This window comes from Theropithecus gelada, chromosome 8 (assembly GCF_003255815.1).
Source record: "Theropithecus gelada isolate Dixy chromosome 8, Tgel_1.0, whole genome shotgun sequence".
In the NCBI taxonomy this organism is placed as follows: domain Eukaryota; kingdom Metazoa; phylum Chordata; class Mammalia; order Primates; family Cercopithecidae; genus Theropithecus; species Theropithecus gelada.
The window spans coordinates 72,790,668-72,862,756 of record NC_037676.1 but is presented as its reverse complement, the minus strand read 5'-3'; the positions used below and the strand labels follow the sequence as shown (position 1 = coordinate 72,862,756).

At 39.8% G+C, this 72,089-nt stretch overlaps 1 protein-coding gene and 1 non-coding gene across 5 annotated transcripts; one reads left to right on the top strand and one right to left on the bottom strand.

The window, feature by feature from the left end:
* Window positions 1-12,667: 12,667 nt before the first annotated feature.
* Window positions 12,668-45,488, top strand: TRAM1 (translocation associated membrane protein 1). Of its 4 annotated transcripts, XM_025393548.1 has the most exons (12): window positions 12,769-12,939; window positions 13,023-13,082; window positions 21,162-21,225; window positions 22,976-23,097; window positions 23,220-23,336; window positions 24,923-24,981; window positions 26,669-26,753; window positions 34,124-34,194; window positions 34,301-34,405; window positions 35,413-35,556; window positions 35,872-36,032; window positions 43,926-45,488. In XM_025393548.1, the coding sequence occupies exons 2-12, from the start codon at window positions 13,053-13,055 to the stop codon at window positions 43,997-43,999; spliced, it is 1,032 nt and encodes a 343-aa protein (XP_025249333.1). In that variant the 5' UTR covers window positions 12,769-12,939; window positions 13,023-13,052; the 3' UTR covers window positions 44,000-45,488. The 4 variants fall into 4 exon arrangements, with proteins under 4 accessions (XP_025249331.1, XP_025249333.1, XP_025249335.1 ...); XM_025393546.1 differs by having other exon boundaries at window positions 12,668-13,082; XM_025393550.1 differs by lacking the exons at window positions 12,769-12,939; window positions 13,023-13,082 and adding an exon at window positions 13,495-14,305.
* Window positions 16,536-16,642, bottom strand: LOC112630901. The gene has a single exon (XR_003121025.1). It is a non-coding gene; the product is annotated as a small nucleolar RNA U13 (small nucleolar RNA).
* Window positions 45,489-72,089: the final 26,601 nt, after the last annotated feature.

The window sequence follows — 72,089 nt, the reverse complement described above, 5'->3', positions numbered from 1 at the left end:
CTCACCAAAGCCCCAGGCCTGAATCTTTTGCTGTCTGTAAGGATCCTTTATTTGGCTGTCTCCCAAAGACCAGACATGCATGTGTTGAAGAAACCCAATGCATCTAAAACCAAACTTTTCAGCTTACTGCACAATTTCCTGATTACCTCCCTTTCCCTACACACCATGTGGGTAAATGGCATTACCATTCTCCCGTGTCCCAAGCTGAATTAGTCCTTTGTCACCCTTGTTTCTTTTTAGCCCCACTCCACTTAACTGGGAAATATTTATGCTATAGTTTGAGGATGTAGTTTGAAGGCAGATTGAGAACCAAAGAAAATGCTGATTGGTATAAGTGTACTCAGAAGGAGGAATAAATGGCCTAAGACATAAAAGTGGCTTGCTTCACAGGGAGAAAATCTATCATTTGTCTTAAACAGACTCAAGGATTTATTCCTTTCTCTTCTTTCCCTAGCCTAGTGCTCATTTCCTAATTAAAATCAACTACTATTAGTTGATTTCCCTGTATGCAGCCTATTCCTATTTCCACTTATCATGGTGGTGGTATTAACAGTTTAGTAATATTTGTCTAATCAATCTTCATCTGTAGAAAAGGAATGGTAATAGGATCTGACTCAATGAGTTGTCACTATTAAATGAGTAGTTTGTAGTGTTTAGCATAGCACTTGGCATCCAATAAATATTAATTTTATTTTGATGTTATTAACAGTACATTCACATATTCCCTTATGATTATTTCACTTTGACTTATACCAACTAATTGCCACAAAGTACCATATTTAGTCTTTAGTATAATCTTACCATAATTTTATAAGCTAAAATTCACATTCTTCATCCTGGGAGTTAAAACTTAGTTGTGAAACCTTAAGTTATTTTTCTGAGCCTCTATCTCCTCATTTGAAACAGGGATAACATTATGTTCTAGGTTTAGATAAAGTTAAAATTAGTAATGTATATCAGAAGTGCTTGGAGGACTGCAAAGAATTATATACATTGTAGTTGTTTTTATTTGTGCCATAGCTTTGTCTTGGAGCACATGGACTGATGCAAACAAGGAAGGAGCTCCAAAGAATCCTTGGCCATCACCCCAAGACCTGGGTTCTACTAGGCACTGAGCCACACACCACTCTTTGATGGCTACAAGATATCTATTCAGTTCCATCAGTCACGAAGTCCCTGAGGCATAAGTCCTTCTAATTTGGGGAAGGCATTTTACACAAAATGATGCTCTCAATGTTTAATTCTCATCAGGTGAAAATGATCTACTCCTGGCAGATGTCAGTGCATAATAACCTTATGAAGCATCCCCCGAAGCTGCTGCTGTCTCCAGAATGTGCCAGCCTCCAGGAACCAATTACCTGACACCATTTTCCTGTCTGTTCCTAAGAACTAGAACCCTCTTGAAAACACAACAAATTCAAACTGAAGTCCTTCCTCTATCTGTGATTGCTGAAATTATTTTAGCAATCACCCTACTAGATATCCCCACAGTCCTTGGCCAGTGCCTCAAACACAAGTCACTCCATCCATTCTTCTCATTCACTCACATTCACATTACTGCTGGATTTTTCTTCCCTGATCCAACCACCTCCCACTGTTCCTCTACCTCCAGATCCTTTCTACCATGTTCTCTAGGACACCAGTGGTGGTTTGTGTTCTTACTTGTCTAGTACTTGCTCCTCCACACCTTCTGGTACTAAACTCACCCTACCCACAGGGAAAAGCATGTGGCCAAAATGGGCCACAATTGTTGACCCAGAAATGATCATTCAACCTAAACTAGCTTACTTTAGGTCTTTCCTTGGAATTGTTCTGATAGAACCAGCAAGTGACCATGTTCTCTGCCATGTAAATAAGGTCTGGAAAAAGTGAAGCCAAGCTGAAACAGAAGACAGAAGAAAAATAAAGAGAGAGCGAGAAAGGTAGAGAAAGAATCTAACGAAGTCAAGTGCCTGGTTCTAGTTCCTAAGAGCCACAATGCACCCTGGCTCCTGAAGCTTTTCTTTTGACTCTCTTAACTTTTGGTTCACTATATTCCCATTTCAGTCACTTGCAACTAAAAGAGTTATAACTAATATAATTAATTCCATTATATATAAACTATCTACAACTTCTGCCACTGCACCAAACATTCCCTCTGACCGGTTGTTTTAACTATATACCAAGCTCTCCCCTCAAAACACCAATCCCCTTCAACCCTGTTGAATTAACATCTTTCCTCCGTCAAACATTGTATGTCTTCAGGTGGGGCTAATAGCCTTCTCCCTCTACAAACCATTCAGTGCTCCCTATGCCTAAAAAATCCCTGTTCCTGCTGACATATTTCCTTCTGCCCTTATTATTAATTCATTCTGTTAAAATAAGTAATTGGCCGGGCACGCTGGCTCACACCTGTGATCCCAGCACTTTGGGAGACTGAGGCAGGTGGACCACCTGAGGTCAGGCGTTCAAGACCAGCCTGACCAACATGGCAAAACTCCATCTCTACTAAAAATATGAAAATTAGCCAGGCATGGTGGTGGGTGCCTGTAATCCCAACCACTTGGGAGACTGAGGCAGGGGAATCACTTGAACCCGGGAGGCGGAGGTTGCAGTGAGCCAAGATCATACCATTGCACTCCAGCCTGGGTGACAGAGTGAGAATCTGTCTCAAAAATAAATAAAATTTTTTAAAAACATGTAATTGGGCATCAATAAGGCCAATGAGCACCTTAGGCTCCTACACAAATGAACTAAAACCCAATTCTATATAAACAGTAAAAGGACACTTAAGCTTAATCAGTCACAAACCACCAACTTACCTCTAAGGACTTCCATCAGATTGTACCCAAATAATGGAAATGTTTAGCTGGACCCAATCAAGTAATTCCTTTTCTTTTTTTTTTTTTTTTTTTTTAGACGGAGTCTCACACTGTCGCCCAGCTGGAATGCTGTGGCACAATCTTGGCTCACTGCAACCTCTGCCTCCCAGGTTCAGGTGATTCTCCTGCCTCAGCCTCCCGTGTAGCTGGGATTACAGGTGTGCTCCATCACACCCAGCTAGTTTATGTATTTTTAACAGAGATGGGGTTTCACCATGTTGGCCAGACTTGTCTCGAACTCCTGACCTCAGGTGATTCGCCTGCCTCAGCCTCCCAAAGTGCTGAGATTACAGGTGTGAACCATTGTGCCTGGTCAAGTAATTTCTTTACCTGTTCCACCTATAAAAGCCTGCTGCTCACACAGCTGAAACACAATTCTGTGAACCTCTTCTGGTTTTGAGTGCTGCCTACTTCATGAATCCTTTAATGTTCAAGTAAACTCTGTTAAATGTATTTTGCCTGTGGTTTTTAACAATTCAAAACAGAAACTTGGCTCACAGTTCTCCTTGCAGTGCCCTTCCTGAGTTCACCATTCACATGGAAGAACATCCACTGTCATTCTGTGACTGCGCCGTCTCTACTAGCCTTTCCTCCTCCCTCCATCCTTTCGGTGTAAAAAGAAGTGTCCCTTCCTATGTAAAGTTATAGTGGATTCCAAACTTTAGAGACCTCTGTCCATCATTTTGCCCACCTCTTCCCCCGTCTTCAGCCTGTTCATCTCTCCCCTCCTTACCATCTGTTAATAAACATGCTCAACTGTGATATCACTCAAAACACAAAAACAAAACCTACCTTGACTCCCATTCTTCTTTATTTACACACCCTGCTCTCTTCTCCCCTTCAAAGTTAAACTTCTTGAAAATTTTCTACTTCCTGTTTCCATTTTTCACTTTGCATTCACCACTTACTGAAACTGAGCTCTCTTTTATCAGGGAAATATTACTCAGGCCCTGATGTGCTTGGTTAAATAGGGTGAGAAAGTCCACCTTGTGCTTGGGCTCCTTAAGCTTCTATAGGTCACAGGATTACATTCTCCCCCTAGAGAGACACCTAGGTAGTGGTCAGGATGGGTCACAGAATCTTCATAGCCGTTATCAAACAGCTCTCTCCCAGTTGCCAGATCTACCTCTAAATGTGACATGCCATCTCCTGCCAGTCTTACGTACTAGTGGCAACACTGTATTATAAATTTGTTTTCTCGTTTCCATAGCAGCAAATTTATACTCAAGGAAATCATATAATTTCCAAATATTAATGAAGTGGTTTTGCTTCCTCATGAAAATACAATTTCCTCCTCACTAGATGAGTACAATTTTATGTTTTTAAACTCATGATATAACATTAGCATGATATAACAATAGCATGATATAGCAATAACATGTAAACAGAAAAATGATCTGTTGGGGTCTTTTTCATGGGCTTTGCATTTCTACATAGGCAGCAACCAGTCTCTTGAACAGATCAGAAATGAGATAAGATTGAGAATCACTGCTTTCTGAAAAGTCAGAGTCTTTCTGGCAAGTACATACCCTGCAGGACTGTTTACATGAAACAAGAATGGGGTTTTTTGCTGCACAGTGGTGCACATTTGTAGTTCCAGCTATTTAGGAGGTTCTCTGGAACCCAAGGGTTTAAGTCCAGCCTAGACAACATAGCAAGGCCCTGTCTCAAAAAAACATTAAAAAGAATGGGTTTGGCAGGCACACAAACACCTGCACCTATGACCTTGGGCAAATTACTTAACATCTCTAAGCCTCAGCTTCTCTATCTTTAAATAAAGATAACACCTATTTTATAAGATTTATGTGAAAACCAAATGATATATGTAAAAGCAAAATGCCTGGAATTTAATAAGCATGTAACAAACATTTGTTTCTTACTTTTCATCAATTTGTCCCCAAGGAGAGGTTGAAATCAAACAGTCTCATTTTAGTTCTAACTTATTTCTATTAGGTAATTTCTTGTACCTACTTTCACATCATCTCAGAACAGGTTTTTCATTCTTATACATGTCTTGTAAGGACAACTAAACACAACCTTATTGAGGGCAAAGATCATATTTCTGTTCTTTTATATTTCTCATAATTACAGCAACCTTGTACCACAAATTTTCCTGGATAGACCTAATCCCAAATAAACTGCCTTCTGTCCTATAATCATTAAAAGAATCCTGAGAATTTCAGGATTCAGGCTATGTTTGCCAAAGTCTCACTTACTTAGAATGTGGCCTCCAGAGCTGAACACACATAAGCAATCAATCTGCTTGAGGGGTCCCTGGTGGGGTGGTTCACCTGTAATCCCAGCACTTTGGGATGCTGAGGCAAGAGGATTGCCTGAGGCCAGGATTTTCAGACCAGCCTGGCCCTCATCTCTAAAAGAAAACAAAACAAAAAGTCTGCTTCAGGGAGGCCTCCAGAGCCCATGTGTCTTGGTGGGACTACTTTCCCCACCACCATGATCCACCCTTGGAGAAGGTAATGGCAGCTGCCTTTCACTATAAACTTAAAAGGTCTATCCTAAAAAAGAAGCGAAAATTATTATTAAACCTTCACTTTCCCCTAAAAGACCTCAGGATCATTCGCTTCAAAACTCTTTCCAACTTAGTGACCTCCAGAGTCAAACCTCCATTGTTATCCATCATCACCACAATCTCCTCCCCACAAGGCTCTGTTCATCTCTTTATTTTGCTTAAGCCAAAAGCCCCTTCCCAGTCCCCAAACTCTTACACTGTATCCCCCAAAGCTCCAGGTGTGCCATCTACCAAATCCCCAACACCCTCTGCCTCTTTCTGAATGTTTTCTTCACCTTCTCGCTCAGAAACCTGGAGGCAGCTCTAACAGAAAACTGAAACCTGCTTCCCTAGCCTTCTCAAGAGGCAGCTGTTTCTTCCCTCCCACGCACCACATACCACAGAGCCTAGGGGTGGAGTGGGTGTCTTTCATAGTCCTCAATGCTGCTGACAGACAATTCTCCTCCCTTGCTCAAAAACCCCAGCTTTTCTGGAAGTCCATGCCCTGAAACTATACTACCCACTACCCTCCTGTGGCAATCATCTGCCAGTCTCTCAGGCTCTTCCTCATTTGCAGCAGATGTTAGTGCCCAGCTCCCTCACTGGCTCCCTTTCCACTCTTCTCCTTCAGTCATTCTTGGTGATTTAGCATCCATGTGAAATGTGTGCTGAGCACCTTAGCCTCCTACTGCCTTGACTTCTGACTCTCAAAGCTCTCCTTCTCCATCCACCTCAGCTACCACTCCCACCTTTCTACCCTGTGCATCTCATTGCCAGTGACTGCACAACCTCTGAAATCATTTCCAGCATCCCACTCTCTCACCACTTCCTCCTCAGCCAGCTAGCCTCCACAACACTTCTTCAGCCCCATAGGTGCCTCCAATTCAGAGGCCCTAGCACTATTTCTCTGTCCTCTGTCTCTGTCAGAGAACTGGCAAGGAATAGATAGCCCATTCAAAAGAATTTAGCTGGAGAGAGTTTAATGAAGGGCTCATTCACAGAGGAGTAGCAGGTTGAATGAACCAACAAGGGATGGTGAAGTATTTGTAGAGTAAGAGCATGGGAAGCTATTACAACCAACAGCCTGAAGTGGCAGGGGAGAGAATGAGATCCCTGGAGCCCACCTAGAGCTGAAACAGTAACAGAAAAGCTACCTGACAGAGGCAGTGACCACAGGAGAACAAACATAGTCACTGTTGGAAACACAGTAAGGCAAGGAGGGATGATGGGAGTATAAAGAAATCCTCAAACCCACTGATTTTTGCTAGTGTCTTCCACCGACTTCCAGTCCCATTCCAATGGGAAGTCAAGGGCAAGGGAGCCCCAGTATTGCAGTCTGCAGACATTTGCCTTTCATAGCAGAAAAGGGTGGACCCTCAGGGCAGAGGGTGACAGTATAACAAGCATGACCACCACCTTATGGCCCTCACTTCATCACCCCTGCCCTCACCCTTGCACATCCTCCACATCCTTTGTCATACTGGCCTGGCAAAGCCCAACTCTGCCTTCTCCATACCTGTATCCAAACAGGGAGATATGCCTAGAGGAAATTATGTGGCTCTGCTTACCAGTCTCACTTTAAATGTATGGCCCCAAATCTCAAGTGGGCCCTGCTGTCTGATTATATCCCTTTAATCCACTCACCCTCCACAGTTTTACTCCATTCTCTTTTCAAATACCATCACACTATCTCCACTCCTGATGATTTTGTTTCCTACTTTACTGAGAAAGTAGAAACAATCAGAAGCAGACAACTTCATCTTGCCCATTATCAGCCTACCCCTAAATTCTGCCCTCTCTCTGGTTGCTCTGGGCACCCTATCTTGTCACTGTGGTCAGCTGTGCACTAGATGCCATCAACTCTGAGCTGCTCAAGGACTTTGCTTCTGCAAGGAACTCCTGTAGAATAAATCTTTCTTATAGTTCATTCTCACCTGTGTGCAAATACATCATAATGTAGCTCATCCAAAAAGAAAAGCAAAACCCTTCCCTAGACCTCTCTTCACCATGTGCCAATTACTCTGCCTTCCCTTGCAGGGAAATCCCCTCAGATGAGTTGCTTATACTCATGCCTCTATCTTGTCATTTCCCATTCTCTCTTCAACCCACTCCAGTCAGCCATTTGTTTCACCATTTCTACAAAAAACACTCTCTTCAAGGTCCCTAGTGACTCCATAAGAGTTAGGGTCCTAGCAGAAGCAAATGGCACATTTAAATTGGGTGATCTGGGGAAATTTGTATAAAGGCACTCCCTTCAAGGGTGTGGGTATGTGGGCACGGGTAAGAAAACGATGAATGATAGTGCAGTACCCCAACGTTATAAACAATAGGGTCCCTGAAGGAGCAAGAAGGATAATTACCAAAGCTCAAGAGAGATTTGTGAAGACAGGGTCTCCTGACAGAAGCAAGGACCTTCTGCGGAAGATGGCAAGAGTGCAGGGTAGGAGCCCACAGTGCATGACAGCACTGTCTCAGTCCAAGGACTCATCATCTCCATCCAATGTGGAAATCCTCAATGGGTAGTCTCTGTGCTGGAGCTCCACACAGAAGGCTGGCCAAAACTTTCTCAGCGGCACTTCAGTCTGAGGCTCTTCCTGCCTGATCCTTCTTCCTTCCTTTCACAGGGATCAGATCTACATTACAGTCTGAAGGCTTTCCCTGTTGACTCTCCTCCCCTTTAATTTTCACAAATGTTATTGCCAATAAGTCTCTTATGCTTCTAACTCTGTCTTGGCATCTATTTCCTGGACAACCCAAACTAACATAACCAAACAACCTCCATCTTACCAAACCCAGTGCTTGCTGGGCACAGTGGCTCACGCCTGTAATGCTAGATGTCCCAGCACTTTGGGAGGCTGAGGCAGGTGGATCACGAGGTCAGAAGTTCGAGACCAGTCTGACCAACATGGTGACACCCCGTCTCTACTAAAAATACAAAAATTAGCCAGGCCTGGTGGCGCCTGCCTGTAATCCCAGCCACTCAGGAGGCTGAGGCAGGAGAATCACTTGAACCTGGGAGGTGGAGGTTGCAGTGAGCTGAGATCATGCCACTGCACTCCAGCCTGGGCGACAGAGCAAGATTCCATCTCAAAAACAAATAAACAAACGAACAAAAAAACCCAATGGTCATCTCAAGTCCTATGGCTGGCCAGAGTATGATATGTTTAAGCAGTTGGAAGACCAATGTGATCTTCTCACAAAGGAGTGAAAAATCACTAGATTTTAAGGTTTGAAAGGACCAATTTCAGTTTAAAAACTGACATTAGTAGAGCAATTCATTTCCAAATGACCTAGAACACTTCTATTGCACCTTGCACTGTCTCTTTGTAAATATCCACCACATTGGTCATTGTTTATTGTCTGTCTTCTATTCAGGCATGAGTTTCAAGAACAAAGACTAAGTCTGTCTTGTTAATAATTATATCCTACAACTCAGGACTTGCTTGGTGCATTGCAAGTCTTCTTAAAATATATTTAAAATGAGTAACTTTGTAGAGTCATGTATCATTTTTATATTTGTTTCTTGGTTAAACTATCTTAAGGTTTTATTCTCATTTATGTGTGATATTTTTTCTTTTCATTCCCTCAATAAATATTGACCACTAAATATTTGACAGTATAGCACTAGGTAGTAGGAGCTGGAAAAATGAAATGACTCCCAGTTCCTGAGGAGCACCAGTCTAGTGGGAAGACAGACTTGCAAACAATAGAAGATAGTATGATTACTGCTAAAATGAAATTATGTACAAAATACAAGTGAGTCCTCATAGACCCAAGTGTAAGAGCTAAAACTATAAAACTCTTAGAAGAAAACACAGGAGTAAATCTTTGGAATCTTGGGTTAGGCACTGATTTCTTATATAGGACAACAATAGCAAGTGATTAAAGAGAAAACAAATAAGTTGGACTTGACTGAATTAACAACTTTTGTGCTTCAAAGAAAACCATCAAGAAAGTAAAAAGACAGACTGAAAAAAATATTTTCAAATCATATATCTGCTAAGATCTAGAATCTATTTTTATTTTTTAAAATACAGAAGAACAGGGACATATAGAATAGATATTTTTAAACCCTTACAACTCAATAAACTTTAAAAAATTAATCCAACTTAGAAATGGTAAAGGATTTGAACAGACATTTCTTCAAAAAAAGATATACAATGGCTCCCGAGCACCTGACAAGGCTCGTAGTCAACATCATTAGTGCTCAGGGAAATGCAAAGCAAAATCACAATGAGATACTACTTCACACCCACTAGGATAGATAAGATTAAAAGACAGAAAATAATGACAAGGCTCGTAGTCAACAACATTAGTGCTCAGGGAAATGCAAAGCAAAATCACAATGAGATACTACTTCACACCCACTAGGACAGATAAGATTAAAAGACAGAAAATAACAAGTATTGGCAAGGATGGGAAGAAGTTGGAATCCCTACACGTTGCTAATAGGGTGGGAAATGGTGCATTCACTATGGAAATCAGTGTGAGAGTTCCTCAAAAGGTCAAACACAAAGTTGCCTTATGATCAGCAATTCCACTGCTAGGTATATACCCAAAGGAATTGAGTTCAGACAAAAACTTGTACACAAATGTTCAACTGATGAGTAAGATATGCTATATTCATACGATGGAATATTATTTGGCCATAAAAAGGAATGAAGCACTGATACATGTTACAACATGGATGAACCTTGGAAACATTATCTTCAGTGAAAGAAGTCAGTCACAAAAGACCATGATTCCATTTACATGTAATGTCCAAGCTGGCCGTGGTGGCTCACACCTGTAATCCCAGTACTTCGGGAGGTGGGAGAATTTCTTGAGGCCAGGAGTCCAAGGTTGCAGTGAGCTATGATCACAGCACTGTACACCAGCCTAGGCAACACAGCAAGACCCCATCTCGAAAAAAGAAAGAAAAGAAACAAAGAAAGAACAAAAAGAAATGCCCACAATAAGCAAATATAGAGAGGTAGAAAATAGATCAGTTGTTGCCAAGGGCTGCCAAGACTATGAGGGGAAATGGAGAGTTACTGGTAATGTGCACAAGGTTTCTTTTAGAGGTTATAAGAATGTTCTAAAGTTATATTATGGTGATTGTTGCACAACTTTGTAAATATACTAAAAACCACAGAATTGAATATCTCAAATAGCTGAACTATATGACATAAATTGTACTGCAATAAAACTATTTCAAAAATGCAATTGAATCATAAAAGATAAATTGCTTAGGTCACAGAATTCAGTGAAGGTTTTGAAGAGGTTATATGTAAATGAGACATGAAGGAACAGCAGGAGCCTGCTGTGTCTATGAGAGGAGAGGAGAAAACATTCCAGAGACAGCAGCACACGCAAAGGCAGGGGAGGGCATGGGAAGAGAGCATGCCATGGCATGTACAGTCGTCCCTCAGTCTTCACAGGGGATTGGTTCCAGGACCTACGCAGATACCAAAATCCACCCATGCTCAGATGCCTCATGTAAGATGATGTAATATTCTGATGAGAAATATCCTAAATCCTCCCATAGACCTCCAATCATTTCTAGATTACTTATAATATCGAACACAACGTAACTGCTACATAAATAGTTGGCTGTACTATATTGTTTAGGGAATAATCATGGAGTGGAAGTCTGTAGATGTTCAGTACAAATACAGTTTTTTTCTTGAATATTTTTTACTCCAGGTTGGTTGAATCCACAGTGTATGCGGCACCCACAGATACGGAGAGGCAACTGTATAGTGTGTGTAGTCAATAATGCTGGTACAGAGATTATGGCCTGCAGATGCAGGGCTCCAGTCTGTCGGGGTAGGCAAGGACCAAATCAGAAAGGGCTACTTCATCATGCTAGTTTTCCATGAAGGAAAAGGAAAAACTTTCTGAAAACTGAAAAACTTTCTGTCAGTTAGAAGCATCATTCTAGCATAAACGTTGAAAGGTGATCTGAAGGGAAATGAAACTAGTGATTGCCCAGAAGGAGGAAAATAATAATCACTGACTAAATTTATAAAGCCCTAACTCCCAGCTAAGCAGTTTCCTTTAATCATCTCATTTAATTGCTAAAATGAGCACTATAGTTATCCCCACTTTACAGATGATATCCACAGGGCTTGCTCCCTCACCTCCTGCAGGTCTTCAGGCAAATGTAAGTGCCTCACACTTTCCTATTCCCCTTGCTTTATTTTTCTCCTGGATGCTCAACTCAATTTAACATCTGTTTCACTTTTGAAATCTTGTTTAAAGATTCTCTCCCCCATAAGAATAAATTAATTTGTATTTCAGTTCTATATCCCCAGTGCCCAGGGCACAGTCAACCCTCAGTAAGTACATAAATGAATACGTTTTTAAAAATGAGGAAATGGGGTCCCATAGAGATTAAGTAACTTGTCCTTGATCATACAAGTAATAAGTGGCAGAATTCTGATTTAACAAGCCACATTCTTAAACCACTAAGTGGTTACATCAGAGTTGTAATATTGTAGGCAAGAGGCAAGTCCCCTCGGACTGTGGTAGTGGAGAAGCGGGGTGATAGGTCTGCCCCGGGTTGGTGATGACCGGATGCGGAAGGGCCCTGAAAGGGCTCAATCTAGCATGACTTTGGTTTCTACATTTGGCTCATGGGTAAACAGGAGAGCAATTCTTCAGGAAAAAGAATACAAAGGACTCCTGGTTTGGGCAAAACATAAGAGGAGGACGTGCCTTTTCCACGATCCTTTTCAACTTTTTGATTACTAAAACATGTTGTTAATTTAAATATACGTGAAGCCAGTAAACCCAAACTGATCCCTTCGTCTTCAGTCTGAGGCCAGTGGGGGATGGGGGTAGGGATGGGGACGGGGACGGGGACAGGGATGGGGGTGGGGATGGACAGGCAAACCAGAATAGGGTCAGCTTTTTTTTTTAAGTTAGTCCAAACTTACAGAGGGTAGAAATAAGTCCCCGGGAGTGCTTAACTCTAAGGTTAATTTTTTAAGGCAGATGCTAAAACTGGAGAATACACCGTACCCCTGTGGAGTCAGGTAGTTACTTGTAGTTTTATATTATCCTGACGGTGGCAGTCACTTGTAGAAGTGGCAGTGTGCAACAGGCCACTGACACCCAATCCCTGGGTGGCCAGGAGGGCGGGAGAGCACCCGGTCGCGGTCTCAGGCTGCTGAGCAGGCGGAGGAAGCTCGCGCCTCAAACGACTCCCACACCCGGGCCCGGTGCGTAGCAGGGGCGCGCCGCTCACGTTCCAGCAAACTCGCCCCGCCGCGAGCCAGCGGCCTCCGGTCCCCAGGTGGCGCTGTGGCCTCGCGGAGGAGGCCGCGGCACTAGCGAGCGTCGTCTCCCTGGTGCGCATGCTCGCCGCCGCTGCGGGCTGGCTGTTTTTTTTGTTTGTTTTTTTTTTTTTCTTTTTTTTTTTTTTTCTCCCAGGCGGCCCGGCGGCTGCGTACTGGCTGTGGGATGGGAAGTGAAGCCCCAGCGAGCGGCTGCAGCGGGGCCGTGAGGAGCAGCCAGGGGGAGGCGGCGGCGGCGGCGAGTCGGTGAGCAGCTGGGAAGAGCAGAACCGGGGCGGAGCACCTGCAGGCGCGGGCGGCGGCCCCACCATGGCGATTCGCAAGAAGAGCACCAAGAGCCCCCCGGTGCTGAGCCACGAATTCGTCCTGCAGAATCACGCGGACATCGTCTCCTGTGTGGCGATGGTCTTCCTGCTGGGGCTCATGTTTGAGGTGAGCCCGCCCCGAGCCCCAACCGCCTGCCCCGCCACCCCCTGCCCGGGCCCGGGCTCCAGCTGCCAGCCCCGGCTTCTCCGCCCAGGACCGCGGGGTGCTCGGGTCCGGGGTAGGTGCGAACCCCCAAGTCCCCGAGGTGCAGGCCTGCCCTGCCCCGCCCCACGCCGGCGGCAGCTCCCCAGCGGCCGGCCCGGGGATGCAAAGTCCCGGTGGGCCTCATCGCGGCCCGCAGGGGGGTGGGGACCGCCGCGTCGCCCCCTTCCTGACCCGCCGCCGCCCCCTCCCGCCGGCTGCGCGGCGCAGTTCCTGGTTCCCGCGAAGGGTTACGTGGCAGCCGGCGAGGGGCAGGCCGGCGGGCGGGCGGGCGGGCGGGCGGGCGGGGGCGGCCCCTGCGCTGCCGAGCTGGCTCGGGGCGGGTGGGCGGACTTGGGGGTACTGCCAGCATCGGCCGCTGAAGCGTCAGCCCCGCGAGGGCCGAGGAAGGCGGAGGCCCGGCCCCAGGGTCTGAGGAGTGCCGGCCTGGAGGCCACAGGCCCGAGTGACAGGGGGGCCCCCCGGTAGCTCCGAGATTGGGGTGAGCGAGAAACCGGAGTCGGGCATCTGCTTTCGACTTGAAGGGCGGTGGCCGCCGGGCACCGGTACAGTGGAGGCACGCCGGATTGTTTTAATTTCTGTCTTTTCATCTGGTATTATTACCAGTTAACGAACTTTTTGCCCTGATGCTTTAAAGAAACAAGGTCTGATGGATAAATCGAGGTTCTGAACAGCGGTGCCAAGGAGTCGAGTAATTTTGTTTCTTGAAGTAGGAGAGGATAGGAATGTCAGGAGTGTGTAAATTCTCTTCCCACGTATCTAGTATTTTGATGGCTTATTTAACAGCTGTTGAATGTGGATGATAAACTTTGCAAGGTTAACGAGTAACATCCTACGTTTTTCCCCTCGCTCCTCAATACACGCGCTCATTCCTTTGCTTTTTCCCCTTAATTTTTCTCTGGAGCCCTTATGTCTCAGTAAATATACAAATTATTTTGCTCCCGCCTTGTTTTGTCTCCTCTCTCCTGCATGTAACAAGTGAGAGTAGAGGTTTTGGAGTATTTTTAAGAGTCTGTATATCCAGAGTCTAGGATAGTGCCTGGGACATAGGAGTGCTTAAAAAAATATGAGCGACGTTAAGAATCCTTGAGAAAACCTAATGCAGTGACATCACCAGTGACCAAAAGGTGAATACATTTTTTTTCATGGAGTCTTTTTTTTTTAATTTTAAAATTAAATAATATTTTAACCTTATTTTCGCCTCTTATCAAATGGGCTTTTCTGGATCTAGATACAGATATCATTTACTCCTGATGGTGTCGTGCATGTTTGAAACCACTGCTAAGGATGTAGCAGGTATAGTTAAAGGGTAGGTAGAAGGGAACTAACATTCTCAAGCTTTAAGTCTGGGCTGTGCCACCTACTTCCTGGGTGCCCCAAGTCTGAGTCTCAATTTTTCTGCTCTTTATAAGGAAATAACATCACCTGTACTGTTCTCCTCACAGCCGTTTTTTGCAAGGTTCAGATAATATGGTGTGAAGGTAAATACAGTGCTAGGCCTGGTGCGCTGGCTCACGCCTGTAAGTCCCAACACTTTGGGAGGCCAAGGTGGGAGAATCACTGGAGTACAGGAGTTCGAGACCAGCCTAGGCAACATAGGGAGAGCTTGTCTCTAAAAATGATTTTTAAAAAATTAGCCAGGAGTGATAGCACGCACCTGTGGTCGCAACTGGGAGGCTGAGGTGGGATAGTTACTTGAGCCCAGGAGGTGGAGGCTGTAGTGAGCCAAGGTTTCACCACTGCATTCCAGCCTGAAGGACAGAGCAAGACACTGTCTCCACAAAAAAAAAAAAAAAAAAAAAACCCAACGCTAAACATTTGTATTCACTTTCTGAATTTGATACTTATATATACTTTCTACTTTGATCTTAAAGTGATATTTTAATATATGTAGTATATTCAATTTTATGTAACTTGTCATAAACCATCTCCACATGTTAAGATTTCCTGACTTTAAAAACATATTTTAGGGGTACCGTGACCTGCAAGGTACATTTGCAGTGCTTTGAATGAAATGAAATATAAATCAGAAATTCTGACACATAGTATAACTTTGATTTTATATAAACTATTTTACATTCTCTTACTATATTTCTAGGGAAGTCCACCACCTATACCTTGCCTCACATGTTAGTGATTTTTTTTAACAGTGGATTTTCACCTTTATATAAATTTGTAAAATTTGAAAATCTAAATAGACAAAAATACTAGAGGTTTTTTAAGTCAATTCAAAAGTGAGCGTTAAAGTGATACACAAAAGTGAAGTTTCTGCGAGTTGTTCCTTTTTCTTACCATATGTTAAGGTGTTAGGATTTCAAAGCATGTTATCTATATATAGGAATGTGTAGACTAGGTTAGTTTTGCTATTCGACTTTTAAAACAATTGCTGCTGAATCTCAAAATTAACGTAATTATAGAATTACAGTACTTGTGCTAGAATAATAGAGAAATTGATTTTTTTTTTTGCAGAACTGTTAAGCCTGTTGTGCAGATACATTAAGGAAATGTCAGAGGATTTATGGTGAAATCGACAAAGAAATTAACAAAGAAAGAAATACTGTATTACTAGCCAAAATGAAGAAGCAATGCAGATACACTGTAAAAGCATGGATTCTGGAGCTGAAGGGATTCATGTTCAAGTTAGGGCTCTGCAGCTTGCTAACTGGGTGACCTAAGGCAGCTCAGAACTGAAGTTTCCTCATCTGCAAAATGGGGCTTATTGGTTTAGTCTAATAATTAAATTAACCAATATGTATTAAGCCTAGTTCAATGCTTGGCTTGCAAGAGGCATGCAATAAGTGGTAGCTATTATTATTCTTTAAAAACTCACTAAAATTGGGAAGTAGAAAACATTTTTATGTGAGAGAAGGGCCTGGAATCTCTTTAGTTAGCATCTAAAGAGATTATACATACTGAAAAGGCTAACAAAGTAGTCTGTTTGGTGGTAATGTAAGAGTTTAATTTCCAGGGAACTTCACATTAATCAAAAATTGCTTGTAAATTTTAGAATCATAGTTTTATTACAGTCAGTATCTGTCCACATAATTCAAATCATAGTATACAATGAATGGCTTCATATTTGAGTTAGGAAAAATTGAATGGTCAAAAAATGTTAGGGATGCTTGGGAAGCTTTCTGAAAGTGAGGATGTGGAGGAGGGGTGAAAAATTAGGGGTTCACAAGAGACGTATTTCTTTTAAGGAGTGTATAAAGGAAATATATTCAAAAGGAAAGATATTCAAAATCTGCAAGTTCTTTATGCCATACAGATTTTGGGGATGTTTACAGTTTCAGCCATCTTGAAACAGTTTTCGAGGTTTGGGGGATTTTTTTCTTTTTCTTTCCTTTTTTTCTTTCTTTTCATGACAGGTAAGGTTTTCAGGTCATAACAAAGTTTGAGGGAGAGACACATCTCACATATAAGTGTGAAACCCCAATTGTCACATTTGTGAACTACAAAAGGGTCTCTCTCTTTTTTTTTTTTTTTTTTTTTTTGAGACAGGGTCTCGCTGTGTTGCCTTGGCTGGAACTTGACCTCCTGGGCTCAAGTGATCCTCCCCTCTCAGCCACCTGAATGGCTGAGAGTACAGGCACGTGCCACTGAGCCCCACTGAAAGTGGAATTTGATATTCAGAATTGTCTTTACTTTTCAGGGATCCACTCCATGTAGTAGTCACATCTTCCTCTAAAACAAGAGCAAAATAGTTAACATCTCTATATAACAAGAAAAGATATCAAACCCCAACTAGTGACACTTAATTAAAGAAATGTTATTGTATTCATGACATTGTGTACAGCATAGAATTAGGTAATTCATTTCAGTTTCTGGTAACCTATTTAAAATGCATCTGAATAAGTCATTTCTTTTTTCATTTTTCCATTTTTGTAACTGGAGAGCAGTACTGTAAATGTTCAAAACTGTCATAAACTCAGATATTTTTACTTTTGAGTGCATTATATATCTCTGTAGCCTATTTATATTCTAAACTAACTTATCTTACTACTAATTAATTGTGGTGTGAGTTTAACTGAAGCAATGCTAGCAGGGTGTGAGGCTTAGGAGGCCTGGAAATGGCTGGGAGCATGACTGCTGGCTTAAACTTGAAACTTTTTGGAGTGTGTAGTTTACATTTTTCCTCTTCTTCTACTTAAAGTCACATACTAAACCAGCTGGAGGCCAAATTTTAATTTTATTTGGAAGCCTGGCTAAAAGGATAATCTAATTTTTGCTGCTTTTAGAATTTGATGCTAAATTTATCTTTGAAGAATCTCATTTGTTGTTTGTAAAGGACTCTTTTTGAGACGGAGCCTCGCTCTGTCACCCAGGCTGGAGTGCAATGGCGTGATCTCGGCTTGCTGCACCCTCCGCCTCCTGGGTTCAAGCAATTCTCCTGCCTCAGCCTCCCGAGTGGCAGGGATTACAGGCACCCGCCACGACACCCAGCTAATTTTTGTATTTTAGCTAATTTTTGTATTTGTATTTTTAGTAGAGACGAGGTTTCACCATGTTGGTCAGGCTGGTCTTGAACTCCTGACCTCAGGTGATCCATGCACCTCAGCCTCCCAAAGTGTCAGGATTACAGGCGTGAGCCACCGCACCCGGCCTGTAAGGGACTCTTTAACAAAGTGTTCTTAGGTGTGACAGTGGTAACTTCATATTACAAACTGGAAATAGGTATGTGGAGTATTTGTGTGTAAAAGAGATAGAGTGTGTGTGTGTATATATAGTTATATATATATATAATGTGTGTATATATATATTGTTTAGACTATGTGTGTGTATATATAGTCTAAACAAAGATAGCAAAACTAAATGAAATGTAGTGACCACTCAACTTTACTAAAAATAATCACAAGAAAGTAGTGTTGCCCTGGAGACTCATGTCATCATTCTGCTCTAATGAGTCCTTGTTAATGACCCAAATTTTAATAGAGTAGCCTCAGTAGCCTTTTCAACTCAAGAGACCTTCATATCTAACCCAGTTGAGCAACTCACTTTACTGGCCGTATCCTGCACTTTGTCATGCAAGCCTGACTTCTTCCACTTCCTGAATTCCAGGATAGCAGAGTTTAGCTACAACCTACGTTTTGTTCACCTCCCTGGTTCTAGTCATAAGTGGGTTCTCTACCTAGTCCAAGCTGTTGTGGTACCGTAGCCCCCTTTCCCTTTCTCCAGTAGGTTAGCCCCGTCATTGTTTTGCCTTTCTTCCTGCAGTCTTTACTCTACTATTGGCCTTTTCTATGCCTCTCAGTTCCCAGAGAAAGTCATACTTATGCTGGTAGATAATATTGCAAATGAAAGGTTTCTAACCTCAGACGTTCGCATCCGGGATCTTTTTACTTTCCCTGGCCATCTCCTTTCCCTATGGGAACTATTTAAATAGTCATCATTCACATCCCCATTATGCTTAATATGTGGCATTGCTTTTTTCCCATACAGGGAAAATAAAAGTTTATCAAGTGCGGTTTTCCTTATTTTCTTGTCTTTTGAACTTATCTGTCCCGTCCATTACTGCCTTCTTCCCATCTAAGAGGAAAAGTTGTTCAAGAGTGCAATACTCAGTCCTTACAATTCTGTTCCCTACCATATGCCTCCATCCGTTGTTCTCTTTCTATCCTGTGTGTTTAACTTCTCCCTTTTCCCTGGTGCCTTCACTGTTGCCCCCCACAAGCTCAATCTCTCCTAACCTAAAAACAACATAAATTTTGACCTGGCATCTACTGGATACCACTTTGTGCCTCTGTGTTCTTCAATCTACTGTGATGCAGCTCCTGCTCTCACTACTTAGTTGGAATCACTCAAGCCGTGACCACTGATGACTTCTTTAATTGTCTGGTCTGTTGTTCTCTTTCCTCCCACGTCTGTTTTGAAACTTTGACTTTATTAACCCCACCTTTTAGAAATGTTTCCCCTTTGGCTTTTGGGACTCCAAGCTCTCTTTATTTCTTTTTCTGTCTCTCTGACCATTTTTTCTTAGTTTCAGGGACTTGAAGATTTTGCTTTTTTCCCTGTTCTCTCCATAGATCTGATGTTGTCCTACTTCTCTACAAATACTGTGCACTCCCCATATATGATTTATGTATTTTCACAGCTTCAGCTATTATCTGTAAAAAGAGACTCCCAAATCTTTATTTAAGCTAGATTCTCCCTACTGAATTCTAGACTTAGGTTTTAGCTGCCTTACTGCACATCTCGCAGAAATCTCAGCTGTAGGTATCAATAAATAACCTTGTACTCTTTCTTCTAGCTTACCAAACCTTATTTTGTCTTCTGAGTGCCTCTCTATCCCACAGTCACTGTCTTAGTTCAGGCCTCATTATCTTTCATGTGGTCTCTTGCAGAAGTTTCATTCTTGGGTGCATGCTCACTCCGGTTTGTACTTTAACTGATATTTATTCAGCGATATTGATTAATTACCTAATATGTACCAGGCCCCTTGCTGGGCTCTGAAAATCTAGTGATGAGTGGAAACAGGCATGGTCCCAGTTCTATTGGAGCTTACATTCTAATGGGCGAGACAGAAATTATTAATATAATCAAGCCAGAGTATGGTTTTGAAGGAAAGGAACACAGTTCTCTGAGATAATCTAACAAAGGAAATGACCTACTCTAGGAAGGCAGGGAGACTTCCTTGAAAAGGTGTGATGCAGCTGAGATCTGATGGGAAAGATTTTCCAACCGTATTTTAGATAGAACAGCATGTGCAGAGACCCTGTGGTAGAAGGTGCTGCAGGAGGCAAGGGAGCAGGAGGAAGTGGTCTGAGATTGAGGCTGCAGAGGCAGAGGGAGGAGTCAGACCGTGGAGTCCTGTGGTCGCATTCTCCTAGAAAGATGGGAATCTAGTGAAGGATTTTTAACAGGTAGGAAGGGGGATGTGATAACGTGATCAGAAAATCATTCTAGTTGCAGTGTGGAGAATGGATCTGAAGGGGCCTGGGAGACCACTTAGCAGGTCACAGACAGCAATCCTTCTAAAAGGCATAAATGAACTTTCCCATCCTCAAAATTCTCCAGTTGTGCAAAAATGAAATCTAAACTACTTAACTCAAAAAATAGGGTCCTTTCTAGCACTCAATAACATTTCTAGTCTTTTCTAACACTTCCTGATGTGCATCCTATGCCTGGCCTTGTGTTCACTGCTACTTGACCTTGCCATGCTCTGTGTCTTCTATCTGTACTGTCCTCTTCATCCCCCTTTGTGAACCTAGGGAACGCCCATTTTCCAGCAAAGCGTAACTCCTTCATTTCATTCTACCCCAGAAAAAAAAACCAACAAAGCTCATTGTTTATCCCAAGTACCCACAGTGCAAGCTGTTAGCGCTTATTCTACAGTATTATAACAGTTTGTTTACCTATACTCTTCACACAATGGAGCTCCTTGTCATTAGGGATTATTTTATCCATCTTCATCTCCTCCTTTTTTGTCTAGCACTTTGCCTGGTGCCTGTAAAGATTGGGTAAGCATTCCATTTTTCTGTTCTGACCAATTTACTTTTACCAGTAGTCAGGTCAGTTAAACAGTTACTGACCACTTAACTATGCTAGGTGTGTGGGATACTAACACACCCACACCACAGACACTATATTTGATCTGCTTTTCTCATGCTAACTGTGCATCCTTTTATTTTATTAATTTATACTTAAAATTTGTCTTAATAGGAACTTTTTATTCATTGTATAGGGCTAGAGTAGAGAATCATTATTTGTCAAATAACTGTTTTCTGGAACTGCAGAAAATGTCTTTTGAAATCTTAAAGTTAAGGATGAGTTACACAATCTTACCTAAACCACAGAAGAGTATTCTGGTGAATTACATTAACTCCTTGGTAATCAGTAATTTCCATTGTGTCTGTCAGGGTTCCACAGGAACTAGAGGGCCGTTGGTGCTTCGATTTAGGGACAGATTTTGTAAAGTTTTTGCCCCTGATCTGTTATTTGGGAGAGGGTCACAAATTGACTTGATCTTTTGTTCCTTCTTTCTAGATAACGGCAAAAGCTTCTATCATTTTTGTTACTCTTCAGTACAATGTCACCCTCCCCGCAACAGGTAGGTAATTTACACTAAGAATTTTCTACGTAAATAGAAATTCAGTTGAACAAACTTGGAAATTTTCATGAATACTAGGTCCTGCATTAAGTAATCGTCAGAGATCTCATCCATGATGTGACTGAATGTTATTTTGATCATTTTGTAATACAAGATCTGATGTTTTTGATTAACTTTACCCTATATATGTTTTCTGTTTACTATGTATTTTTGTGAATGGACTTGAAATTCCATAAAAGAATTTTGTTTTGCTTTCTCTGCCTTCTGATTTTTTCCTAAGAAAATTATAAGAAAAGATATTTTTAAAATTTGTTTAAATGTCATTGTTCATTCAAGGCTTCTAAAAGCACAATGGCAGATTTAGTTTTTCTGCAAGTTACATTTTGGACCTGTAATAGCAATCCTTCTAAGATTATTTTCACTTTTTCTTGTGCTCTACTTTTAACAATTATTTTGATTCCAGAAAATGTGTTCGTAAACTCTAGGAATTATCTGGTAACAGCATCCAAACTATTAGGTTTTATTTCTAAAATGTTATTTCTTAATCTATGTAAAAATTAGGTGTTTCTTAGAAGTTGATTGTAATTTAATACAGTGATATAATTAACTAGCATGGGCGAGGGATGGGGTATTCTTTGGTTTAGGCAGTAAACCTGCACAGTTTTTTGTTTAAAATGTAAGATAATGTAGTATACCCCATTTAGTTGGGGGTTTTTTGTTGTGGTGGTGGTTTATGTGTGTATTTTTAAGAGACGATAGGGGCTTGCCAAATTTGCCTAAGCAGGAGTGCTGTGGCGTGATCATAGCTCACTGCAGCCTCCGGCTTCTGGGCTGAAATGATCCTCCTGAGTCAGCCTCCCCAGGAGCTGGGAATACAAGGGCACACCACCATACCCAGCTAATTTTTCAATTTACTGTAGAGATGGAGTCTCACTGTACTACCTAGGTCAGTCTTGAATTTGGGCCTCCAGCAATCCTTGCCTCCCTAGGTGTTGGGATTACACGGTTGAGCCACTGCACCTAGCCCCTGAGTTGGGTTTTTGTTCAGTTATGTATAGTTTTGAAAATATTTAATTTAGTGATTTAGTTATCAGGTTACTCAAAACTACAATACTGTTTTGAAATTTGAATTTGCGAGAGAAGAATAAAGCTCTTTTACATATATGTTCCCCATAAACGTAAAGTTTGAGAATAAGTGTCATCAATTCACAAGTATTTGATAAAGATTTGTTTTTGAAAAATTATAGCAATTGTAAGGATTAAAAACAACTTTAGTAGTTGCCTTTATCTCTGCTGCTTATAGATCAAAACTAAATCAAATACAGGTCAAATCAGCTTTTCCATCAGAATCATAATTTAGTGTGTAGTTTGAAAGTAGAAGTAGAAAGTTTCAAAAGCCCTTTGCAAAAAATAGGTCAATAGGCTAAGTATAACTTTATCAACCTAATTTATACCCCTGTGATAGTATCAGTTTATTGAGTGTGGCGTCCTCTTCCCTCTTTTTTGGTCTTTGGTGGCTGTGACTAACGTGTCAAATCTTTGTAAGTAATTTCTAAAGCTTTAGATTTCTAGATAGTCTTGATTTTCATTGCCCCCCTAAGACTCAAGATGTCCAAGACCATGTTATTTATGATGTTTCTATAGAACTTTTTTATTAGGTTATTCTTCTTTGTTTCTATAACTTGTACTTAATGCTGTTTTTATAACCTTATATATATTTTTGTGTATTTGTGTCCTTTTTGGTCTTCAGAAGAACAAGCTACTGAATCAGCGTCCCTTTATTACTATGGTATCAAAGATTTGGCTACAGTTTTCTTCTACATGCTAGTGGCAATAATTATTCATGCTGTTATTCAAGAGTATATGTTGGATGTAAGTATGCAGTCTTGGAAATCTATACCTTATAAAGTACTAGCTCTCCATAATCTGATAGTCATATATTAAATATAATTTATAATTTATTCTTAATTACTAATGGCTGTTTTTATTTTTAGAAAATTAACAGGCGAATGCACTTCTCCAAAACGAAACACAGCAAGTTTAATGAATCTGGTCAGCTTAGTGCATTCTACCTTTTTGCCTGTGTTTGGGGCACATTCATTCTAATCTCTGTAAGTATGTCATTCATTCTCATCTCTTTTAAGTATGTCGTCTTAGGCTGTTGTTCTCCTTCCTTATCTAAGATTAGGAACTCTGCTAATGAACTAGCATAAGTTAAGAGTTTCAGTGATAAATCTCTTTTAGGTATTTTTTATACAGAAAAAAATCTATGTTTACTGTTTCAGAAAGGCTTATTCATTTTTAGTCACTCTGAATGTTACTTTTATATCTTTTTTTTTTTTTTTTTTTTGAGACAGAGTCTTGCTCTGTCGCCAGGCTGGAGTGCAGTGACACAATCTCGGCTCCCTGCAACCTCTGCCTCCCGGGTTCAAGCGATTCTCTTGCCTCAGCTTCCCAAGTAGCTGGGACTACAGATACACACCACCACGCCCAGCTAATTTTTGTATTTTTAGTAGAGACAGGGTTTCACCATGTTAGCCAGGATGGTCTCGAACTGACCTAGTGATCCACCCGCCTCCGCCTCCCAAAGTGCTGGGATTACAGACTTGAGCCACCATGCCCAGCCTTACTTTTATAACTTGTTGTGATTTACAGATACCTCTGTATCAGCAAAAAGCATTAAGATGTGAGTGATACTCCTACTAGGTTACATGAGTTGTAATGTTCACAGTCATTTCCTCCTTTAGAAACAGCCCCAGTGTTTTCCAAGCTTCTTAAATGTTCTATAACTTTTCAGTTATGGCAATCAAAACCTTTAGTTATGTCACTATTACTAATGAGAAAAAGGCAGTATTTGCTTTAATGTTAGTGATAATAATCCCTTAAATTTATATGGTGTTCCATACTTTACATACTTTTGAGTTTGTCAGACACATAATTCTTTTTAATCACTGTATTAGAGATGAATAACAGGAGTTTTCCAGGGTAAAGCACTTCATGTTGGAGGTAGATTAAAATTCAGCTTTTTATTCCATTGCTCATTCGATTTTACTCTACTGCTTTAATAATACTTTATAGGTAATATGTAAATTTTAGTTTGAAAACTATTATAAATTTTTTTAAAAAAAATATAAAAGTTATACTTCTGTGGGAAAATACTCTTACAAAAATCACTTTAGATTTTTTTAATCTTTTTTTTTTTACGTATACAGTAATTCTCACTGAATAGATCTGATTATCTAAGAAAAAAATTGGGGCAGTATTTTATTGATGTAATTCCATAAAACTCGGTAGTGCCCTGATCCTTTGTCTCCTGTCAGATGCTACAAACTTTTCCTGAAATCTTCGGATTACCCAAGACAAAATTCTTCTCTCCTGGTCGCTATTGTGCCTCTTATTGGTGGTTTTATGTTTGTCTACGTGTATTTTTATTCTACGGGATTGAAAGATTTTTTAGGGCCAGGAATTGTTTCTTACTTGATTCCATATCTCATTTATATCATTGATTTTCACTTTGCTCAAGTAACCAACTCAAATTGGATTGAAAATAACTAAAACAACTAAGGAGTTTGACGTCAGTGGACTCTTTGCAACCTACTGTGGGGAACTGTAAATGTTTGAGAAATGAAAGTAATGTCTTATTTTCCAAGAAGTTTGCATTATGCTCACAGGTTAATGTTTGTATCTTCTTTCTTAGGAAAACTACATCTCAGACCCAACTATCTTATGGAGGGCTTATCCCCATAACCTGATGACGTAAGTCATTTTTAGCAGCCCTTTCTTTGTTAAGAACCATGGTCATGTCGCTATTAATCAGAATTCATTGTTATTCTCGTTAGGACCTTAGGCAAATGCATAAAATAGATGAAAATATGTCTTTGACAGTCCCACTGCCATAAGAAAAAAAAACGCTGTGTACCTTTTTTTAATGTTTCTATTCTAATCTTTTCAACTTCTTTGTAAGCTTGAGACAACTGATTTTAACATAATCTTAATTTGGTACTCGCTTCTTTTCCTTTCTTTTCACTTATCCTTTCTCCTTTTTATGACTCCATCTTCTCTATACTTTTGCTCCTTTTGTTTTTCCACACCCTCTGTCTCTTTTGACATCTTCCCTTCTTACTCTCTTCTATTATAAACTTCTTGAGGTTAGGGATTGTTTCTTTGTTTATTTCTCTAGTTTGTACAGTGCTGCTAGGTTAAAGTGCTCAGTGGTTACAAAGACGTCTGAATAATTCATTTTTGGAGCCCAGCTCTAGTACAACTATTCTATATTAATTTTCCTTGCTACTTTAGCCTGTATTGGTCTTTAGTATCCCCAAATTTGTCATTTTGGTAGATGTTTTATGTAGTGTCCATATATTGTTTTGATTGTTCTATAATTGTCTCATTTTTGTAAGTCTTGCATTGTGCCCATAGCCACTGAGACTATATGTGCCTTGGTAGCAGTAAAAATTATTTTATATCCTTCATTGTGCTGGATACGGTGCAGGTGCTTGTCACCTAGACAGTATTTAGTAAATACATTGTGATGTGAGAATTGGAGAAGGGAGAAGATATGAAGGAAAGAAGAGAATAACGTGACTGTGGATATTTTAAGTCCAGAAGTAATACCCACTCTACTGAATCATACTCTGATTTCTAAAGTTTTATTAGTTCAACAAACTTTGTAAATATTGTATTTATGTGGGACCGTATTCCCTCCACCCCCACTGCCGAGAAATTAGATTGGCTTTGTGTTTTCTATTATAGACTTCTGGAGGAGAGGGAGAGGGGAGAATAAAGAGGAAGTAGAAGGGCTAGAGGAATATAATGTCAAGAGAAGAGTACTAGTTCTAGACTGATTATGATATAGCTCCTGGAGAGCCCTGGTATGCCTTATTCTGACTCTCTTTAATCCTAGCTCTGCCTCCATTTATTTGAGGCTTTTTCCATGTTCCAACCAGGTACAGTTACCACATTTGCCTAAGAAAAAAAAAAAAGAGGGTATTTGAAATTGGGATTATTTCAGTTTCAGGTGATTATTAACCTATGAGCCTTTGCTTTTGTGTCAGTCTTTTTCCCCTTCTTGTCTTGATGAAACTGTGTAGACGTGTGGGTTATGTTTTCAGTAGCTAACATGACATACTAGTCAGTATTAATGAACTAATAGGGGCTCTGACTCCTCTCTGCTGGCTTACATGTCAATAGCTTTCTGCAGATAGTATCTTTGCCTGCTGTTTAATCCAGGGATCTTGTCCAATGGTGGGACTGTCACAGGGAAATGGGGAAAGCAGTTGTTGAAGAGTTGTTTAAAGGTGCACAGATACTGTATGGAATGATAACACAAAGATGATAACACAAAGATAGTTACTTAGTATATCCTGATTTCCAGTATTTGTTTACTGTTTCTTAAAAAAAATTATGCTTTAAAAGATTCTCTTCATTTTCTTGTGTTGTACAGGTTTCAAATGAAGTTTTTCTACATATCACAGCTGGCTTACTGGCTTCATGCTTTTCCTGAACTCTACTTCCAGAAAACCAAAAAAGTAAGCTGGGATTTTGTAGTGTTAAAAAATGTCTTGTCTTTTTTTTTTTTTTTTTTGGAAAAATTTTTCTAAAATTAAGTATTTCCTTACATGTTTGCCCTTCCTCCATTCTTCTTACCTAAACTCTTACCCCATCATTCTCCCACCAACCCCCTTTCTACAAAGCCTAAAATCCTTAAGCATTTTTTGGGGAAAAAAAAAACACCTTCAGTCAGTACTTTAGCTTAGATTTTTTTACATTTGATATGTTAATGTCTTGTCTTAAAATTATATTAGTGGTAATGTAAATTAAAATTTAAACAAATTTTTAAATGTAATATTTGTTTTATCTTACTGATATTCTTAGCAAATTATTTCACAAGTGAGCTAAAAAGGATTAGACACATTACAACTAACAGTTCTGTGTGTAAGTCCTAAAGCAAAATTCAGTATTGGAAAAAAAAGTAAAATATATTTAAATATTTACCAGCAAAGCTTCTCCTGAAATGGGTAGAGCATTCCCTTTTTAGCATGTGGGAAGGATATTTGTTTGTTTTATTTGAACAAATACGTAAACTGCTGGAGCACTGCAAAATCCTCCTTCCTAGTTTTACCCTCAGTGCTTCTGAAGTCAGGTTTCCATGCTATCACAAAAGTCATTTTCTTTACCCTGTCTCCTCTGAAGCCAGTATTGGCTCCCTATTATTTTAAACTAGAGTAATGCTTTTCAACTGTGCCCTGAGAGTTTCTCCCATCGCCACTGTCTTCCGGGGACCTCTTCCTCTGCTCGCTCCTTATGCTTCGTGCACACTGATAGTCTCTAGTTTTGTAATCCCAGCACATCACTTCTTTTTCCTGGAATACCTCTTCCCTCGGATAAATTAATCAAGTACTTTCATTTCCCTTTTTTCTGGGAGGTTTTTTTTGGTTTTTTTTTTTTTTAATTCTCATATATGAAATCCTTTGTGGGATTTTACTTCAAAATAATACCAGGTGAAGGAAAGTAAAGAGGGATACAGATGAAACAAGTTTGGTCGTTTATTAATAATGATTGAGTTATGGGTGTGTCAGAATCTTTTCTGTCTGTTGTATATATGTTTACATTTTCCCGCATTTAAAATGTTTTTTTGTTTTTTTAAATCCCCTTTGACAAATCTTCTGGAGTAAAAGTGTGACAGCCAGTCTGGTGACTAGTTTATCTTTGCCTACTCAAAAGCCATAAAACACTATTTTTATGTGTGCTACAAATAGTTAATTCATGGACTAGGCACTTGATTTGCTACTGTTTCTTGTCTGTGTTCTGTGTATCTGTCGTCATTGTCATTTGTGTTGTCTGCTAGGATTAGAAAACAGCACCAAATTAGAGGCCATATGCTATGGCACTTAAGTTCTTTTTATGCTGATTTCTTTTATAAAGTAGATTGTTTCTCCAGCTATATTGATCATAAGGAATAGGATGAAGATCTTCCATTTTTAAACGCTTCACTTAGAACTGTCTTCAGATAAAATTGTTAGACCCAGATTCCAGTAGCCCTTCCATGTTTAGTAAGCTCCTAATGTGAATCGTAGGTATTGTGGAGCTGTACTGTCCAGAATGGTAACTACTAGTCACATCTACGTGAACTTAAAAAAAGAAAAGTGAAACTGACCTTTTTGTCCCCACTAGCCACATTTCAAGTGCTTATTAGCTACTGTGGCTAGTATGTACCATTTTGAACAGAGGAGACACGGAACATTTCCATGATTGCAGAAAGTTCCGTTGGACAGCGCTACTGAGAGTATCATAGTTTCTTGATGTCTTAGTAGCATGGCTCAGATATGTAAAGCCTTCTTCAGGTATTTGTATACTTAGGAACAGATACCTCTGGATTTCATTATTAATCCATGTCTATATCTTGTTCACTGACTATGGTAAGTTAGGAGGGACATTTCAAAGTAATTGTTCATTTTAGTTCCTGAAACTCTTTTCTTATCAGTTCCTGCCAGATGGCACTTCTCCAGAAATGCAATCTAATTTTTATGGAATAATTTGCATAACTTAGAACTTAACTGAAACTATTTTTAACACCTGCATATGACAGTTGAAAGTAACTGTTTCAAGTAATTAACATAATTTGAAAGTAGCAGCTGCATATGTGTTAAACAGTTTCTTAAAATTTACTCTATGAAAATTATTTTTGGAACTCTTTACTGGAAGAAACTAGTACAGTGATTGTTTTGAACCAATCGTACAGACAAATAGGAAAGAAAGGAACGCTGTTAGTAGCAGTTCAAGAGGTGTGTTAGTCACAAAAAACTTAGTTTCTTTCAAGGAGAAACTTAAATTATGTATACTGTGTATATAAACAGTTATCCCTTTTGCCGATGAGAAGATTCAAAATATTTCTTAGACATCTTGAATATATGAGCTTTTAGGGAAGTCATGAAATAGCCAAATGTTTCTAATATTCAATTTTAGTTTAATTATACATACGTATAATTATTTGTACATATAATTGCATATCGTATAAAGTATTAGAAATAGTATTTTCCCCCTTCCTACTTCATGAAAGTTACATTACACTTTTCATATGCAACTTTGATGTTAGTATCTGTCATTCATCATCACTAGAACCACTTTTTTTAATCTGATGACATTTTTTCCACATCATAACATCATCTTCTGTCTCACTGGTTCCTTTATTAGACCTTATAAACCTTTAAAAATGACATTGATTGAAGTTTTCAGCTGTATGTGTCTTACACAAACATTTGTTCAAGATAATTAATACAGAGCTCTATAATGCAAGAGCTTTGTAAAGATTTAATTACAAGGTGTACCATCTGAGGTTTGGGGGGAAATCTTTGCCTTATATTTGGGGCATATATGTGATATTCAGCTTTGTTTATTTTTCAGTATAGTGTAGTCAAGAAATGTGTTTTTTTTAAAAATAGATTTTTTAAAGTATGTTATATTTTTTAATAAAAAGATATTGGAATAACAACTGAAAATGGCACTTGAAGTTATTTACGATTTTAGAATTTGCTATGATTTCTCCCAGCCTTCGCTGTTCTCTCCCTTTCCCCAGAACCCATGTAAATGTGTACATCCAGAGACCATGCTGCTGGTGCTAGGCAAGGCTTTGTTGTTGGCCTCAGACATGTGAACACTGTGCCATCAGGGCTGTAACCCCAGAGGAAATAGAGGACATTGCAGGAGGCTGGCCTACCACAGGGATGCTAAAAAGTAGCCATTTTCTAGATAAAATTTCTCATTTTAAAAATCATGGTAAGCCAGACATGGTGGCACACACCTGTAGTCCTGGCTACTGGGGAGGCTGAGGCAAGGGGATGGCTTGATTCCAGGAGTTTGAGACCAGCCTGGGCAATGTAATGAGACTCGTCTCTAAAAAATAAAATAAAACTAACGGTACACTACCCCTACTTCCATGTATTTTTTGTAATCATTTGGGAACACAATTTGGGAATTGTGTTAAGTTAGCCACAATTCCTACCACCCCTTGAGGTATTCTACTCATCTCTTTTTTTTTTTTTTTTTTTTTTTTGGTATTATTGTTGTTGTTATCCCCATTATACAGAGAGATTAATTAGCTTGCCTAAGGTCCCTCGGCTAGTAAGTGACACAAGTATTTAACTACCCATTCTCTTACTCATTTTTACTTTTTCTGTGGTAGGCTTTGAGTGTACAAACACTGTTTTAGAGACACTGGTCAGTTGGTGCAAAGCTGAATGGACCATTACTTAGAAAAAGGTTTCTTGATAATCCTATCTTTTTGAAAGCAATAGATACTATTTTTAAAACTTTTGCATAGGCATTTGATGGTTGTGAAGATGGAACCTAGTGATGGCATTTTACCCTCTATTATTACTGACTCGGTTGGCTATCAGAAAGGTAAGGCTCCTGGGCACAGTGGTGGGTGCCTGTAGTCCCAGTTACTCAGGAGGTTGAAATAGCTGGATCACTTGAGCCCTGGAGTTGGAGGCTACAGTGCACCATAAATTCACCTGTGAACAGCCACTGCACTCCAGCCTAAGTAACATGGTGAGACCATGTTTCTATTTTTTAAAAAGAAGGTACAGTGCTAAGATACAAAGTTGAACCTGAACTTAGGAAAGAAACTCTATGGATTTGTCCTTAGCTAATGTCAAGCACAACTGTGCTTCATCTAATTGGGTTGAAATTTAAAGATAAAAGGTCAGAAATGGAATGGCTTTTTGAAACTTTGTTTGTTTGTAATTTGTAATAGTGTTTTTAGTCTCATCAGAGAAGAAAGGAGTAGGCAGCTTAGGTTCTCTGCTAATTGACCAGTGTCAATTTTAAAAACTTAGTTGGATTTCTTTTAAATTATTAAAAAAAAAAATCCTCCTAAGTAGTTACATTGCATTATGGTTTTTCCAGCAAATTAGTTTTTTTTTTTTTTTTTAACATTGCCTTACTCAAGTTTTTATGCCATGAAATGAGTTTAATCAACAGTTAAAAACTAAAAAGCTCCCCTCATAAGTTTTAAGGGTTTTCTTGGTCTGTTTTCTCCTCTGAAATTTGGAGCATTGAGTAACACACATGAAAGAATGTGGCAATATTTCTCATACCTAGTCATTTATGTGGCTACCTTCCTGCTTTGCCATATTCACATACTACTAATTCATACTTTTGACATTTTAATTATTAAGGTATATTAAATAACAAAATATTTTGGGTTTTTGTTTTGTTTTGAGACAAGGTCTTGCTCCGTCACCCATGCTGGAGTGCAGTGGCCACAGTCACAGCTCACTGCAGCTGCAGCCTCAACCTGCCAGGCTTAAGCAATCCTACTACTTCAGCCTCCCGAGTGGCTGGAAGTACAGGCACGAACCACCATGCTTGGCTAATTTTTGTATTTTTTTAGAGATGGGGTTTCGCCATGTTGCCAAGGCTGGTTTTTGAACTCCTGGGCTCAAGCAATCCACCTTCATCAGCCTCCCAAAGGGCTGTTATTACCGGCATGATCCACCATGCTCGGCGTAAAATACTTTATTTAAAATTTTAGTTACAGTTAAATAAAAGTATTTCATTGTGTACTGTGTACAATCATTTTGTTCAGTACCAATGTACACACCACACTGGGAAACAGTGGCATATATATAGTGGCACTTCTACATGCATTGTACGTCAAATTGCATTGATAATACTACAAGTGAGCTTTTCTGAAATTATTATAATGGGAGAGAAGAGGTTCCCTTGTGGTTGCGTGTTATCTCAACACCCTTTCTCCTTCCTTTTGTAAGCTGAAATATTTCATTGGAAATTTACAAATTATGTAGAGAGGATCTTAAGACTGTCTACTTTCAGAGATACGTCTCTCTTCAGTTGGAAGAATGACAGTAAACTTGGTATCAATTTTGCTAAGAGTCCCAAAATACAGTACTGTAAATAGTAATATTCAGACTGTCTTATGTTCTACCTAACGCTTGATCTTTGCGCCATTCTTACTAGAGAAGAGTTTTCCAATTCAAAAGTAGACTTTAAAAAATCTCTCCTCCTCAGAAGATTTGGTGAAGTCGCTGTCTATACTGAAACACAGAGAAATGGAGGACCAATGGACCTGAACCTAACTATGCTAAATGCAAGAGATAAGTTTAGTGAGGCTGCAGAAGAACACGGTTCAGCCTGCCAGCAGCAACCCAGCATTTCCGTCGTTCTAATTAGTAACTGTAGAACATGAATAGTACTCACTAGACTAATACAATCCTTGTAAATATATATACGAAGAAAACAAAGGAAATTAGAAATGAGGTATAGGTGTTTCATCAGTCAGTAGGCTGGCCTGTTGAGCTTATCACTGTCAGTGTTTTGTAAACATTTTTACTGCAACCAAAGATGAAAACTTTTTACATCATAATTCATTTTGTGTGTGTGTGTATGTGTGTGTGTGTGTAAAATGTGGAATAGAATTTTCATAATACAATGTGCTATATACTCTAGCATTTGCTTTTTCTTTCTTTTTTTTTTTTTTTGAGACAGGGTCTCGCTCTGCCACCCAGGCTGGAGCGCAGTCATGCAGTCCTAACTCACTGCATCCTTGAACTCCTGGGCTCAAGCAATCTTTCTGCCTCAGCTCCCCAAGTAGCTAGGACTACAGGCACATGCCACCATGCCTGGCTAATTTAAAAAAAAAAAAAATTGTAGAGGTGGGGTCTCTCTATGTTGCCCAGGCTAGACTCAAACTCCCAGCTTCAAACAATCCTCCTGTCTCAGCCTCCCAAAGTGCTGGGATGAGAAGTGTGAGTCACGGTACCTGGTCACATTTTCTATTTTATTTCATGTTTTAAAAGATGCTGGTGTGACCCCAAAATTGATTTCATGATCCACTAGTAGGTCTTTTTTTAAGAGACAGAATCTTGCTCTGTCACCCAAGCTGGAGTATAGTGACATGATCATAGCTTACTGTACCTCGAACTCCTGTGTTCAAGTGATGCTCCTCCCATGTCTGCCTCCTGAGTAGCTGGGACCATCACACCCAGCTAATTGTAGTTTTTGTAGAGACGGGGTCTTGCTGTATTGCCCAGGTTGATCTCAAACTCCTGGTCTCAAGTGATCCTCGCACCTCGGCCTCCCAGAGTGCTGGGATTACGGGCATGAACCATCACACCTGGCCCCACTAGTGGGTCTTGATTTGTGTTTTCTAAAAATACTGTTTCTGAGATAACCAGCTCAGCTAGATAACTGTGGGAGAAAAAAAGAAGTAAAAATAAAATCTAGGTACTTGGGCTTACGAAGTAATTGAGGAAAAATAATATACAATTAAGGAGTAGTATAAATGAGAATAAAAAATGTTAAACTTGTGTTGACTGACAAGGGACTAAAGCATGAGCTGAAAATGTGAATGCTGTTTTAGGTAGACAAAAGTGTCTCTACTACTATAAACATAACAATTTTAATATTAGAGGAACATCAAATTGTCAGCATGTAACTATGGTTAATATTGTGTCATTTAATACATGTTCATTAGAAACAAGAGCCGTAGATCTTAGCTCTAAAGGGGATTTTGAGTTTATCTGATTGAAGCAAATCTAAGTATTCACATTTTATGGATGAAATAACTGAAGCCAGCAGAGGTTAAGTGACTTGCTAATGCTATATACCTAATTGAGGATGAGAGATTGGGGTGGGGTGAGGGCAGAATAGCTTTCAGATCTCCTACTTCTGCATTTTTCACTTACTCTTAAAGAGCAGAAATGAGCCAAGCACAGTGGGTCACACCTGAAATCCTAACCCTTTGGAAGGCCATAGTTGGGAGATCTCTTGAGTCCAAGGGTTTGAGACCAGCCTGGGCAACGTAGCAAGACCCCACCTCTTAAAAAAAGGAAAGGAATGTTTTAGCATGTTTTAATCTATAATGTATTTTTTACAGGAGGATATTCCTCGTCAGCTTGTCTACATTGGTCTTTACCTCTTCCACATTGCTGGAGCTTACCTTTTGAAGTGAGTTGGGATATTTCATGGGTGTGTAAGTAGGCTGGGCAGATAGTATGCTGACCTGTCTTAATTGGTAATTAATCTTCCCATTTTCAATTTGCTCTTTTAACAGCTTGAATCATCTAGGACTTGTTCTTCTGGTGCTACATTATTTTGTTGAATTTCTTTTCCACATTTCCCGCCTGTTTTATTTTAGCAATGAAAAGTATCAGAAAGGGTAAGTTGTTTAGCCATTCTATTTCTCGTGTAGTAAGTATTTAAAGTCATTGCCTGACATTGCCAAGATCCATGGCTTTTGGCCATTATATTACTTTTTAAGCGATTAGTAGCCGCTTTAAATAAAATGAAATTATTTCTCTATTCAGACTTTGTATTTTACTCTCTAAAATGGAGCCTTTCTCAGCTAGAGAGATACTGAATTATATCTTGCAATTTTGAAGACTTTGTGGGTTTACTTTTCTGTTATAACTTCTACTTTGTTTATTGAATCGTTTTTCTTTTGGAGGAGTGATAGAGAAGTGAACTCTCAGAAGAAAATGAAACAATAGATAATTAGCCTTATAGATAACTAAAATATATTGATGGGGAAATTGAACTGAAAACAGAATTGGAGAGGTATAACTTGTAATTAGTGCAAAGTTGTCTTTAAAAAAGTAAAACTGGGACTCTTAATTGAGAATTAGGCATCCTGTTCTTTATAACACAACTTTTTTGGCTTGTTTTGTCCAACATTTTCCAAAATTATTCTGAATACTAGTAGTTCTGAGGAACATTAATAGTTCTTACACAAGAAAAGAGATAAGCTAAACAGAAAATTAAACATTTATTTACTGGATTTTTTTAGAAATTTAAATAGGCTAGTATGTGTTATATCTCTTTGAGTGTGGTATATAGGCTTTCCCAGATATTTGACACAAAATTCTTTTTTGCAGAATAAGAAATGCTATTTTAATATGCCTTTACTTAATAGGAATCTAGTTTCTTTTTTTTTATTTATTTATTTTGAGAGGGAGTTTCGCTGTTGTTGCCCAGGCTGGAGTGCAGTTGCACGATCTCGGCTCACTGCAACTTCCACCTTCTGGTTTCAAGCGATTCTCCTGCCTCAGCCCCCCAAGTAGCTGGGATTACAGGCGTCTGCCACCACGCCTGACTTAGGAATCTAATTTCTAATAGAATCTTGTTTTTGAGATTTCAGGAATTTGACTTACAGTCTTTTTCTTGCAGATTTTCTCTGTGGGCAGTTCTTTTTGTTTTTGGAAGACTTCTGACTTTAATTCTTTCAGTACTGACTGTTGGTTTTGGCCTTGCAAGAGCAGAGAATCAGAAGCTGGATTTCAGTACTGGAAACTTCAATGTGTTGGCTGTTAGGTATAATCAATTTAACTTTTTTTTCACTTTATACAGCTAGATAATATATATTATCAGTTTCTCTATGTTGAATCATCTAAAAAAAGGATGAATATGAGGTTGGGGAAAATACTCATTTGATTTTATTTCATACCTTTTGCTATTTTACATGTCTAAAGTGAAGTACTAAAGCGTTTAACTTTTAGGATAAATTATTAATGCACTGATAATACAATTTTCTCAAAATTATTACTAAATACTATTAAAGAAGATAGAATGTATTCAGTGGCATTGTTTTTTATACACTGTAACTTTTGATTTCTTAATATTTCTTAGAATTGCTGTTCTGGCATCCATTTGCATTACTCAAGCATTCATGATGTGGAAGTTCATTAATTTTCAGCTTCGGAGGTGGAGGGAACATTCTGCTTTTCAGGCACCAGCTGTGAAGAAGAAACCAACAGTAACTAAAGGCAGATCTTCTAAAAAAGGAACAGGTTTGTATTTAGTAAGCAATGAAAAACTCATAGAAGTAGAAAACTTTTAAAAAATTTGTTGTGGGATCTTACTTATTAGTTTGAAGGTCTTATAAAGAAAATATTATTCTGCTTTTTAACAAAATTAGAGGCAAAGTAATCTTACTGCATGCCACAATTGGGTGATCCCTTGGATGAGGAAACTCAGTTACTCCCCTCAAAAGCTGTCCACTAAATTTCTCTTTGACAAGTTTTCCCTTCTTGGTTACCTTTGAGCCACTTTAGACCAAACTTTATGGACAGGTTTAGTGAATAACTAAACTAGAGGATGGTCGTTTGTTTTCAAGCATCTTATTCACATTTTAAAAAGCTGTTCACAACCTCTTCCCATCTGCCCATTTGTCCCAAGTGGAATAGCTTTTTTTTTTTTTTTTTTTTTTTTATAACTTCTGATTGCTTGATTCTTTGTCTTTAAGCCTTCATTTAACCTGTTTTCTCTTTATGGCTTTTGCAAAAATTGAAAATGCATTGATACTACAGTTAATTTTTTCAGTGTGTATATGGTATTATGCTTAGAGCTGTAACACAGGAAGTTCCAGTTTTTAGAATACGTCCACTCTGGTTTACTCTTTTCTAAGTATTAATACCTGATAATTTACATCCTCCAGCCTGTTTTTTGTTTTTTTTTTTTCACGTTTGTCCCAGCAAGTCTTGGCCCTTTGCATTTTCTTAATACATTTTAGTACAATTTGAGCTGGGTGCAGTGGGGGGTGCCTGTAGTCCAGCTATTCAGGAGGCTGAGGCAGGAGGATCACTCGAACCCAGAGTTCAGGGTTGCAGTACACAATGATCGTGCCTGTGAAGAGCTACTGCACTCCAGCCTGGGCAACACAGTGCCTCTTTAGAAAAAAAAAAAAAAATTGTACAACCTGGTCAATTTCCACAAAAATTGCTGGGATAGAGTTGAAATAACATCACATCTATAGATCAATTTAGGGATAACTATTTCAACCTGATATATACCTCTGTTTATTTAGGTTGTCTTTCATTTCTCCAAGTAATATTTTTAATAGCTTTAATGGGATGTAATTCACATACAATAAGGTTTACCCTTTAAAGTATACATTTCAGTCACTTTTAACAGATGTTCACAAAATTGTGCAAACCACTATCTAATTCCGGAATATTTTTATCACTGCAAAAAAAACCCCATGCCCATTAGCATCACTTCACATTTCCCCCTTCGTTCTGCTCCAGTACTCTCTAATCTATTTTCTGTCTCTAAGGATTGGCCTTTTCTGGACATTTCATGTAAACAGAACCATGTGATATGTGGTCTTTTGCAATTAGATAATGTTTTGAGGTTCATCCATGTCATAGCATATATAAAGACTTCATTTGTTTTTACAGCCAAATAATATTCCATTGTGTGGAACCTTATTGTATGGATATATACCATGTTTTGTTTATCCATTCATCATTTGATGGACATTTGAGTGCCTTTTACTTTTTGGCTATTATTAATAATGATGCTGTGAACATTTAGGTGCAAGTTTTTGTTCGAACATGTGTTTTCATTCTCTTGGGTACATGCATAGGAATGGAATTTCCAAGTCATGCTGTAACTATGTTTAACATTTTGAGGGAACTGCCAAACTGTTCTTTGAAGTGGCTATACTATTTTTACACTCAGTTTAACATCCTGATATTCAGTTGTCCTTGTGCCATTTGTTAAAAAGACTCCTTCACTATTGAACTGTCTTGATACCCTTTTCAAAAATCATTATTTAAAAAAGTTTATTTCTGGATCATGAATTCTATTGCATTTATTGGTAGATCGATTCTTATGCCAATACCACACTCTCTTGATTACTGTAGCTTTGTAGTAAGTTTTGAAAGCAGGTAATGTGAGTCCCCAATGTTGTTCTTTTTCATGATGTTTTGGTTATTCTGGGTTTCTTACATTTCCATATGAGTTTTTATTTAAATGACAGGATCTTGCTGTGTTGCCCAGGCTAGACTTGAACACTTAGGCTCAAGGGATTCTCCCATCTCAGCCTCCCAAGTTGCTGGGACTATAGGCACATGCCACCTTACCCAGCCATTTTAATATGAATTTTATAATGAGCTTGTCAGTTTCTGCAAAAAAGCCAGCTGGGGTTTTGGTATGGATTACCTTCAATCTGTAGGTTGATATGCAGAGTATGAACATGAATGTCTGTTTATTTAGATCTTTAATCTCTTTCAATTATAGTTATCAGTGTATACATCTTGCAGTTCGTTAAATTTAACCCTATTCTTTTGGATGCTGTTGTAAAATAGAACCATCTTCTTAATTCCATTTTCAGATTCTTCATTGCCAGTGTATATGAAATACAATTCACTTTTGTATATTGATCTTGTATCCTGCAACCTTGCTGAATTTATTTATTCAAATAGGTTTTTGTTTTTTGTTTTTTGGTGGGAAGTCTGGATGTTTTCTATTGCATTTTCTTGCCAAATTGCCCTGTCTAGAACCTCAAGTGTTGAACAGAAATAGAGCAGACATCCTTGTCTTGTTTTTGATCTTAGGGGTAGGCATCCGTCCAGTCTTATACCATTAAGTATGATGTTAGCTATGGGTTTTTCATAAGTGACCTTTATCAGGTTGAGGAAGTTCCCCTCTGATTCCTGGTTTGTTTATTTTTGTCATGGAAGGTTGTTAGATTTTGTCAACTGCTTTTTTTCCTGCATCTATTAAGATAACCTCGTGGGGTTTTCTTAATTTTTTCTGTTGGTATTATAGATTACATTGATTTTCAGATGTTAAACAAATGTTACATTCCTGGGATAAATTTCACTTGGTTATGGTGTATGATCCTTTTTATCTCTTGATGGATTTGGTATGCAAGTATTTTGTTGAGGTTTTTTTGTGTCTGTATTCATAAAAGATACTGGTGTGTATTTTTCTTGTAACATCCTTGTCTGGTTTTAGTATCAAGATAGTACTGGCTTCATAGAACGAACTGGGCAGTGTTTTTTCCTTTTCTGTTTTTTGGAAGAGTTCTTCACTTGATCTTAGCCAAAATGCCAAGAAACAGTGGAAGAGTTGTTGAAGGAGATATTTTATAGGTTTCTGTATAGGAATATCATACATTTTTCATTAAACTTATTCTCAGATATTTTCTTTTTTAAGCTAATATACATGCTTTTTTTAAAAAACAATTTTAACTATTTGTTATGTAGTAATGCCATTTGTTTTCTTTAAGATACTATCCATGTATTGAAAAAATCTTCCTAATTCACTTAAAGTTTACACTAAAATATACAGTTATATCATCTATAAATATTATACCTTTTCATTTTCTTCCTGTATTACACTAGCTAGGACTATACCATAATATTGAATACAAGAAATGAATACTCTTGTTCCTCATATAAGAGGGAGACCTTTCGGTAGTTCATTATTAAGAATGTTTTGTAGATGCCCTTTACTCAGTTCTCTTGTATTATATTTTTTACTAAGAGTTTGTGTCCATGACTTGTAGAATGTTAAGAAATGCTTTTTCTGCAACATTTAGTCATAGAGTTTTTCTTTATTCTGTTAATGTTGTGAATTGCATTGACTATCAATGTTAAAATAATTTTGCATTTCTGACATGCATCCAAGTTGGTGATAATACAGTAGTCTCCCTGGGGGAATACATTCCAAAACCTCCAATGGATGCCTGAATCCAGGGGTGGTATCAAACTCTATATAGTCATGTGCTAAATAATGACATTTCAGTCAACAGCTATACAATATATGTGCATACATGACTCATTTATGACACTGGTCCTATAAAATTATACTGTATTTCTCCTACACCATTTCTATGTTTAGATATGTTTAGATGCATACATAGTTACCACTGTATTACAGTTGCCTACAATATTCCATACAGTAACATGCTGTGCAGGTTTTTAGCCTAGGAGCAATAGGCTATAACATACAGCCTGGGTGTGTGGTAGGCTCTACCATCTAGATTTGTGGAAGTACATTCTGTGATGTTCACACAATGATGAAATTGCCTGACACATTTCTTAAAACATAGCCTGTTAAGTGGTGTATGACTCTGTATACTATGTTTTCTCCTAATACAGCTATGATAAAGTTTTATTTATAAATTAGTCACATGTAACAGCATATTGTAGCAAAAGTTAATTGAATGTGGTATTTTTCTCTCTCAAAATATTATATAGTACTCACCTATTTTCAGACCATGGTTGACTGTGGGTAACTGAAACATGGAAAGCAACACTGCAAATAAGGGGAGACCATTGTACATCACTTTTGCAGAATTCCCTTTTTCATTATTTCATTAGGATTTTTGCATCTAAGTGTTTGGAAGTGTTCACCAACTAAGCCCTCTGACCTAGAGTCTTCTTTTTTTCCGAAACAGGGCCTTGCTTTGTCACCCAGACTGGAGTGCAGTGGCATGATCTTGGCTCACTGCAGCCTCAACTTTATGGGCTCAAGCAATCCTCCCACCTCAACCTCCTGAGTAGCTGGGGCTACAGGCACATGTCACCACACCACTAGTTTTTGTGTTTTTTGTAGAGATGGGATTTCACCATGTCACCCAAGATAGTCTCAAACTCCTATACCGAAGTGATCTGCCCACCAGACTCAACCAATTGGCTGGGCACCCAGCACTTTGGGAGGCTGAGGTGAGTGGATCACTTGAGCCCAGGAGTTCAAGACCAACCTGGGCAACATGGCGAAACCCCATCTTTACAAAAACATACAAAAATGAACCAGGAATGGTGGTGCACGCCTGTAGTCCCAGTACTTGGGAGGCTGAGGTGGGAGGATCCCTTGATCCTAATGTAACCCTTGAGGTGTCACTTCAGCAGCTGGAAACCTCTATGACTGGTGGTGCCTTCTGCCTGAGTATTGCTTACACCCTCTGGGCTCATTCCACCTACTCAGCCTGACAGGCTGTGCTTGACTTGAGCTGCTGGCCCAGATCCCACACCTGCCAAGCATGAGCCAGAGGCGGAGCAGCAGGGGGTGTGTGGGCAAGCACGCACAAGGTCTAGCCACTGCGCACAGCCAGGCACACAGGCTTCTGCTGCGGGGCAGGCAGCTCTAGGCACCAGCACAGGTGCTGGCTGTGTGTGAGGCTGCAGCTGGACCAGATGTACTGCATGTGGCTTCCACTGCAGGCATCCATGACTGGACAAGAGGAACGTGGTGGTATCCCCAGAGTTTGGAGGTGGCCAGAACCACAGAACCCCAAAGAGGGTGTCACAGCACTGCCTCAGGGAGCCCCTAGATCTGGGCTTCCCAAAGGACCACAGTTCTTCTCTGTTTCTTGTCATGCGCAGTGTGGTGAGCAGGGGGGCATGTTTCAGCCTTGTTTGTGCTACAGCCCTTTTAGTCCCGCCATTCAGCAGGTCCCAAGTTCTTGTCCTACATCCAGGAAGAATGAGGTACACAGGCAACTGGAAGGTGAGCAAGGCAGAGAGGAGGTTCATTGAGAGGCGAAACAGTTCTTAGGAGATCTGGTTAGCTCCTTTCCACAGGCAAGTCATCTCATCATCTGTGTAGCCCTCATGGTTAGCTCCTATCCACAGTCTCATCATCTGCCCAAGTCTGGCTGAGTCCAGGATTTTTATAAGCTTCAGGGAGGAGGAAGTGCATAATGATTGGTCCATGGGCAGGACCAGAAAAAGCACTATAAGTTCTCACTCTAGTCCATGGAACTGGCGGCCGGGCCCCCAGGTTTCAGGCCGTCCCTGGCTTGAAGAGGGGGGCTTCACCAGGGGCCCATGCCTTTCTGCCGAGGAAGCTCTCTGCTTCCTGCTGCCATCAACCTACCATCCATGGTGCCTAGGCTGGTCATGCCAAGAGATGCCTGCAGGCCCACACCAAGCTGCCCTCAGCCCCCCTCGGCCTCCCTCTCATGCTTGTCAGCACCCACAGTCCTGATGGCCAAGGGAGCAGGGAGCTGGCATATCAGCGCTGCTCTAATCCCATGATCAGTCTCACCTTCACTCCAAAATAGTAGTGGATGCCAGGAGTTGCAGAGTGGCCAGGCAGCGGGAGCAGGCACTTCCAAGCCTGCAGAGGCAGTGGGGCTTCCTGGGCCCCCAAGGGCTACAGCTGGGTGGCTGCAGCTGCGCCCAGGAGTGCAGGGCTCCCACCCCTCCACCTCTGAAAGGGATGGGGCTCCTGCTAGCTATGTGAAGTATGCAGCCCTGGCTGCACCTCCCACACTACAGCCAATGTCATGGCAATAGCCACTCCATACGGGCTGCTACTGCCATCACTGAGAGGTGGAGGTTGCAGTGAGTGGAGATCATGTTGCTGGACTCCAGCTGGGATAACAGAATGAGACCCTGTCTCAGAAAAAAAAAAAAAAAGATAATACTATTATTCACATTTTCTGTTTCTTAGTTGTTTCTCTTTTGGTAAATAGTGTTTTTCAAGGAATTTGTCTAGTTCATAATAAATTTGCAAATACATTGGCATAAAATTATTCATATGAACTTCATTATCCTGTTAACGCCTGTAAATGAGGAGTGATTCCTGTTTTTCATTTCTTGTGTTAATAACGTAAGCCTTTTATGTTTTCTTCTGTCAGTCAAAACCAACATTTGTCTTTTTGTGTTGATTTTCCTAGTTGTGTCTTTTCTGGATCATTGATTTCTATTCTTTCCCTTTCATTGGGTTTAATTTGCGGTTTTGTTTGTGATTTACCTTCTTGAGCTGGATCTTTGGAGCACTAATTTGTATCTCTTGTCAGTTACATTCAGTTAAGGGTAAACTTTTCAACACCGCTTTAACAGTATTTCACAAGTTTTTTGTTTTGTTTTGTTTTGTTTTTTTGAGATGGAGTCTAGCTCTATTGCCCAGGCTGGAGTGCAGTGGTGGGATCTCAGCTCACTGCAACCTTCGCCTCCTGGGCTCAAGTGATTCTCCTGCCTCCCAGGTAGCCAGGATTACAGGCACCCACCACCACACCCAGCTAATTTTTGTATTTTTAGTAGAGATGGCGTTTCACCACGTTGGCCAGGCTGATCTTGAACTCCTGACCTCAGGTGCCGCCCACGTCTACCTCCCAAAGTGCTGGGATTACAGGCGTGATCTACCGTGCCCAGTCTGTATTTCACAGGTTTCATTATGTCTTTTTCATTATTATTCAGTTCAATGATATCTGTGCTTGGATTCCACTTGTGCTGTGATTATAGGTGCAAGCCATTATCCCTGCCTCAAACATCCATTTCTGTATGCAACTCTTATATTTTTGGAGAGAGAGTCAGTGAGACATTTGTTACTCCATCATAGTTTGAAGAAGGCCATTACATTAGCCAGATGTGGTGGCACATGTCTGTAGTCCCAGCTATTTGGGAGGCTGAGGTGGGAGCATCACTTGTCCCCAGGAGTTCAAGACTACATTGAGCCGTGATCATGCCACTGCACTCAAGCCTTGGTGACAGAGTGCGACCCTGTCTGAAAAAACAACAGTAACATAAATAAATAAAAAGAAGGCCGTAATACACCCCTTCACATGGGAATTATCCTAAACGCCAACTTTAGCATGTTGTAAACAAATATCCCCAAGGACTTTGCTGTCAAATGTGAAAAGTTTATTTCTACAGAAGGTATTTCTCTTGATTACTATTTTTAAATTCTTGTAACTTTTGAAATAGTTTTCTGTCCTGTCACTTTTTTCTGCTTTTAATAGTAGTTTTCTTTTAATTTGCTACTTTCAGTTCATTGTGTTAAACATGTTACCAGGTTTTGTGATTGGTTAAATACTGGCAAATAAATTTCACCTGAGTATATATTGGATTTTACATTTTCTTTTCTGAAGGTATGTTTACATATAAAGATTATTACTTGCATTTATTTATAAAAGAGTAACACAGATTCTTTTCTTTTTGCAGAAAATGGTGTAAATGGAACATTAACTTCAAATGTAGCAGACTCTCCCCGGAATAGAAAAGAGAAATCTTCATAATGAATTATAAACTAATTGATTAATGTCCCCAAAGAAATCTGCTTTCTACTATATCTTTCAGCATTAGAGATTTTTCTGTTCTTTAAAATACAGTCTGTGCTCTTTGATTTTTGCTATTGTACTGTTTCATGCATTTTTTTAATGGGCATTTGAGGGGAGGATTATTGCTATGAATGAAAAAAATATTTTAGCTTAGACTAAGCTACCTGCCTTCAAATAGTTTAGGGACCACCACCATATTTTATTTTGTTTTTATTTTTGAACATTTTTCTAATGATTTGGAGAGAAAACTATTTACAAAAATTCCACATATCAGTGATACAATTTCTTGCTGTCACCAATTTTTTATAATAGCAGAGTGGCCTATTCTAAGAAGGCCATATTTTTTAAGTTATCTTTCAGGGTAAAATGGAACTACTATAAAGTTGGATGTCAAACTTTAATATGTTTTCAGTGTTCTCTAATTTTTAGGAATTTTTGTAACCTTTACACCTGGAAAAAAAGATTTGTAAAATCACCAAAACAATTGTGTGCTTCATTTTATAGGTAGTGGTTATTAGTATTACATCCCCATTTTAAAAACAAAAACATAATGGTTACAACATGTGGAGTTTTATTGACATACATATTAAATCAAAGTATATTCTTAAAAGTACTTGTGAAGTAAAATCTTTCTTGTGCATTTTCAATACTTGTAACCTGGAAATCAGAAAATATTTACTATGAACAGGAAAATCGGACTTATATAGCCCTTTTTGATATGTTTATTAATAATGATTCTTAATGGGGCTCATAATAAGTTTAATATGCACAGCATCTTAGAAAAGTTTAACTGCAAACCCTTTTAAAACATAATGCCTACTTGATTTATATCTATAAAAAGAATGTCAGGTAATTATATTTGGAAAACATTTAATGCACTAACTTTAAAGAAATTGAAAATTCAGGTGGATAAATAGTCTTACAAAAGACAATGTGCTTTATGTTATACCTATAGCTTTGGTCCCATCTTTAATTGAGAAACATTTATCTGTATAAAACATATTTTTGGATAAATATATATATATATATATTTGTATCTCTACAGAAAGGCTCTAAAAAGCATTTGAGGAAAATATTTGGTTCCCTTTTCTATAATTATCCTTTAAGATCCGTATAGCTACATTTGGTTTATTCATTGTATTTGCAGTATATATATTGTTCCTTTCAGTGTTCACATCTTGTTCCCCATTTCTCACTTGTGTCACCAGCTGTTTGTGCCATTTTTAGTGTAAACGTTGCAGACCTATTAGATCTGCAGTTTAAGTTGCCATGCTGCTAGGAAGTTGTCCTTTTTCTTTCCAGCTGTTTACCTACTTCCTGGAAAAAGTAGTAGCTCTCTGTAGCATTATGGAGTTTCAGTGGAACCAAATCTTTGCCATTAAAAACTGGCATTATACTGAACTATACATTGAGAAATCAATCAAAATAAAAATTTTTACTTTCACAAGTTGCATCCTGGATGTTTCTGTCATTGTTGGTGTTTATGCTATTTTGGTATATAACCTCATTAAAATGTACCATATTTAAAACACTTTATAGATATTCAGAATAACCCTTTTCAAAAGTGTGTTCTGCAAATAAACAGATTCATTCCACAGAATATTGGTGAGGACTACTGGGGGAATAGATGGTCATAACCAAATAAATCTGGGAATCACTGGATTGAACTAACCTAAAGGTGTCTCTTTATTATGGGACCATTCAGTCGTTAATATGCAAATGTGTTCCCTGGTGCACCAAGAATGTTGGCAGTGTGGGTATAATATGCAGTATTTCCCACCTTATTTGCCTGTAGAATTTTCTGTTCATCAAATTACTACAGCACTTTGTTTTCTACAGCATACACTGTGTTTACGCAAAGAAAAAAAGCCCTTGATATGTAGTTACCAAGGGCTTACGTATACACACAAGCACATATACACACAAGTATGATTATAAATTATGAGCCCTACACCCTGCTCTCAAACGTGCTGAGGAAAGTCTGTACTGGCTTCCAGATCCTGCAGAGCCTGTCATTACCATCCAGACTCAAGTCGAGCTTGGAAGCATGATGGGAATCCTGTAGGGACCTACACCTGGACAAGGCTCATGACTCTGTCTTAAACCCTGGGGAACCATGAATTAGTTGCTTTGCTGCTCCGGGGTTTAGTCTTTCCTTCCACAAAATGCCTCTTTGCTGCATTTTTTTTAACTCTAAATTGACAATTTATAATTGTATGTGGGGGTCCAAAGTGGTGTTATGATTTATGAGTATAATATGGAGTAATTAAGCTAGTTAACATCCATCACCTCAAATACTTAACATTTTTTGTGATTAGAACATTTAAATTTAGTTTTGAAATGTATAATACTATTATTAACTATATTTGCCATGCTGTGCAATAGAACTAAAAAGAAATTCCTTCTGCCATATTTCATACCCTTTGACCATCGTCTCCCCATACCCCTCAGCCCCCAGCCTTTGTAACCATCATTCTACACTCTGATTCTGTGAGTTTGTTTTAGATTCCACATACGAGTAAATAATGTGCCGTATTTGTCTTTCTGTGCCTGGTTTACTTAGCAAAATGTCCTTCAGTTTCATCCATGTTGTCACAAATGACAGAATGTCTTTTTTAAAGGCTGATTAGTATTCCATTGTGTGTATATACCCCATTTTCTACATTTTCTTTAGCCATTCATCTGCTGATAGAGCAGACCTTAGGTTGATTCCGTAACTTGGCTATTGTGAATATGGTGCTACAGTGAACTTGGGGCTGCAAACATCTCTTCGACACACTGATTTCAAATCTTTGGGTTGAATTCCCAGAAGTGGGATTGCTGGATCATATGGTAATTCTATATTTAGTTTTTTGAAGAACTTCAGTTTTCCTTAATGGCTGTGCTAATCTACATTCTTAACAGTGTATATGGGTTCCCTTTTCTCCATATCCTTGCCCACATCTGTTATCTTTTGTCTTTGTTATGATAGCCATTGTGACAGGTGTAAGATGACATCATACTGTGGTTTCAATTGGCAGTTTTTCCATTATGTTTCCTTTAGTAGTGTTACAGTTTCTGGTCTTACATTTAAGGCCTTAATCTATTTTTGAGTTGATTTTTGCATATAGGTAAGACAAAGGTCCAATTTCATTCTGCATGTGAGTATCTAGTTTTCCTATCACCATTTATTGAAGAGACTATTCTTTTCCCATTGTATATTCTTGGCATCTTTGTGGAAAAGCAGTTGACCATGTGCATACCTGGGTTCATTTATGGGCTGTCTGTTCTGTTTCATATGTACTTGGTGTTTTCATTTTTTTGTTACATTTTGTTTTTGTTTGTCTTGCAAGTACCATGTATACTTTTGTTTTTTAAAATACATACACAGGGAGCCAGGGGTCTCACTATATTGCCCAAGCTGGTGTCAAACTCCTGGCCTTGAACAATGCTCCTGCCTCAGTATCCCAAAGTGCTGGGATTACAAGTGTGATTACTAACATTTTTTTTCAATAGTTTTTGGGGAACAGATGGTTTGGGTTACATGGATAAGTTATTTGGTGGTGATTTCTGAAATTTTGGTGCGCTTCCCACGTGAGCAGTGTACAGTGTACCTAATGTGTAGTTTTTTATCCCTCAATCCCCTCCTATCCTTCCCTGAGTCCCCAAAATCCATTATATCGTTCTTATGCCTTTACATCCTCATAGCTTAGTTCCCACTTGTAAGTGAAAACATAGGATATTTGGTTTTCCATTCCTGAGTTACTTCACTTAGAAAAATGGTCTCCAGCTCCATCCACATTGCTGCAAATGCCATTATTTTATTCCTTTTTGTGGCTGAGTAGTAGTCCACGGTATAAATATGCCACATTTTCCTTATCAAGGTGTTGGTTGATGGGCATTTAGGCTGGTTCCATATTTTTGCAATTGCAAATTGTGTTGCTATAAACATGCGTGTGCAAGTGTCTTTTTCATGTAATGACTTCTTTTCCTCTGGGCAGATACCAAGTAGAAGGACTGCTGAATCAAATGGTAGTTTTACTTTTAGTTTTTTAAGGAATCTCCATACTGTTTTCTATAGTGGTTGTACTGGTTTACATTCACACCAGCAGTTTAAAAGTTCCCTTTGACAACATCCATGTTAATATCTTTTTTTTTTTTTTTTAATGATGGCCATTCTTGCAGGAGTGAGGTGGTATCTCATTGTGGTTTTAATTTGTATTTTCCTGACAATCAGTGATGTTGGGGATTTTTTCATCATTGGCTATTCATATATCTTCTTTTGAGAATTTTCTATTCATGTCCTTTGCGCACTTTTTGATAGGATTATTTGTTTTTTTTCTTACTGATTTGTTTGAATTCCTTGTAGATCTGGTTATTAGTCCTTTGTTGGATACATAGTTTGTGAATATTTTCTCCTACTCTGTGGGTTGTCTGTTTATTCTGATTATTTCTTTTGCTGTGCAGAAGCGTTTTAGTTTAATTAGGTCCCATCTACTTGTTTTTTCTTTGTTGCATTCGCTTTTGAGTTCTTGGTCATGAACTCTTTGCGTAAGCCAATGTCTAGAAGAGTTTTTCTGATGTTATATTCTAGAATTTTTATGGTTTCAGGTCTTAGATTTAAGTCTTTGATCCATCTTGAGTTGATTTTTGTATAAAGTGAGAGATGGGGATCCAGTTTCATTCTACATGTGGCTTGCCAGTCATCCCAGCACCATTTGTTGAATAGGGTGTCCTTTCCCTACTTTATGTTTTTGTTTGCTTTGTTTAAGATCAGTTGGCTGTAAGTATCTGGCTTTATTTCTGAGTTCTCTATTCTGTTCCACTGGTCTGTGTGCCTATTTTTATACCATGACCTTGCTGTTTTGGTAACTATAGCCTAGTTTGAAGTTGGGTAATGTGATACCTCCAGATTTGTTCTTTTTGCTTAGTCTTGCATTGGCTATGTGAGCTCTTTTTATGGATCCATATGAATTTTAGGATTGTTTTTTCTAGTTCTATGAAGAATGATGATGGTATTTTGATGGGAATTGCATTGAATCTGTAGATTGCTTTTGGCAGTTTGGTCATTTTCCCAATATTGATTCTACCCATCCGTGAGCATGAAATGTGTTTCCATTTGTTTGTGTCATCCATGATTTCTTTCAGCAATGTTTTGTAGTTTTCCTTATAGAGGTCTTTCACCTCCTTGGTTAGGTATATTCCTAAGTTTTGGGGGTTTGTTTGTTTGTTTTGCAGCTGTCATAAAAAGAGATTCCGTTCTTGATTTGATTCTCAGCTTGGTGATTGTTGCTGTATAGCAGTACTACTGGTTTGTGCAGTTGATTTTGTATCCTGAGATTTTACTGAATTCATTATCAAATCTAGGAGCTTTTTGGATGAGTCTTTAGGGTTTTCTAGGCACATGATCATATCACCGTTAAACAGCAACAGTTTTAATTCCTCTTTACTGCCTTGGATGCCTTTTATTTCTTTCTCTTGTCAGATTGCTCTGGCTAGACTTCCAGTACTATATTGAATAGTAATGATGAAAGTGGGCATCCTTGTCTTGGTCTACTTCTCAGGGGAAATGCTTTCAACTTTTCCCCATTCAGTATAATGTTGGCTGTGGGTCTGTCATAGATTGTCATTATTACCTTGATGTCAATTGACATAGTCCCTTCTATGTCAATCTTGCTGAGAGTTTTCATCATAAAAGGATACTGGATTTTGTCAAATACTTTTCTGCATCCATTGAGATGATCATAGGATTTTTGTTTTTAATTGTTTATGTGATATGTCAAAATTATTGATTTGTGTATGTTAAACCATCCCTGCATCCCTGGTATGAAACCCACTTGATCATGGTGTGTTATCTTTTTGATGTGCTGTTGGATTCAGTTAGCTAGTATTTTGTTGAGGATTTTTCCATCTATGTTCATCAAAGATATTGGTCTGTAGTTTTCTTTTTTTGTTACGTCCTTTGCTAGTTTTGGTATTAGGCTGATACTGGCTTCATAGAGTGATTTAGAGAGGATTCCCTCTTTCACTATCTTTTAGAATCATTTCAGTAAGATTGGTACCAATTCTTCTTAGAATGTCTGATAGGATTCAGCTGTGAATCTGTCTGTTCCTGGACTTTTTTTGTTGGCTATTTATTTTACTACTGTTTCAATCTCACTACTTGTTATTGGTCTGTTCAGAATTTCTGTTTCTTCCTGATTTAATCTAGGAGGGTTGTATATTTCCAGGAATTTATCCATCTCTTCTAGATGTTCAAGTTTGTGTGCATAAAGATGTTAATAGTAGCCTTGAGTGATCGTTTGTATTTCTGTGATATCGGTTGTAATAACTCCTGCTTCATTTCTAATTGAGCCTATTTGGATATTCTTTTCTTGGTTAATCTCCCTAATGGTCTATTGATGTTTATCTTTTCAAAAAAACAGCTTTTGTTGCATTTATGTTTTTTGTTGTTGCTGTTGTTTCAATTTTATTTACCTCTGCTCCAATTTTTGGTGTTTATTTTCTTCTGCTAGGCTTGGGTTTAGTTTTTTCTTGTTTCTCTAGTTCCCTGAGGTGTGACTTAGATTGTCTATTTGTGCTCTTTCAGACTTTTTGATGTCAGCATTTAGGGCTATGAACTTTGCTCTTAGCATTGCTTTGGCTGTATCCTAGAGGTTTTGATAAGTTGTAACACTGTTATTTTTCAGTTCAAATAAATTTTTTTAAATTTCCATCTTGATTTCATTGTTGGCCCAAAGATCATTCAAGAGCAGATTATTTAATTTCCATGTATTTGTATAGTTTTGAGTGCTCTTTTTGGAGTTAACTTCCAGTTTTTTTCCACTGTAGTCTGAAAAGATACTTGATATAATTTTGATTTTCTTAAATTTACTGAGACTTGGTTTGTGGCCTATCAAATGGTCTGTCTTAGAGAATGTTCCATGTGCTCATGAAAGGAACATGTGCTGATGAATGTATGTATAGTCTGCAGTTATTGGATAGAATGTTCTATAAATATCAGTTAAGTCCATTCTGGAGTATACTTTAAGTTCATTGTTTCTTTGTTGACTTCTATCTTGATGACCTGTCTTGTGCTGTCAGTGGAGTGCTAAAGTCCCCCACTATTATTGTGTTGCTGTCTATCTCATTTCTTAGATCTAGTAGTAATTGTTTTATAAATTTGGGAGCTCTAGTACTGGTACATATATATGTAGGATTATGATATTTTTCTGTTGGACTAACCCTTTTATCATTATATAATGTCCCTCTTTGTCCTTTTAAACTGTTGTTCCTTTAAAGTCTTTTGTCTGATATAAAAATAGCTACTCCTGATTGCTTTTGGTTTCCATTTGCCTGGAATATCTTTTTCCACCCCTTTACTTAAGTTTATGTGAGTCCTTATTTGTTAGATGAGTCTCTCAAAGACAGCAGATACTTGGTTGGTGAATTTTTATCCATTCCACCATTCTGTATCTTTTAACTAGAGCATTTAGGCCTTTTACATTCAATGTTAATATTGAGATGTGAGGTACTACTCTGTTTGTTGCCTAAATATCTTGGTTTTCTTTCATTGTGTTATTGTTTTATAGGCCCTCCAGCATTTATGCTTTAATGAGGTTCTACTTTTGTGTATTTCAAGGTTTTGTTTCAAGATTTATAACTCCTTTTAGCATTTATTGTAGTGCTGGCTTGGTAGTGGCAAGTCCTCTCAGCATTTGTTTGTCTGAAAAAGATTGTATCTTTTCTTGACTTATGAAGCTTATTTTTGCTGGATACAAAGTTCTTGACTGACAATTATTCTGTTTCAGGAGGCTAAAGATAGACCCCAATCCCTTCTAGCTTGTAAGGTTTCTGCTGAGAAACTGGCTGTTAAAGTTTTCCTGTAACTTTATAGATTACCTGATACGTTTGTCTCACAGCTCTTAAGATTTTTGCCTTCGTCTTGGCTTTAGATAACCTGATGACTATGTGCCTAGGTGATGATCTTTTTGTGATGAACTTCTCAGGTGTTATTTGAACTTCTTGTATTTGGATGTCTAGATCTCTAGCAAGGTCAGGGAAGTTTTCCACAATTAATGCCTCAAATAAGTTTTCCAAACTTTTAGATTTCTCTTCTTCTCAGGAACACCAATTATTCTTAGGTTTGGCCATTTAACATAATCCCAAATATCTTGAAGGCTTGATTCATTTTTTTAGATTCTTTTTTCTTTGTCTTTGTCTGATTGGGTTAATTTGAAAACCTTGTCTTCAAGCTCTGAAATTCTTTCTTCTACTTGTTCTAGTCTATTGTTGAAACTTTCCAGTGCGTTTTGTATTTCTCTAAGTGTAGCTTTCATTTCCAGAAGCTGTGATTGTATTTTCTTCATGAAATCTATTTCTCTGGAGACTTTTTCATCCATATCCTATATTGTTTTTTACATTTCTTTTAGTTTTCACTTTTCTCTGGTATCACCTTGAGTAGCTTAATAATCAACCTTCTGAATTCTTTATCTGGCAATTCTGAGATTTCTTCCTGGTTTGGATCCATTGCTGATGAGCTAGTGTGATCTTTTGGGGATGTTATAGAACCCTGTTTTGTCATATTACCAGAATTACTTTTCTGGTTCCTTCTCATTTGGGTAGACAATACTCTATTGTCTACTAAATATTCCACTAAAATATTAGTGGAAAGCTCTAGAACTCAAGGCCTACTTCAGATTATTTTGTCCCATAGGGTTATCCCCTGATGCTCTCCCCCATCCCCTAGGAATGGGGCTTCCTGAGAGCCTGACTGCAGTAATCGTTATTGCTCTTCTGGGTCTAGCCACCCAGCAGGGCTACCAGGCTCTAGGCTGGTGCTGGGGAATATCTGCAAAGAGTCCTGTGATCCATCTTTGGGTCTTTCAGCTGTGAATACCAGCACTTGCTCTGATGGAGGTGGCAGGGGAGTGAAGAAGACTCTGAGAGTCTTTGGTTGTAGACATGTTTAGTATGCTGGCTTTCTCAAATGTTGGTTTTGCTAGCAGTGAAGTTGTCACATGGACAGACTCAGGACACCTGGTTAGCCAGGATGTTGCAGCACAATTAGCTGTTGTTTTCTCCCTGCTCCCTGGGAGCAGGGTTATTCTGTCATGAGTTGCTGTAATGGCCTGAGTTGGTTGGCCTCTAGCCAGTATGTGGCACTGTCTAGAGAGCACCAGCTTCAGTAGTAGTAGGGAGATATAATCTTGCCCTAAGTTGGCCAGGGTAAGTATCCTGGTTTCTCAGGTGATGTGCAGGGCCATAAAAAGCCCCCAAGACTTTATATCTTATGTTTGGCTACCAGGGCAGGTAGAGAAATATCATCAGGTGGGGGCAAGGTTAGGTGGGTCTGAGCTCAGACTGTCCTTGGGAGGGGCTTGCAATGGCCACTGTGGGAGATGGGTAGTGGTTCTCAGGCCAATGGGGTTATGTTCCAGAGGGAATTATGGCTGCCTCTGCTGTGCCATATAGCTCACCAGGAAAGTGGGGGATAGCAGGTAGCAAAAGACCCCGCCTAACTCCCAGGCAGTTGGCTAGGCCAGTCTCACTCCCACATTACCCCTGTCAGACCTTGTCCCATGCTGTAAACTTCCGTGCTGAGAAAGGAAGCATAGCTTTCAGGCCTTGCCCTTCCCTATCTGCCCCAATGTCAGAGGCAGCTCCTTCACTCATATCTGTAGCAGTTCCCATTCACTTCTTGGATTCTGCTCAAGAAAATTCATGTCCAGTAAAAATTACTACAAATTTCAGTTGGAAGCTTCTTTCACCCTGTGACCCCTCCCTAATTCCGCTGGCTGCCTTTCCTGAGGGTTCCTGTGAAATACAGTCAGGGATGGTTCCCTGGGCTCCGGCTGGAGACTGGGAGTGCCTTCAAGACTCTTCCCGCTGCTGCTTCTACTTTTATATTTCACGTGGCTCCCTAAATCAGCTCTAGGTAAGGTTAAATTCTTCTCCCATGATCTGGATTTTCAGATTCCCCAGTGGGGGATGTGTGTCCAGAAGCAGGTTTTCTCCCTCTCATGCTTTGAGAACTCACAGTTTTTTGCCTCTCTCGTGGAATTTGCAGTGGTGTGCCACTTCTTTCAAAGGATCTAGGATTTCTTTTGGTTTTCCTGGTACATTTCGGGGGTGGTTTTTCGAGCAAAAGTTCACGGTGTGAGTCGCCACACACTGTTCTGTCCATTTAAGTGGTAGCTGCACATTAGCTCTGTCTCCTATCTGCCATCTTCCTCAGACTCTACTATCACTTTTTAGTATAGTTTGAAATACTAGTTTGAAATCAGGTAGTGTGATGCTTCCAGCTTTGTTCTTTCTGCTCATAATTGCCCTGGTTATTCAGGGTTTTTTTGTACTTCCATTTGTATTTGAGCATCATTTTCTATGTTTCTAAGAAAAACAACATTGGAAGTTTGATAGGGATTGCATTGAATCTGCAGATTGCTTCAGGCAGTATGGACATTTTAACAATATTCTAATCCGGCCAGGCGTGGTGGCTCATGCCTGTAATTCTAGCACTTTAAGGCCAAGGCAGGCAGATCATGAGGTCAGGAGATCGAGACCATCCTGGCTAACACAGTGAAACCCCATCTCTACTAAAAATACAAAAAATTAGCCGGGTGTGGTGGTGGGTGCCTGTAGTCCCAGCAACTCAGGAGGCTGAGACAGAATAATAGTGTGAACCCAGGAGGCAGAGCTTGCTTGCAGTGAGCTGAGATCATGCCACTGCACTCTAGCCTGGGCAACAGAGCGAGACTCTGTCTCAAAAAAAAAAAAAAAAACGAAAAAAAACCCAATATTCTAATCCATGAATATGGGATATCTTTCCATTTATTTGTCTTCTTCAATTTTTTTCATTAGTGTTTTATAACTTTTAGTGTACAGGTTTTTCACTTTCTTGATTAAATTTAGTCCTAAATGTTTTATTTTATTTTTTATAGCTATCGAAAGATTATTCTATTGATTTCTTTTTTGGATAGTTTGTTGAAGATCATGTTGCCAACAAACAATGACAATTCTACTTCTTTCTTTCATATTTAGATGCCTTTTCTTTCTTTCTCTTGCCTAATTGCTCTGGCAAGGACTTCAATACTACTTTGAATAGAAGTGGTGAGAATGGGCATTCTTGTCTTGTTCCAGATCTTAGAGGAGAGACTTTCGATTTTTTCACCATTGAGTATAATATTAGCTGTAGGCTTCTCATATATGGTCTTTATTGTGTTGAGGCACATTCCTTCTATACCTAATTTGGTGACAGTTTTTATTATGAAAAGATGTTGAGTTTTGGCAAATGCTTTTTCTGTGTGTAATGAGGTGATGGTATGGTTTTTGCTCTTCATTCTGTTAATATGATGTATCACATTTATTGATTAGCATACCTTAAACCATGCTTGCATGCCAGAGATAAATCCCACATGATCATGATGATGATATTTTTAATGTGTTGTTGAATTTGGTTTGCTAGTATTTTGTTTAGGGCTATTGCCTCTGTGTTCATCAAGGATATTGGCCTGCAATTTTCTTTTCTTTCTTTTTTTTTTTTTTTTGTAATGTACTTGTCTGGCTTTGGTACCAAAGTAATTCTGGCCTTATAAAAATAGTTTTGAAATAGCCTTCCTCAGCTGCATGCAGTGGCTTATGCCTGTAATCCCAGCACTTTGGGAGGCCGAGGCTGAAGGATCACTTGAGGCCAAGGAATGGAGACCAGCTTGGGAAACATAGCAAGACCCTAGTCTCTAAAACAGTAAAAACTTAGCCAGGCATGGTGGCATGCACCTGAAGTCCTGTCTACTTGGGAGGCTGACTGAGGCTGAGGTGGCAGGATTGCTTGAACCCAAAAGTTTCAGGCTGCAGTGAGTCATGATCTGCCACTGCACTCCAGTAGGCAACAATGAGACTCTGTCCAAAAAAAATTTTTTTTAATTTCTCCTCTTTGTTTTTTTTGGAAAACTTTGAGAAGAGTTAGTATTAGTTCTTCAATGTTTTGTAGAATTTAGCAATGAAGTCATCAGGTCCTGGCCTTTTTTTTGTAGGAGACTTTGTTACTGATTCAATCTCCATACTGATTATTGGTCTGTCCACATTTTCTATTTCTATATGATTTAGTCTTTTTAGGATGTACATGTCTAGTAATTTATCCATTTCTTTTAAGTTACCTAACTTATTGGTATCTAATTGTTGATAGTAGTCTCCTATGATCTTTTATTTCTGGGGTATCAGTTGTAATGTCTCCTCTTTCATTTCTGATTTTATTTATTTGGGTATTCTCTTTTTTCTTAGTCTACCTAAGGGTTTGTGAATTTTATCCTTTCAATAAACCACCTCTGTTTCATTGATATTTTGTATTTTTTTAGTATCTATTTTATTTATTTCTGCTCTTTATTATTTCATTCCTTCTGCTAACTTTGGGCTCAGTTTTTTCTTGTTCTAGGTAGTTCATTCAGGTGTAATATTAGGTTGTTTGCGTTTTTTGTTATTGTTGTTTGGAGACAGGGTCTTGCTCTGTCACCCAGGCTGAAGGCCAGTGGTGCAATCATGGCTCACTGCAGCCTCTACCTCCTGGGCTCAAGTGAGTCTCCCATCTCAACCTCCTGAGTAGCCGGGAACACAGGTGTGTGCCATCATACTCAGCTAACTTTTTAAAAATTTTTATAGAGATAGGGTTTCCCTATGTTGCCCAGGCTGATCTCAAACTCCCAGGCCCAAGTGATCCTCCCGCCTCAACATCTCAAAGTGCTGGGATTATAGGCATGAGTCACTGTGTGCAACCATCTTCTTTTTTGATGTAGGCATTTATTGTTGTAAACTTTACTCTTAGACCTGCTTTTGCTGTATCACAGAAGTTTCTATATGTTGTTTCCATTTTTGATTGTCTCAAGACCAAGATTTTTTTTTAATTTCCCTTTTAATTTCTTCATTGACTTAATAGTTATTTGGGAACATGTTGTTTAATTTCCATGCATTTGTGAATTTTCTGAAATTACTCCTGGCATTGATTTTTAGTTTCATACCATTATGGTTAGAAAAAATACTTGATATAATTTCAGTCTTTTAAAATTTGCTAAGGTTTGATTTGTGCCCTAATACGATTTATCTTGAAGAATGTTTCATGTACTTGAGAAGAATGTATATCTGTTGTTGTTGTATGGAATGTTCTGCATATGTCTGTTAGATCTATTTGGTCTAAAGTGTTGTCCAAGTCCAATGTTTCCTTATTAACTTTCCATCTGGATGATCTATCCATTGTGAAATGGGGTATGGAAGTCCTCTATTATTATTACATTGTGATCCACTCTCCTTTCAGGTCCCTTAGTATTTGTATTATATGTTTAGGTGCTCTAATGTTGGGTGCTTATATATCTACAATTGTTATATCCTCTTGATGAATTGACCTTTTATCACTGGATAATGTCCTCGTCTATTTTTATAGTTTTTGAGTTAAGGTCTGTTTTATCTGATACAAGTATCCCTACTCTCATTGGGTTTCTTTTGCATGAAATATCTCTTCCCATTCCATCACTTTCAGTCTATTTGTTTCCTTAAAAGTTAGTGTCTTGTAGGCAGTATATAGTTGGGTCTTGTTTTGTTTTTGTTTTTCTATTTTGTTTTATCCATTCAGTCACTGTATCTCTTTGTTGGAGAATTTAAATTTACATTCAAGATGCTTACTGACAGGTAAATACTTGCTCCTGCCATTTTGTTAGTTGTTTTGGAAATACTTCATTTCTTTCTTCCTGTCATGCTGTCTTCCTTCATGGTTTGATCATTTTCTGTAGTCATATGCTTTGAATCCTTTCTATTTTCGTTTTGTATTTCTACTAATGATTTTTGCTTTATGATTACCAAGATGCTTGCATTTTAGAATATGATTGTGAGTGGTCTAGGTGGACTATTCTGAAGCAAAGGTGTTAATGACAGTCTTCTATACTTAAGCAATCTCGCGAAGTCCTTGAGTTCAAAACTAATCCTGAAGCCAAGTTTGTGTTGGTGAGGAAATAGGAAAGAGAAATGTTCTGCATAGATATGTTTAGCAAAATCATTCAGTGACATCCTGTCTCTCCATGGTGTTGACACATGTTTTTATTGAAAACTGGTTCTGCTATTTGTCTACATATGAACAATAATAAAAGTTCTTTTTAACAAATATGAATAGTGACGCTGATCAAGTGTTTGAATCTTTAAACAAGTGGCTCTAAAGGTAACCCTGGAGAAAATCTTAGCGGATCATGCTGAAACATATGTTGTCCCCATAAGATCACCCTAGATGTTGAGGGTGATTCCGTTAAGAATTATTTATTATAAAGCCTCAACACAAGACAGGTTTGAAAATTTCAACATAGACATCAGCAAGTGTTGGGAGGAATGATTAAGATTAGAAGCCCAGGGTCTGGGGAGAGTGAATGTGGTTGTAATTTCTAGGTGCTTTAGAAAAGCCCTGGTTGCACAGCCCAATCCACTAGAATAAAATGAGAGACAAAAGGACAAACTCATAATAACAGTGCTTTGTTAATCTGGTTACTGAAAAATTTTAAAAACTATTAGTCATTTACAGCAGGCAACACACCTCCACAGATCAGTTTCATATTGTGCCAATAGCAGAGAACCCAGTATTTACAAAGACAAATCAGGTCTGTGTTTATCTAAGTATGATTTGCTTTATTTACAAAATTGTACTAGGTATCTAAATGTTGCACATTGATGAGCTTTAATTCAAGCTGATTTATTCAATTAATCTAGATTATCTTTTGTGAAAATATTATCAATGTAGTTGTTCAAGGCTGAAATCAAACATTTTGGGTATACTGAAAACAAGCAAATAAAAAATTTAAGAAGCTTAGGTCCATGTTATAGTCTCTGTTGTGACTATTAGTAACTTAACTTTGACCTAATTTAAGTTTACTGAAGAAAACAGTCATATTTTGAAGATCCAAACTTCAATCAACTCAAGTGATAAATAGCCTTATTGATTTCAGTTATTATGAATAGTTACACAGTGGTAAAACTAACCAGAGTTCAGATTGTGACTCCTCCACTGATCAGTTCTGTGTGATTAAATGTCTCTACCACTGTTTTCTGTGGTAATAACACCTACCCCACAAGGTATGTACATGAACTGTGCATAGCCCTATGCCTGATGTTTATTAAAAGCTCATTGCTAGCTTATAAGGTTGTGACAAACACAGAAGTATTTGTCACTGCTTTTACTACTTTTCTGTTTTATGTTGAAGTTTTACAACACTGTTGAGCATTCATGCCATGCAATGCAAGCACAGTGTTCCACGACTCTATTCTGGAGCAGATGGGCCAATAAAGTTGCAAGAAATGTTCAAGCCAACATTACAGTCAGCAAAGTTACACTGAATCATTGGATGACTGTGCAGGCATGCTTCACCAACACAAATATTCATAAATCAAACATCCAAGTCTGTACTGAATCATTTATACCTATGTGATACAACAATTATAAAAGCAAGTTGTAGGTATGGTTTCTAAGGAATGACTTTTTAAAAGTCAGATATCTGTGGTTTGTGAAGCCATATTTCCATTTACCTGATGTATATAACTACTAGAGAATTTTTGGCTGCTTGGAATTGCCTAAGAATTCCAATGTAAAGAATCATACTTCACTGGGTAAATGAGAACGTTACAACACAGTGTTTATCATGAAGTTTGAACTGATATCATAAAGTGTCCTAGAATTCACATTTCTCCAAGTGGGCTACAAGGCCTGGATGTGACATACATGGGGCATCTACATGTAAGTGTGGGTCATGTGTGAAACAGAGTGAAATCTGAAGACTGTGATCCATACTCTGTTGTGTCCTTGCTGATTGACTTCTGAACTAATCCTTTTTTTCTTCTTATATCAAATATAAGAAAATACAGTAAAGTCATTTATGAGAACAATTATAATTTACCTAGCTCTGTCACCCAGGCTGGAGTGCAGTGGCGCCATCTCAGCACACTGCAACCTCCACCTCCTGGGCTCAAGCAACCCTTCCATGTCGGCCTCCAGAGTAGCTGGGACTACACGTGCACAGCACCATGCCCAGCTAATTTTTGTATTTTTTATAAAGATGGGGTTTCACCACATTGCCCAGGCTGGTCTCAAACTCCTGCGCTCAAGCAATCCACCCACCTCAGCCTCCCAAAGTGCTGGAATTACAGGTGTGAGCCACAGCACCTGGCCTATAATTTAATTTGTAATGCAATTTAATCAACCTCATCTAAGTCACTAGTGGGACTTCAGGACCACCTATAGTGGTCCTTTTCCATTTCAAAGGAATGACAGCATACAAACAATGTGACACAGGTTATTTGTCACTTAGGCCTGAAGGGAACATATGTATACTGTATATACTAAGTAAATGAAAAATTAAGTATGGTTTTTAAAAAGTAAATTCAATTCTGTAGAATTAAGGCCTTGAAGACTACCAGGAATATGTTACAATGATTGGTGGTTGTATTCATTTGTTTTGCGTTGCTATAAAGGAACACCTGGGGCTGGGTAATTTGTCAAGATAACAGGTTTATTTGGCTCATGGTTCTGCATGGTTCTGCAGGCTATACAAGAAGCATAGTATCATCATCTGCTCAGCTTCTCATAGGCCTTAGGAAGCTTTTACTCCTGGTGGAAGGTGAAGGGGGAGCAGATGTGTCACATGGGGGAACAAAGGAGGAGGAAAGTTCCAGTCTCTGTAACAACCACATCTCACACGAACTCATTACTTTGTAATGAGTTTTCACATGAATTCATTACTTTGGGCAGGGCATAAAGTCATTCACAAGGGATCGACCCCCATGACTCAAACACCTCCCAGTAGGCCCCACCCTCAACGTTGGAGATCACATTTCAATGTAAGATTTGGAGGGGACAAATATCAAAACTATATCCGTGGCTTACCTACACCCTAATACATGTAGGAAGCTTTGAAAAATTCAAAAGAGATGTGAGGGTGGGTTCAACTTCACCTTCAAAGAGAAATTCCATAACTGCAGAATCATCAATCATTCTCTGGGAACAGAAAGCCCTAGTTGAAACCTAGAAGTCATTTCTTTGTTGATATGGTGAGTCAACTCTGTCTCAGTGCAGAAACACTGGTTCGAAGGAATGACATGGAGAAGGGCAGATAATCATTAGCAAAAAGAAATATCTTTCTGAAGAGATAATATTCTGCAGAGATTTACAAAAATCTCTAAATATTGGCCTTTATACAGTAAGTCAGGCTTGTTCTGCTATTATATAGCAACTTAATTTTGCATGACCTGTGGTGGTGGGTTTTTTTGTTTATTTTTATGAAGGATCAAACAGAATAAGGAATTTTTGTTTGTTTGTTTGTTTGTTTGTTCTGAGACCAGGTCTCACTCTGTTTCCCAGGCTGGAGTGCAGTGGTGTGATCACAGCTCACTGCAGTCTCAACCTCCTGGGCTTAGGTGATCCTCTTGCCCAGCCTCCCAAGTAGCTGTGACCACAGGTGCACACCACCACACCTGGCTGATTTTTTAACTATTTGTAGAGATACAAATAATTTGTAGATTTCCCTATGTTGCCCAGGCTAGTCTTGAACTTCTGGACGCGAGTGATCCTCCTGCCTCTGCCTCCCAAAGTGCTGGGATTACAGGTTTGAGCCCATGCGCCAGGCCAGAATAAAGAACTTTAAAAAGCAATGCCATCTTGTAGAATGTAACTTCAGGTTTAAGTAATCACTGCTCTCCTTGTTTTACTGCATTTTGATGAGCATCGACATTCTGATCACAGTCCAGCATCTCTTAATAGGCAATGCCAATCATACCCTATTATATATTGCTGTGGAGTAAATACTCAGCAGGGGCTACTGTAATCACCAGCCTAATTTTCCACTCACGCTCCATCCACGTGTGCACTTCAGGCTCCAAAGGTAAGAGCAGCTATATTTGCTATACTCATCAACCCAGCTGCCCTTGACATTTGTTCCTTTTTTTTTTTTTTCGCCTAACGTCCCCACTTCTCTATTAAAAGACATATTTTTGCCCTGTGATTTTTTTTCAGTTGGCTACTTCAGCTGATCTTTCTATCAGCTGATCCTTCTGCAGGATTTGCACTTCCATCTAAAATTGTGTTCTTACATATCACAGTTTCCAGTTCCAAAGAGGAGACCCGCACATTGCTATGGTTTGCTCTGATGGAATGGCCCAAGTGGGGAGGCAAGTTAAAAATGGGTCCAGAACTTTGCTTGTTTATATGAAAGTTTGGCCTTAAAAATATTGGATTAATAAAAGTATTGGAAATTAATTTCTTCTTGATATTTTTAATTGCCTTAAAAAAACAGAAGTTACCAGTTGCATGGGTTTGGTTTTGTTTTGTTTTGCTTTGTTTTTTGAGACGGAGTCTTGCTCTGTCCCCCAGGCTGTAGTTCAGTGGCCGGATCTCAGCTCACTGCAAGCTCCGCCTCCCGGGTTTACGCCATTCTCCTGCCTCAGCCTCCCGAGTAGCTGAGACTACAGGCGCCCACCACCTCGCCCGGCTAGTTTTTTTTTATTTTTTTGGTAGAGACGGGGTTTCACCGTGTTAGCCAGGATGGTCTCAATCTCCTGACCTCGTGATCCGCCCATCTTGGCCTCCCAAAGTGCTGGGATTACAGGCTTGAGCCACCGCGCCCGGCTGCATGGGATGTTTTGTACTTAGTGATTCTCATTTAGAGAAGCTTAGTCTTAATGAGTTCCTACCCAGAAATGCTCTGGCTCCCCTTTAGTTCTGCAAATATCTGTTCCTGAGAGGATGGTTCACATTAATTACAGTGTCTCTTCATCTTCCCCTGCATGCAGCAGGGTTCAGCACCTTGCTTCTGGAATGAACGAAATGAGGAGAGGATGCTTGCCTTTCATATATCCTAATACTATATATAACACAGGTGCTCTCCTACCTTAGAGTCCCCACAATAACCTCCCACGGCCCAGTCTTTATCCTCCACAATCTTATTTATTGATTTTGAGGCAGGATCTCACTCTGTCCTCCAGGCGGGGGCGCAGTGGTGTGACCAAGGCTTACTGCAAACGCCGCCTCCCGGGTTCAAGCGATCCTCCCACCTCAACCTCCTGAGGAGCTGGAACTACAGGCACACGTCACGACGCCTGGCTATAAATGGTGCCTTCTTGCTGTGACAGCAAAGACATGGCAGAAAGGACAAGGCAGCTCTCTGGACCTCTTTTATAAAAACACTAATCCCAATCATGATATCAGAGCCTTCGTGACCTGATCACCTCCCAAAGTTCCCACTCCTAACACCATCACCTTAGCAGCCTAGGACTTCACCATATATATTTGGGGGGCGTGGTGATGTAAACATTCAGACCGTCGCAACAAGGATACTGTATTTTCTTTTTTCTAAATGTGCTCTCTTCATACTTTAGCATTTCCGAAATAAAAACGGGTCTTTCAGTAACAAATTTCTCTTAGTGGCCTACAGCATAAAGAATTTTTTTTAACCTGATTGTTAGGGTTTAAATGTTTGTCTCTTACCTAAACTCATGTTATTTAATTTCCTTTGTCATAGTATTAAGAGGTGGAATCTTTAAGAGGTGATTAGGCCATGAAGTCTCTGCCCATATAAATAGATTAATGTTAATGTGGGAGTGGGTTTCTGATGAAAGGACAAGTTAGGTCATGCATGGTGGCTCATGCCTGTAATCCCAGCACTTTGGGAGGCCAAGGTGGGAGGACTGCTTGAGCCCCAGAGTTCAAGACTAGCCTGGGCAACATGGTGAAACCCCACCTCTACAACAGATTAAAAACATTAATAGGGTATGGTGGCACATGCTCGTGGTCCCAGCTACTCAGGAGGCTGAAGCAGGAGGATGACTTGAGCCCAGGAAGTTGAGGCTTCGGTGAGCCATGGTTGTACCACTGCACTCCAGCCTGGGTGACAGAGTGAGACCCTGACTCAAAATAAATAAATAAAATGACAAGTTAAACACCTCTATTTCTCTCTCCCTCTCTCTCTTTGTCTCTCTCTCTCTCTTCCTCCCTTTGCCTTTATGCCATGGAGTTATACAGCAAGAATGCCCTGCCAGACGCTGAACCTTCAATTTTGGACTTTCCAGCCTCCAGAACCATAAGCCAATACATTTCTGTCTATTATAAATTATCCAGCCTGCGGTATTCTGTTACAGCTTCACAAAGTAGACTAAGACACTGATGAATTCTTAGATTGCATGAAATTCAGTATAAATTGCTAATATTTATTGATGGATAAGTCCTAGTTGGAATTTAAGTGCTTTACCCCCATCATTTATAAACTCCACAAGGATACCTTAAATAGCTGGGGATAATTCTTAACATTGTTTTATAGAAATTGAATCTCAGAGGGGTCAAGTGACTTAGTAAGTGGCAAAGCCAGGTTTTGCACACATGTCTGTGGTGGAACCTCTGTTCTTCCATGTGTCATGTGTCCTACCACACAGTCTGGCAAAACAAGGACAAGACTGCTTAGAAGATGTACAAAGGCCAGACGCGATGGCTCACATCTGTAATCCCAGCACTTTGGGAGGCCAAGGCAGGTGGATCACGAGGTCCAGAGTTCAAGACCAGCCTGGCCAACATGGTGAAACCCTATCTCTACTAAAAGTACAAAAATTAGCCGGATGTGGTGGTGGGTGCCTGTAATCCCATCTACTTGGGAGGCTGAGACAGGAGAATTGCTTGAACCCGGGAGGCACAAGTTGCAGTGAGCCGAGATTGTGCCACTGCACTCCAGCCTGGGCAACGGAGCAAGACTCTGTCTCAAAAAAAGAAAAAGCCAGGCCTGGTGGCTCACGCCTGTAATCCCAGCACTTTGGGAAGGCAAGGTGGGCAGATCACCTGAGGTCAGGAGTTCAAGACCAGCCTGGCCAACATGGTGAAGCCCTGTCCCTACTAAAAATACAAAAATTAGCTGGGCATGGTGGTGGGCGCCTGTAACCCCAACTATTTGGGAGGCTGAGACAGGAGAGTCACTTGATCCCAGGTGGTGGAAGTTTCAGCAAGCCGAGATTATGCCATTGCACTCCAGCTTGGATGACAAAGTGAGACTCCAACTCAAAAAAAAAAAAAAAAAAAAAAAAAAAAAAAAAAAAGATGCACAAAGAGGTCAAGCATGGTGGCTCATGCCTGTAATCCCAAGCTGGATAACCTGAGATGAGGAGTTTGAGACCATCCTGGCCAACTTGGTGAAACCCTGACTCTACTAAAAAAGTGCAAATTTAGCCAGGCATTGTGGTGGGTGTCTGTAATCCCAGCTACTCGGGAGGCTGAGACAGGAGAATCTCTTGAACCTGGGAGGTGGAAGTTGCAGTGAGCTGAGATCGTGCCACTGCACTCCTGCCTGGGCAACGAAGTGAGACTCCATCTCAAAAGAAAAAAAAAAAGAAGATGCACAAAGAAAAGGGACCCTCCTCTCCATCCATGCAAGCCTGTCCTTAGGAGAGGAGCATTTATTAGATCTTCAGTGTTCTTTCTTCCAAGCAGTTTTGCAATTTAGAGATAAGGTTATATATAATTATAGACTATTAATCATGCTCAGTAAAATAGCTTACAAAGTATTGCATTTTTTTCTTTTTTCTTTTCTAGAGCCAGAGTCTTACTATGTCGCCCAGGCTGGTCTTGAAATCCTGGCCTCAAGCAGTCCTCCTAGCTCAGCCTCCCAAAGTGCTGGGATTACAAGCATGAGCCACTGTGCCTGGCCAAAGTATTTTAATTTATCCAATAAATACCAATAGACTATTTTTCTGGGTATTATGGGGCTACAAAAATTGCTGGAACACAGTCACTGTCTCCAACGGCTCAGAGTCTAGTGTGGAAGTCTCAGAAAATAACTACAACAGTGAGGAAAGTTCCAGGGCAGTGATACGTCCCAGGATCACTGAGTATTCGTGACCGCAAGGATAAGGCTAAACTGAGCTGGACTCTGGAGCTGAGAGAAGGCTCCACTTAGGAAATGACCCCAAAACTGAGTTTTGAATTCAAAGAATTTGCTTCAGGGCTTCATGTACATAGTCAGATGATGAACAAATGAGTGAATCAATCAATGCATGAAAGAAATTATTAATTATGGAGTGAAAGAGACTGAGCCCACAACTTAGGATGCTGACATAAGGAGCAGTTAGTAGAAGACAGGGCTTTGAGGGGCCTGACAGGGGAGTGGTAAGAGATGGGGATGAGGACAGTGAAGAAATGATAGAAGTGGCTGGGCGCGGTGGCTCACACCTGTAATCCCAGCACTTTGGGAAGCCGAGGTGGGCAGATCACCTGAGGTCAGGAGTTCGAGACCAGCCTGTCCAACATGGTGAAACCCTGTCTCCACTAAAACTACAAAAATTAGCCAGGTGTGGTGGCAGGCACCTGTAATCTCAGCTACTCAGGAGGCTGAGGCAGGAGAATCACTCGAACCCGGGAGGCAGAGGTTGCAGTGAGCTGGGATCATGCCACTGTACTCCAGCCTGGGCAACAAGAGTGAGACTACATTTCAAAAAAAAAAGAAAGAAAGAAACGATAGAAGCCACAGAAACTAAGCAAGAGGGCTTCAGGGAAGGAATGGTTGGCAGTGCCAAAAGTTGCAAAGAAGGAAAAATGCAAAGCCTAAAAAAAGTTCATCAAATGTGTTTCCTAGAAAGCCATTGGTGCCCTCAGTAAAAAGAGCAACCGGTGTCACCAAGGGGTTCCCTCTGCCTCACTTTCCCACATTTTTCTCATGCACCTAAGGTCAAGAAGATTCAGGGTTAGGGTGGATCTTTGTCTGGCCTGGTCCTCCCTGGGCAGAATATGCTGGACTCCTCCGAGTACATGGGAAGAGACTGTGAGTGTTTTCCTGGCACTGACGAACACCAACTCTGGCCTGTAGAAGACCTGGATGGGTAAAGTGTGGGGAGGGTCGCTGGGTTACTGGGACATGCCCAGCACTTCCCTCACTGGGATGGGGAGGGACTGCTTCCTCCTCACTGGGAGCTGAGTCAGGACCTTTCAGGCATCACTACAGGCATGAGTTTTGAGGACAGAGTTTCACACAAATCTGCCACACAGGAGAAGGGGTGATGAATCCCCAGTGGCTGGATGTGCTCACAAAGGCCTACAGCTCAGGAATGCCCGCAGCAGGGCACCTGAGAAAAGAGGACCCCAGACAGGGTGCCCTTTCCTCTTACTGCCCGGCAGGGTAGGCCCATGCTGAGTGCAGTGGCTGCTGCACCTGGAGACTGCCACAACCTGTGCGCCCGACCCAGGAGTTTTGATTGTTTCACTGGCCATGCCTTAGTTACTAATATAAGTCAGTTCTTGCCATTGAAAGTGACTTTTTATGGCCTACAACTGTCCTTGCAAGCGATAGGACCTGCCTGAAATTATATCCTCGGGAGGGAAAAGATGTAGCCCACAGAGTAGGTTGGGAGGGACAATGAAACTAAAGTGGCTTTGATCCCACCCTGTCAAACCCAGTTCACTCAGTACAAAGGTTACAGGCAAGAATTGGAAGAAGAAAAAAGCAAAACAAAAGACGATGGCAAGTACTGTCACCAATATAGCTGTGTACTGCCTTTATTCCAGACACTGTGCCAAGGCATGGACTATATAGGAATGAATAAGACAGGCACGATCCCTGCTCTCACGAAGCTTAAAGAATGGTGTAAAAGAAAAGTGACCATGTATAAAAATATTAAGACAACTTATAAGTGCCATCGCAGGAAAAGGCAGAGTGCTTATGAGAGAGCAGGATGAACGGGACGTCAGGCCATTCTGGGAAAGTGGCATGTAAACAGAGAAGGCCTGGGTAAACACAACTTGGACAGGTGGAGAAGGGAGGCATTATTATCCACCCATGATAAAAGTGTGATTGGGCAGAGTAAGCAGGCAGACAGGATCTCCAGGACAAAGCTCAGAGCCAGGCCTGGGACTTCAGTTGGCGCCCCTTCCCTGATGGCAGGATCTCCAGATCCTCCTCATCTCACAGTTTCTTTCCATCATGAGCATGCCCTACAGGCCTTTACTGTGCCAGATCTAGTGAAGAAAAAGTATTGATATGGTTTGGCCAAGTCCCCACCCAAATCTCATCTTGAATTGTAGCTCCCATAATTCCCACATGTTGTGGGAGGGACAAAGGAGGAGATAATTGAATCGTGGGGGAGGTTTCCACCATACTATTCTCATGGTGGTGAAAAAGTCTCACGAGATCTAATGGTTTTATAAAGGGCAGTTTCCCTGCACACAACTCTTACCTTCTGCCATGTAAGACGTGCCATTCCTCCTTCTCACCTTCTGCCATGTAGTGACGCCTCCCCAACCATGTGGAATTGTGAGTCCATTAAACCTCTTTTTCTTTACAAATTACCCAGTCTCAGGTATGTCTTTATCAGCAGTGTGAAAATGAACTAATACAAGTATATTTATCTTTTCCTCTCTCGTATTTGCTCAGCAGTTCTTTCTCCTGGTAAGATAATGGTGAAACCAAAATTCCTTCAGACATTCCCAGAAATGCTTGTAAATCTAGTGGGTAAAGTGTCTGCTTATTTTCCAGCACATGTAACTAGTGTTCCTTCATTCCTCCTCCCCACGTGTATTAAGCAGTATTGAGTGAGACCTTGAAGCTTGGCAAAAGAGATAAGAGGATGCATAAATAGTTCTATAGGAGTGGGCAGGAGGAACTTGTATCTCAGCTGGGAGTCAAAGAGGAGTGGCAACTGGCTTCCAGGGACAAATACTAATTGCAAATTGTCTAGCTCTGACTTGAGTCAGAACAAATGACGACATGGAATCAATGAAAGAGGATCTACTCCTCAACCCTCCAACAATCTGGGTGATGGGCTTCCACTTTGAAACTAATGCACAGCCCATCATCTTTTAGGCCAGTGCTTAAACTATAGTCAGGAGACCAGTTCCTGCTCCATTCTACAAACTGTAGAAATTCTACAATGAGATAAGTACAGAACAAAATAAGCAATTACAACTTTTATGGCAATTGGACAGAGTAAGTTTTTGTCTCTTGAATCTAGTAAAAAGAATTGAGCTTGTGATTTATATGCCATTGCTTTTTATTTCATTTTTTAGTAGTTTATTTTATTGTATTTTTAAAAATATGGATCCATGATGGACTAAAGACAAAATAGTCCCTCCCCACAGGTGGTCTGGGATGCACCGTTCTGAGCCAGTAAGTGGGCTTTGAAGCACATCACTCACAAGCACAGTGGCTAAACCCGACAGTTTCCTGAGGAGCCTAGGAATACTCCCAACAAGACAGAAGGGAGTTTGGTGCCACCCAGCAGCGTTGCTCATGCAAAACACAGAGTTCTCTGTCTGTCTCTGTCGCCCAGGCTGAAGTGCAGTGGCACTGCAACCTCACCTCCTGGGCTCAAGTCAACCTCCCACCTCAGCCTCCCAAGTAGCTGGGACTACAGGCACATGCCATCCCACCTGGCTAACTTTTTTTTTTTTTTTTTTTTAGATGGGGTTTTGCCATGTTGCCTAGGATGGTCTTGAACTCATGAGCTCAAGTAATCTGCCCGCCCTGGTCTCCCAAAGTGCTGGAATTATAGTCATGAGCCACACCATGCCTGGCCAGAGACACAGTTCTTGAGCAGATTCTTGAGCAGTGCTCTCGATTTCTGTGAGCAGGAAGCACAGAAAAGGAGGCTGCGGAAAGCAGAGTACACTCCCCTGGAAAGTCAGGCAATAAACCCTTGTTCCAGAGTGGAGACTTGCTTTCACATGAAATCCACAAAGTGGTAAGCTGGCCAAACGGACGGCCTGAGTGCTACCTATGATGTCTTCACGGCCATGTGCCATGCCTGCTTCTTCTAACTTTAAGGGAGATAAAGAATCCTGAGCTTACATAGACACAAATCATGTGACATAAATCTCCAAATGGCCATCTCTGATTAAATAATATCAGGGGCAGGTGCAGTGAATCACACCTGTAATCCCAGCATTTTGGGAGGCCAAGGCAGGAGGATTGCTTGAGCCCAGGAGTTTAAGATAAGCCTGGGCACACAGCGAGACTTCATTCTACAAAAAAATTTAGTAACTAGCCAGGCATGGTGGGACACCCCTGTCGTCCCAGCTACTCGAGAGGCTGCGGCAGGAGGATCACTTGAGCCTGGGAGGTCGAGGCTGCCATGAGCTCTGATTATGCCACTGCACTCCAGCCTGGCAACAGAGTGAGACCCTGTCTCAAAAATAAAATAAAATAAAATAAATAAAAGCAGGTATTTTTGGTAAGGAGCCAACCCTCCAAAGTTACCACATTTATCTGCTTGGGTATTCCTACAGTGACTAAGAGATGGGAGGTCTGCTGTTGGCCTGATTTTTCCAGAGAGATGCCACAACATCCCCAGGTAGAATACTTCATCACCACACACAGGCTTCCCAAGGTCTGAGGGTACACTCAGTGAGCCCGCCCTTCCACACTCTGACTGAAACTGACGTGTCCTTAGTGTCCTTAGTGTCCTTAGCGGACATTGTCATGTTTCCATTATTTGTATTCTTAGCTGTTCTCATATGTCTTTAGTTAGTGTCTTCCTTAGACTACATTAGTTGGATTTTTGCAGTCAGAAAAAAATACTTCCTGTATCTTTTCTTATTTTTCTACATGTCTGTTACATCCTGTACCCAGTGGGTTTTCAGTAAATGTTGACTACTCAAATTAATAAAATGATGTAAAGCAAACAGCATGTTCCTTTTTATTTTGCACCTTTGAAGTGCATTTATTTTCGTTGCTGATTTACTCTTTTGTTCAAGGATCCATGAATTTGATTTAAACCTTTAGATATTAAAGACCACAGAAAAATAATACAAAATATAGTTGATTTGAATCTCCTGTGCTCTGATATTATGCTCACCCATAGATCTTGGCACATACATGTCAATAGGTAATTAGCTCAGGCAAAATCCAAGCTACTCACCCACTTGAGGAAGCCTCAGTTGATTAGATTTCTTTATGGGGAATTAAGAAACTAAGACCTGAAGCACTTGTTCTTTTACATTCTCTTTTCTTTCTTTCCTTTTTTCCTTGAATTTCTTGAAAAATATCCAGAAAGTCTCAGTTGGAAACTAAATGTATTCTTTCTTGTAGCAGCAAAACTCAGTCACAATATTTCACTAGCAAGCCCTTCTCCCCAGCTATGAATCTAGAGGGAAAAAGAGGGGGATGACCACGCCAAAGGAGAGAGAGTGGAAGAGAGAAAAGCGCAGACTGTGGGAGCAAACTGCAGCCACCACTGCAGACACAGCTCCATTTCATGGAGACCTGGCAGTTCTGAGGGCATAGAAATTTCATTCCATTCACTCATCATCCCTTTGTCTCCTTCTCTCCTGCCTCCACCCATCCCACCCCAATCTTTGCTTAGCCAAATTCACTTCCCTTCTCATAGAGAAAAGAAGGAAACTTGTTTGATTGAGGGTTGATTAGGTTAGGTTCTGAATTTAGGGTCCCATTTTTAGCAATGTTACCCCATTGCCGCTGTTAGTATCCCTACAAACTTAGCAAGTGGAGTCCAGCGGTTCCTTGGAGAAAGACCCAGAACTCTTCGAATGCAGCGTCTCAGTCTTCCCAGGTGTATTAGTCTGTTTTGTGTTGCCATAAAAAACACCTGAGACGGGGTAATTTTTAAAGAAAGAGGTATATTTGGCTCACGCTTCTGCAGGCTGTACAACGTGGTGCTGGTACCTGCTCAGCTTCTGGCGAGGGCCTCCAGAAGCTTTTACTCCTGTTGGAAGGCAAGGGGAGCCGGTGTGTCACATGGCATGAGAGGGGGCAAGAGAGAAAAACGAGGAGGTACCACGTTCTTTTTAACAACTAACCCTTTTGGAAACTAAGAGTGAGAACTCACTCAGTCCCATGAGAAAGGCACCAAGGCTTTCATGAGGGATCGTTCCCCCATGACACAAACACCTCCCTCCGGGCCCCTCCTCAACACTGGGGATCAAATTTCAACATGAGATTTGGAGGGGACAAATATCCAAAGTATCTCACCTGGTAAGATTGCACCTGCACTAACTAAATCCTTTGAGAATTACAGTTGTGTTTTAGAATCTTGTTATAACTTGTTCCAGAAAGGATAACTTACATATTTGGTGATGCTCTCGCAGTGCCGGTTG

What these genes read in the sequence shown, in the direction of transcription:
- TRAM1 (XM_025393546.1), top strand. Translation starts at nt 12,960, where the DNA reads ATGGCGATTCGCAAGAAGAGCACCAAGAGCCCCCCGGTGCTGAGCCAC. An exon ending in AATGAAAAGTATCAGAAAGG is followed by an intron (nt 34,406 to 35,412) that starts GTAAGTTGTTTA and finishes TTTTTCTTGCAG; the next exon opens with ATTTTCTCTGTGGGCAGTTC. An exon ending in TTCAATGTGTTGGCTGTTAG is followed by an intron (nt 35,557 to 35,871) that starts GTATAATCAATT and finishes AATATTTCTTAG; the next exon opens with AATTGCTGTTCTGGCATCCA.